Below are 72,089 nucleotides of genomic sequence, written 5' to 3' on the forward strand. Positions count from 1 at the left end.
ATGATTAGTGTTATCTATTATTTGTTTTATTATGCATATCAATTGTACTGCTGAGTGTTGGACTCACCCGCTTACATTGTTGATATATTTTCGGTTGAAATTTGGGAGGCCGATCATTGGTTCCCACAAAGACGTAGTGCTAGTCCTCTGCTAGTTTTGAGTTGCTATTTTATTTTAGCTTTTCTCTATCAGACTTTGTTTTAGTCTTGTTTTGGATTTTACATATGGATATGGTATGGAATCCTTCCGTTTGATGGACTTTTGGTATGATTTGGATTTTATTCTACTACATGCCTGCCTGGACGGCAGAAGAGGTGAGTTCGTCGGATTTGAGCTTTACGAGTGTAGTTGAGTATGGTGGATTTCGAATCAGAGTACTATTGTTTGTGATTACTATTATTAACTGCGTGGTTGTGACAGTCAGAGGCTGAATATCTATATAAACTGCGTGGTGATTGTTTTTATTTATTGTTATAATTCCAGTCGCCTGTGACTGAGGTATATGTGTTATGTAGAAGTTTCAGATTGTCCGCCGTACAGGGGAGATGCTGCCGAAATTTCTTCGGATAGGGACTCCTCTGGGGCGTGACAATATTAATTTTGAAATATTTATTTCTCCTGAAGCTATACTAATATGAATACTAAATTATCCTTACATTGAGAAAAAATTTATTTTTTGTACAAGGTTTAGTATCTAAGTGTTGTTTTTAATTTTGGATTTATTTTTTCTTTGATAATTTTCAATTCTAAAAATAAATTTACACCATCAATATTAAATGACATATCATATTTTAAAAAGTTTTGAAGATTCAAATAAATTTCTTTTAAAAAATATCACTAAATCGTTTTAGTTTATTTTTACATCATACAAAAAAAAATACAGTTATCATCATATATCCTAAACTATTCAAACCTACTTCAAAGTGAAAAAAATGCATCAACAATATAGTTGAAATAATTAATTTTAAAAGATTTTTCATATTCTTGTCAAATTGTTATTCTAATTACATATTTTAAGATTAATTAATTCTTCTATTTTTTCATACATTTTACATATTCAAATCATATTTTTTAGCCGACATATTTATATTCAAATAATATAAAAATTAAAAAATAGGTCCCAAATATTTTATCAAAATAAAAATGCTTACCATTAAAGAAATAATATCACCTAGTTTTTGCATTAATTGTAACTTTCAATTTATTTCAATTTGATGATACTTTAAAGTTTAACATTATTACCTGCATAAATATAATAGCATAACAAACAAAAATTAACTTTTGTTTAGACTATTTAGCATGAGGATCTATAAAAACGAGCATCTAGAAAAAAAAATGGACTAAATTAAAAAAACTATGCAAGAGATTGCTCTGAAACATTAAAGAACAATAAGCAAAAAGATGATTAATAGTAAACATATGGAATTGGTATTTGAAGTACAAATATATCGTTCCACATTAATCAGGTTGGTAACGTCGAGTTTAGGACGCTTATAGCTCAGAAGTTCAACATACTTTAGTTGTGTGTCTCATTTGAAGAAAAAATTCCTACAAATTCGTCATGGATGGGGCTCGAACCGCAGGTGCTTAGATAACAACCTAGATGTCCTACCGCTGTACCAGAAACCCCAAAGATATTTTTTGGGAAGCCTCAGTATCACTCCATTTGATAAGAGCGTGCACAAGGCACCTCAACCAACTATATCCGACGGATAAAGGGTTGATAAGAGGGCTCGAACCCGGCACCTCAGTCAAACCTGACACCTCAGTCAACGGATAACAACGTCATATCTAGAACACCTCTAGATCAGTTGTTACAAATATATCGTTCCAGCAATATAATGTTGCAGTAGGACATTTAAATTATCATTTAAATATTTATAATTCGATCTCCAACTACGGTATATTTATAGAAATTTTTCCTTCAAATAGGAATGTAATCAAAAGATGTTGGACTTCTGAGCTGCTCGTCACGCGTGCTTCCTGATTGATTCTAGTAGTAGGTGGAAAACTTCCATGATCCGAGTCAATTATCTCAAGATTAATTAATAAGACTAATTGAACTTATCAATTTTTTTTAATTACAAATATCAATAATAAAAAATAATAAACTATAGCAAAAATCAAACATCTTATCATTTGTTGTAACTTGTAAGTATTAAAATGAGAAGGGTGAGCGGTGAGCTTAAGGAACGTGAGAAAGGATTTAACTTTGATTTTTTATTTTCCTTAAATTGCTAAAGTTTCTCACTCAGAAAGAAGAAGGCTGATCATTGTTTTGCTTCGAATGGAGGAGGAACCATTGCTTTGTGTCGAAAAGATAAGGAAATCCTACTTTCTATTCCTATCGAGGAAAAAATATCACTGCAAGGCATCCCTTGAGAGTTGAATCACCGACAAGGGAGGAGAACGACACAAGATCACTAATGAGGGAGGGAAACCCCGCATAATAATTGACAAGGGATGGAATGGGCGTGGGATTACTGGTGAGGAAGGGGAAGAGTAAGGGATCATTGACGATTGCGAGGGAGGGGAACGACATTTTTTGAGAGATTGATGCGGAAAAAGAAGAGTCGGTCGAGTTTAGAGAAATAAGGTATTAGTGAGGAAGAGAAAGAACCGGTTAATTTTTTTAAAATAAAGTATATAATTTTTAAAAAAAATAATTAAAAATTAATACAAATAATATTAGGATTCTTGAGGGCTCCAATAAAATAATGACCCTAGGCATAGGTCATAGTTAGCTTATGCCTTGAGTCGTCCTAGACGAACAAGTTGAATTGTCTCGTGTTAAGGTTTTAGGCTGGGATCTATACAGCTAGGGCGTCTTAAGTAGGGATGTCTGGACTGGACTGGCATATCACACATGGTTTAGGGATGATCATTTGTGCATGTTATAGAATGACAATTGACAAGATGGCTCCTAAGGAAACATGTGGCAGCTCTCTCAAGCTCCTAAGCTATAGAAGTCGTTTGTAAGAGTTTTTAAACGTTGGATTAATCAGGGGCGGATCTTCTTAAAGGGGATCTAGCCCAGCCAAAGATATTTTATTATTATTAAAAAAGTTTTCACTATTAAATGTATTACACATTAGTTCCTTTTATAGAAAAATTGTTTACTTAATCCATCCCTTTCCCACCAAGTTCAATCCACCTCTTTTTCCTAGATTCTGTCCTATGATTACTGGCCTTGCATGCTAAAGGCATTCATATTAATTATTTTATTTAAAAATTTTATCTTAAATTTTAGATCACATAATTAAAAAATATTTACATCAGTTACTTTATCTATTCTATAAATTTAGATTTGATAAATAATGATTCATTAAATTTACACAATAAACACTAAAGAATAAAATAATATTTCTTTTCAATCTCTATCCTTCTACTCATTTCATAAATATAATAATAAAAAAAGTTTTAAAAATAGAAAAAAATGATAAAAAATTAAAGATAATAGAAATTTTAGAGTAATTGATGTAGTGTGCAGTGAAAAATGATTGTCTAAACTTAATAAAATAAGTTATTTAGCCTAAATTTTGGATATAATGATAGTGTTGAAGCAATATCTCTTAGGTCAAAGTTGACCTGGTCGACCAAGCTTGAGTCTTGGTCATGGTTTCGATGTTTGATAATACATGAACAATGCAGGTGCAGTTGTTCATGTGGGGAGATTGTTGGTGCAATTCCCCTCTGATCAGCTTGGTTGAAGAAGAGTTAAGTAGGTCAAGGTTGACCAGATACTTGACTGGGAAGTCCTAACTGGGAAGCTAGGCAGAAGGAAATCCTGGTGAGTGAAGTCAGGTGAAAGACCTAGTGAGTGAAGCTAGGCAGAAGGAAATCCTAGTGAGTGAAGCTAGGTGAAAGACATAGTGAGTGAAGCTAGGCAGAAGGAAATCCTAGTGAGTGAAGCTAGGTGAAAGTCCTGGTGAGTGAAGTCAGGTAGAAGAAAATCCTAGTGAGTGAAGCTAGGTGAAAGACCTGGTGAGTGAAGTCAGGCAGAAGAGAAGTCCTAGTGAGTGAAACTAGGCAGAAAGGAAGTCCTGGTGAGTGAAGCCAGGCACGGGGAAATCCAGATGGGTCAAGGTTGACCAGACATATAGTGAAAGTCCAAGTCCGGATACTTGGCAAGAAGGGAAAAGTCCAAGTAGGTCATGGATTGACCGGATACTTGACACAATGAGGAAAAGTCCAAGTGGGTCAAAGGGATTGACCGGATTGACCGGACACTTGGTGAGGATGAACCAACAGGTCATGGATTGACCGGATGTTGGTTTGGGGGCTTGGGACTTGGTTTTGGGCAAAAACCAAGTCTGGATCGATCAGCCGATCGATTAGTTGATGCCCAATCGATCGGCCGATCGATTGGGAAGGTCCCTGCGACAAGCCTCGAGTGGGCAAGTCGCAGAGCGCACAGAATGCCTCTGGATCGATCAGTGGATCGATCCAGAGACCCCAATCGATCAGTGGATCGATTGGGGTGGCGCGTTTTTACGCGATAAAGGCTGGATCGATCAGCCAATCGATCCAGGCAAATTCCCAGAGCACAGAGGCGCTCTGGATCGATCAGTGGATCGATCCAAAGCCTCCCCGATCGATTGGGAGCAATCCAATCGATCAGGATCCGACCGTTGACGCGCATAAAGGCTGCAGGCGTGCGATTCCTTCGGTAGAACTCTCGGCTATTTCTTCCGATCTTCACCAGCGATCACATAGCTTCTCCACAGGGTTCTCACCGCCAGTTCTTAAAAGCTCTTGGAGATCTTCCAAGTCAAAAGGCGGATCTACAGCTGAAGAAAAAAGCTAGGGTTAGGGTTTTCAATTGTTAAACCTGTAAGCTATTGCTTGTATTTGTTTTCCTTTCTTTTTTCTTTTACTGTGAGCTTTTAGAGCTTCTCCTCTTTCGGTAGTTATCGAAAAGGAGTGATTTCTTAGTGGAGGGTGCGTGAGTAGGTGTGGATCCTTGGACTAGTCACCTCTTGTGAGGTGGATACCAAGTAAACCCTCCTTGTTAGCATTGTGTAGTTTGTTTCTATATTTTCTGCTGCATATTTCTGAAGAAACAAACTACAACAAGCACCTAGCACGCGACGAGCTATTCACCCCCCTCTAGCTACTTTTCGGTCCCAACAACTGGTATCAGAGTGAGGTCGCTCTTCACCGGAATCATCGCCGGAAGGGGCAAACATAACAAGAAGAGCTAGAGGGTGAAGAAGTTGGAGCAATTCTACAAGTCGAAAACTTCATCACAAGAAGCTCAACTTCATATGGAATTCCAAGACGGGCTTGGATTTGACATAAGGGTGGCTCCACCGTACACATCTACAAGCTTCGATTCTTGGAGATCAAGAATCAAAAATTTCTTCATGATGGAGATAGAGCAATGGTTTGCTCTTATGGAAGGCTTCGAAGCTCCAACAAACTCCAAGGGCAAGCTTCTCAAGTAAAGCAAATGGAGTCAAGAGCAAGTTCAAAGGAGCAAGGCTAACGATAAAGTGACCAAGCCTTTGGTCAACTTATTGCCAAGCAATATTTTGGCTCAAGTTGGAGAATTTAAGGATGCCAAGGAGCTTTGGAGCAAGTTGGCAAAGATTCATGAGATCCCCTCCACTGTACCAAATCAAGAAGAATCTAAAGAGGGTGACTCATTGGAGCAAGACGAAGAGGAGGACTCCGAAGTTGAGAGATGCTCAACTTCCGAAGAAGAAGTCCAAGAAGAAGTTTCATCTTCGAGGGAATGCAATGAAGGGAACAAGGAGGGAGCATACTCCTTGTTCCATGTACAAGATGATGAAGCCTCCACCTCTAGGATTGAGGGGGAGCAATTTTCATTGACACCAGGTCAAGAAGAAGAAGAAGTCTCCACATCCAGGTCAAAAGAAGAAAAGGATGAAGAAGCTTCCACCTCCACAAGTCAAGCTAAATCAAATGGAGGAACATCATTATCGGATCAAGAGAAAGCCTCTACATCCACATCACATGGAGGACCAAGTGCCATCCCTACATGTGAAGGTAAAAATATCTCAATTAATAATAAAAATCATATTATATGCTTTGAATGTAGGGAACATGGCCATTACAAGAGTAAATGCTCTAAATTGGCCAAGAAGAAGGGCCAAGTGGCACTTAAGGGCAAGGAGAAGCCCAAGGAGACCATCCCCAGTACAAAGAAGAGCAAGGAGCACATTGTGTGTTTCTCTTGCAACAAAAAGGGGCATTACCGGAGCCAATGTCCCAAGGGGAAGAAGGTGGTTAAGGATCAAGGAGGAAGCACAATTCAAGGGGAGCCTCCAAGGTAAAAAGAAAGGTAACTTTTATTGAGCCTACCCCGTTAAATTATGGCAAAAAGCATGCTAGTTCTAAATTATATCATTTTAATGCTATTTACCATAAGAATAGAGAGCATGGTAACATTAAAGAAAAACATATGGCTCTCCATGCTAAGACTACCACACATATGGTTAGAAAGGTAGGTAAAAGTCTAGGCAAGAACTCTAGGGATTTTAGCTACAAGCCTAGAAACAAAAATGCTCATGGATTTAATGGAAAACCAAAAACTAAGGACTTAGTGATGGAAAATCAAGTCTTGAGGTCAAGACTTGACAAACTAGAAAAGATCCTAAAAAGGATGGAAAATATCCTTAAAGGGCAAAATGAGCAAAATCTAGGTTTAGGACAACAAGAGTCATCCAAGGGAAATAGAGGTTTGGGATACAAACCTAAAGTCAAAAAGGATGTACCTAATTACCATAGGGTTCCATATAGCTATGGAACCAACCCTAAGTCTAGAGGTCAAGTCAAGGATACAAGGGAAATTATCCCTAAAAGTATCTTTGTAACAACAAACGTGACTAAGACTTCTAAGAAGTCTAAGAAAGTCACTAAGAAGATCACAAGGGAAGAAATCCCTAGAATTGACCTAGAAAATGTGACCAAGGCTTCTAAGAAGCCAAACAAGGTCACTAGGAAGATATCTAGGGAAGTTATCCCTAGTGAATACTTAGAGCATCCAAGGAGCACCAATAGGTTTTGGGTTCCTAGGAGCATCTTCTCTACCCTATAGATGGGTTAGAGAGTGTCAACTCTAAGAAGAAGGGCAGTTAACCCAACTTTGAAGAAATTGACACTCAAGGAGCATTTTCAAGGTTATTATTAACCTTTGAAAATTAAATGGATTTATGATTTACTCTTTGAAAGAGTAAAATGTGTCAAACTTTGAGAAGTATTGATTTTATTTTAAAATGGCACATATTGGGAAAACATAAGGAAATACCAAGTTGGGATTTTTGGTATTTTTTTAGTATCACTCTTGTGGAAAAATGAAATATGCCAACATTTGAGGAATGCTTTAAATTCTTAATTGGCATAATTAATCCAAGAGATTAAAGAAATGCCAAGTTGGGTTTTGGCATTTTCTTGAGGATATTGGGCAATCTAGGGTTTACGTTTTAGGATAAGCTATGGGTTAAAGATACTTAGGTAGGTAATCTAGGTATATTTTATTTATGCTAAACCTTGTCATGATTGTTTGCCCATTATATGCCATGACATCATGTTTTATTTTTGCATTCATGATTTATTATTAAAAAATACAAAAATATCATGTCATGTCATACATACATCATGTAGTTATAGGAAATTTTCTTTTGAAAAATTATTTCTTTTTGATGTATGTCATAACATTATCATGCATTATGTTTATTTCCTTAAAATTAAGGACAAATGACATTTATTAACAAGTGGTACAAGTGTATCAACAAGTGACATCCTAGGTGGATGTTCAATATCTACAAAATGCCTAGATAGATATGCATGATCCCTAGATTAGGGCAAAACCAAATTTTACATCTCACGAAGACCTATAAGATGACTTGTATGTGTTTTGTACACATTAGATACAAGTGAGATGTTAGGATGATGAACAAAACTCAACATGCTGATTTAGTGCATTTTTTTGAGTTTTAAGTTCATCAAAACACATAGTTATGTGTCTTCCCATCATTGGGAAAGCTAATGTACAAGTCATGTGCATTAAGCTCAAGGAACATGGTGGGATATTGGTTTTGAAAATGTTTTTAAAATGATTTTGGAAAACCTTCGTGAAGGCTATCTTTTGATAGTAATCACCATTGAATAGTTAGACACAAACTTGAAGAAAACACTAAAGCCTTTGCAAGCTTTCGAGTTTGTGTCCATCTTCGAAAATATGATGTATTTTCTTAGAAAATTATTTTTCCATGATAAAGTATACCCTAAATAACGTCTACACAAATTTTCACGATTTTTGAAATTTTGTAGATTTTTCTAGGGGTTTCTGAAATTGGCTGAAATTGAATTTCAGTAATTTCATGTCTCCAATCGATCAGTGGATCGATTGAAGTGTCTCAATCGATCGGGCGATCGATTGACGACAGGCTTCTCTCGAACAGAAGCCGTCTGGATCGATCCACCGATCGATCCAGCCCTTCTGAATCGATCCACCGATCGATCCAGCCCTTCTGAATCGATCAGTGGATCGATTCAAGATGGTTCAATCGATTGGAACCCAACTCCAATCGATCGAAGATGCTGTTTTTGGCTAGGAAAGCTTATTTTCAGCATTTAAAATCTATTTTAGTCTAGGTAACCATTCCTAACCCCTAAAAATATATTTGTATACATAAAAGGGTATTTTTCATGTTAAAAACAAGGATGGATTGGTTAAGGAAGACTAAATTGAAGTTTAGGTTGAGGTTTGATTCAAATTTTGAACTTTTGAACCTCAAAAATTCTAAATTTGGGTTTTCTAAAGATTTAGGGATTCCAAGTCATTGTTGGTGCAATGACAGAAGGTACGACCATGTCTTTAGGGGGATGTACTCTTTAAGGACATGAAAATTATTTTTCATACACCTTGGAAGGTGGTTAACCTTCTTTAGTAAAAATGCTCAAGGTTGAGCATTGGATTACAATGGAGAGTGAATATCTTCATTGTTTAAGTTATAAATGCTCAAGGTTGGGTGTTTGTCTACATTGGGGGAGAATGTAGGGTTAAAGGCAAATGAAGGGTATGAGACCTTCATTTGGGTTATTCAAGTAGTTAATGCTCAAGGGTGAGCATTGAGGATAAATGAAGGGTATGAGATCTTCATTATCGTGTTTGATCGCAACGAGTGAAGTTGTGAACAACGATGAGCACTTCTTCAGGGGGAGAGTCTCAAAGGGGAGAGTTGTCAACAAGTGAATTTGTTGATGTGTGCCAATAGGGGGAGAATGTAGGGTTTAAGTTAGGCCTTCATTATCTAAGAGGGAGTCTGTTTTCTTAGAGGGAGAATGTAGGTTGTAACTTACGCTCTCATTACCTAGTGGCATGAGAAAGAAGTTTGAGGCTATGAGACTAGCATAACTTAAAGGTATTGTCAAATATCAAAAAGGGGGAGATTGTTGGAGCAATATTCCTTAGGTCAAGGTTGACCTGGTCGACCAAGCTTGAGTCTTGGTCATGGTTTCGATGTTTGACAATACATGAATAATGCAGGTGCAGTTGTTCATGTGGGGAGATTGTTGGTGTAATTCCCCTCTGATCAGGGTCTGATCAGGTTGGTTAAAGAAGAGTCAAGTAGGTCAAGGTTGACCAGATACTTGACTGGGAAGTCCTAACTGGGAAGCTAGGCAGAAGGAAATCCTGGTGAGTGAAGCCAGGTGAAAGACCTAGTGAGTGAAGCTAGGCAGAAGGAAATCCTAGTGAGTGAAGCTAGGCAGAAGAAAATCATAGTGAGTGAAGCTAGGTGAAAGTCCTGGTGAGTGAAGTCAGGTAGAAGAAAATCCTAGTAAGTGAAGCTAGGTGAAAGACCTGGTGAGTGAAGCCAGGCAGAAGAGAAGTCCTAGTGAGTGAAACTAGGCAGAAAGGAAGTCCTGGTGAGTGAAGCCAGGCACGGGGAAATCCAGATGGGTCAAGGCTGACCAGACATATAGTGAAAGTTCAAGTCCGGATACTTGGCAAGAAGGGAAAAGTCCAAGTAGGCCATGGATTGACCGGATACTTGACACAATGAGGAAAAGTTCAAGTGGGTCAAAGGGATTGACCGGATTGACCGGACACTTGGTGAGGATGAACCAACAGGTCATGGATTGACCGGATGTTGGTTTGGGGGCTTGGGACTTGGTTTTGGGCAAAAACCAAGTCTGGATCGATCAGCCGATCGATTAGTTGATGCCCAATCGATCGGCCTATCGATTGGGAAGGTCCCTGCGACAAGCCTCGAGTGGGCAAGTCTCGAGGCAAGTCGCAGAGCGCACAGAACGCCTCTGGATCGATCAGTGGATCGATCCAGAGACCCCAATCGATCAGTGGATCGATTGGGGTGGCGCGTTTTTACACGATAAAGGCTGGATCGATCAGCCGATCGATCCAGGCAAATTCCCAGAGCACAGAGGCGCTTTGGATCAATCAGTGGATCGATCCAAAGCCTCCCCGATCGATTGGGAGCAATCCAATCGATCGGGATCCGACCGTTGGCGCACATAAAGGCTGCAGGCGTGCGATTCCTTCGGTAGAACTCTCGGTCATTTCTTCCGATCTTCACCAGCGATCACAGAGCTTCTCCACAGGGTTCTCACCGCCAGTTCTTGAAGGTTCTTGGAGGTCTTCCAAGTCAAGAGGCGGATCTACAGCTGAAGAAAAAAGCTAGGGTTAGGATTTTCAGTTGTAAAACCTGTAAGCTATTGCTTGTATTTGTTTTCCTTTCTTTCTTCTTGTACTGTGAGCTTGTAGGGCTTCTCCGCCTTCGGTAGTTACCGAAAAGGAGTGATTTCTTAGTGGAGGGTGCGTGAGTAGGTGTGGATCCTTGGACTAGTCACCTCTTGTGAGGTGGATACCAAGTAAACCCTCCTTGTTAGCATTGTGTAGTTTGTTTCTGTATTTTTCACTAAGTATTTCTGAAGAAACAAGTTACAACGAGTACCTTGCACGCGACGAGCTATTCATGTAAAATACCGGAAAATAGGCGAATATTAATAAGGGAATTTTCCGGAATTTTTGGAAATTTTTCGAGAATTTTTCGGAGCTCGTAGGGACGAGTTAATGGGGATAAAAACGGGGTCCGGAAAAGCCTGTTTAGGCTACCCGATTTAAGTGAGGAAAAGATTATATTTATATATATATATATATCTTTTTCCTTTTTATTTCTTTATTTCTTTTCGTTTGTTTTTGTCGCCGAACCCGAGCATCCCCGCACCTCTTCCCCGACGCCGATTCCTCTCGCGTCGAAGCCCTAACCGCCGGCGTGCCCTAACCGCCGGCCACTCGGCGATTCCCTTCCCTCCTCTCTTCTCCCACTCGTGCATAAGCTCGGACCAAGGGAGAAACCGACCTTCTTCTTCTCTCGGTGTTTCTCCTCTCTGTGCCTATGCCGCACGAAGCCTCAGCCGAGACATCTCCGTCGATCCCTTGTCGCTGCTCTCTCTGGACCGAAGCAGTGCCGGCCACCGTTTTCCTCTGCCAGCGCCGATCCTCACCCCTGTGCCCTAGAGCCGATCACCGTGCAATACTTTTCTTCCTCTGCCCTGGTGTGAGTTCACTGCCCGGCACCCGAGCCTAGTGCCGACGCCGAAGACTTCTCTTCTCCTCCTCTATGTTGTGCAAAGAATCAAAGGAGCGTGCCCTAGATTTCCTATTGCTGCCGGATCTGAACAAAATAGCAAGGTGAGTTGGGATTTGTTGTATGATCCGTTTGAATCCAACAACGATTTCAGCAGTGAGGTTGGGTTTTGCAGGGTTGTGCGCTGTGGGGAAATTTGCAGCAAGGAGTTCTTGCTGTGGTATACCTTGTTTCTAGTCAGCAATCAGCTCATCGTGTTCTATGTTCAATAACGACTGAGATTGAGGTATGGTGTAGGGATTTGGACTTACATGAGTTAGTATGATTAGTATATAATTGTTGGTTCATGTTGTTGGATAATTGTAGTATGCCGATATGGAAGGAATAATTATTTGGGTTTGAATAGAGGAAGAATTTATCCCTGCTGTAGTATAATTTAAAATGGAGATTCGGGATAATTAGGGTTTCCCTGATTTAGTATCGTGGATTTTATTAAGCTATTTAAATTCATTTGAACTGTAGCTAAATAAAATATATCTATGTGTTCATCACAGGACTTTGATTCGGGACAGTATCTCGACTAGTATCTTGATTACCGGATTTGACCAGATTGGACTTTTCTTTTGGAGGCGGGTACCTCTTGACTTATCTTTTATGATATTGTCATTGGATATGCATAGTATTTTATAACTACATGCAATGAACATGTTTGCCTTTGGTATGTCACTGTTTGATATCCGTAGCATGTTAGGTTTATCACCTGTGATGTATCCGTGCTTATATCTCGTGATTTGTTGCCATGATTATCTTGTTACCATGAGTATCTTAGTTTCTAGAGTGACATACCATGCTTACTGAGGTTAGGACTAGTATTTGGATTGTTGTTTCTGGCCTGTGTATCTAGATTATCTGATACTTAGGTTTTTGTGCCATATCAGATTTGTGTACCTCTATTTGTATATCATATATGATTCGGGTGTTTAGACCCTGATTCTTTGATCTGTGTATATTGTTGGTACATATGCTATGGAAGAGGGATATGATTTGGGTCTAGGTTGTTATACCTTAGAGGACTTGTATACCCTAGATCCATGGATTTGGCTTACTGATACTGTGGTACCCATATTATGTATATATGAATTTTTCTATGCTGATCAGGATATTCCATACTTATTATGTTCAGGACATAGGTTTTTGATATTCTATCTGACCTGTGTACTCTAGATCTTGGTATGTGACCATTGATTTTACCGTACTCATTTTATACATATGGACATGGTTATGTTGATCAGTTTTATGATGCTTAGTGTCATGCATCATGATTGCATCTTTGTGCGATTGTCGGCTCTACTATGGTTGAGCACATCGCCATTTACAGTATCTGCACACACCACCACTCATGGATTAGTGGTATATCGACAGTGTGTGGCGGTTCACTGCTTTGGCTCCGGGTCCGAGGACTCGGTAGCCGGCAGCCGCTCTGTTTGGCTCACTGCATTTAGTGTAGCAACGTAGTAGCCGGCAGACGGTGGACTCTGCTTGGCTCCGTTGGTCGGGTGACTCGGCGTGGTAGCCGGCAGAGATTTCCTCCATCGTACCGGGAGATGAGAGCATTGAGCTCCCCATTTATGATTTGGGGTCACGACAGGAGTACTCAGAGATCCCGTCCACTCGGTCACCATCGTGAGTAGTGACGACAGAGTGCACGTTTGTCACTACCCACTCGGTCTCACCATTTGTGTGTGAGATGACCGACTGGAGTCGGGGTGACCAGGACGCATCATTAGCATCATATGCATTGATGCATTTATATTCTTATGATTGTGTTTCCTGCATTGGTTGCTGCATTTTGGTTGGATACATACTTTGACTGCATACGGATTATTGACACTTCGGTTTGACGACCTTTTGTCCGGATAGAGTTCCGTGAGTCTGACTTCCTCGCCACCTTTCGGTTTGCGTATTCCCTATATATGATTAGGAAGTCGTATTCTATGATTGTTGTTAGATATATCTTACTACTCATGTCCATTGGTATTCACGAGTTGTTGAACTCACCCCGCTGATACTATCTTTTCGTGTTTGGTTTGGTGTCGCTTGAGTATCCTCTTCCGTCCCCACGTCACATCGTAGGACTTATCGATTTCACGATGTTTTGTTTGTTTAGGTATCGTTTGTTTAGCTCTGTACTCCGGTTTTGTTTTGGAGTATTGATGTCGTTATGTGGTATTTTGTATTTGTTGTTGGTTGTGTAAGCCTGCAGTTTTGTGTTTGGTTTGTATATGGTTTCTATCGTTTCCGTTGTGTTTTGGTTTTGCACAGTGGGTCGCTTTATTTTTAATCTGGTTGTACCAGAGGTCAATTTGATATTAACTGCGTGGTGTTTGTTTTCTTTTATTGTTATTATTCCAGCCGCATGTGGCTGAGGTATATAGTGCTTGTAGAAAAGTTTCAGATTGTCCGCCGTACAGGGGAGATGCTGCCGAAATTTCTTCGGACAGAGACTCCTCCGGGACATGATAATTCATCCTCCCTCTAGTTACTTTTCGGTCCCAACAGATAGAACATTGACATGAGTGCTCTGAGAGTTAGATGAGAAGAGAATATATCTAATTAGGGGCTGTCAAAGTGGGGATAACGTACATGGCCCCATCTCTAGCAGGACCTTTGTTTTTTTTGTTTTTTTGTAAAATTATATATATATATATATATATATATATTCATTAGAAAAACATTTTAAAATATGTAAGTATAAGTTTTAAAATATTATGGGATTTTTATAAAGGTACTCCTATAAAAGAGAAAAATTTGTACGACAATAGATAAATATTTTCCTATTTATATTTCCTTAAATCTTAATCTTTCATAATCCATTTTTATTCATCCTCAAACTTTTCATCCACACCGATAGTCATTGTCTGATATCATCATTGTTGCATCGTCGTGTCATCATCCTTGTCCACCGATATTATAGTAGTGAACATATTTAAACCATTCAATTTAAATAAAATTTTTTTACTTGAATTAAAACGATTTTTTTTTTTACCAAATCCTTTAAAATCTAGGACCGACCTGGATGAGAGGCACGACATGTGACGGCACCGGTTAAACTCGGTAACTGCAGATGGGCTATGGGGATAATTCAACATGACGAGTGATTTGAATATATACCGAGAAACTTGCAAATAACTCATCGTGATTGGCACCATAAGAAACGGTAGCTTCACAGAGATGAATTGATCAACAAACGCCACAAAGAGAGAATCCAAAGAAAGGTTATCACTCATCCATGTCCATTAATAAATAACATCAAGATCCACCTTGAAATAGTGAAGAATGAGTTAACGGATCATTAATTAATTAATAGCCACAGAAATCCTGGGAGTCGATCCGACCAGGGTGGCCGCCGTTGACGCATCCGGAGTCGCAGGCAGGAGCGCACTCCTCCCTGGTGGCGCCGGGCGTCGTCATGCAACGGTCGATCATGCAGTGGCAGTAGCACGAGTTGTCCAGCAAATCGTACAGCTGCGTGTCAGACGTCGCCGCCGCCGACAGGACCAAGCAGAGGAGGAGCGCGACGACGGCGAGGGTCTTGCGGTTGCATGCCGCCATCTCTGTTGAGGGATGCGCCCTTGATGTATTCGGCCACCGGTCCAATTAATTAACGAGGAAAGATCGCCGGAGAAGGAAACAAAGAAAATACGAAGGCGATGAATTAATTGGACGAGGTTAAGCGTGGGCGGTGCTCTTGCTTTTATACGCGTTTGGAGTCGTCGGCCCCAACGGTTGAATTGGTCGTCCATCGCTGGACAAGTGGCAAAAATTGGTGGTGCTCATCGTATCTTTCTCCTCTTGTGTAGGAGAACCAATACCCTTGTTAAGTTTAATCTTAAACTCTAGAATTCTCGTCTATTATTTAAGGGTTTAATCATGACTCTGTTTTAAGGGTTTAATCATGACTCTGTCCTAAAAAACCTAATGGGAGTCTCACATTCTTACTTTTAGTGGTGTTATAGTAGTTACTACTAGCAACTACTTCATAGTTGTTAAAAGGGAAAATTATGTTTTTAGTCTTATAATTTACATTTTTTTTCAATTTTAATTCTGTTATGAGTCAATTTATATTTTTAGTCCTGTAACTTATAATATTTTCTAATTTCAATCATTTTTTCTCTAAAATTAAAATTTTTCAACGAAAAATGATGAGTTGTAAATTGAATTTGGGGATTTTGATTTTTTATGACTCATGTGTTTTTTATATTCAAATCACAAACTAGACATTTTTCGTTGAAAAATTTTAATTTTGGAAGAAAAAGGACTGAAATTAAAAAATATTATAAATTACAAGACTAAGAATATAAATTAACTCATAACATAATTAAAATTGGAAAAGATACCAGTTACAAACAATATAATTTTCTCTTGTTAAAATGTGACAAATTAATTATTTTATTTTAATTAAAATTATTATACATAAAATACTAATATATCTTTATCAACTTGGTCAAAATTGATTAAATTTTATTAAAATTACTTTAAAATGATTGTCCAAGATGCTAAGTAGTTGCTACACAGTTCTAATTAAAGTTTAAATCTTAAATTCTAAAATCTTAAATTCTAATTCTTAAACCTTGAATGTTATTATATCAAAATACTCTTTATCAACTTAATTAAAAAATTTTAAACTTCATTAAAATCATTTTAAAATAGTGATTTTAATTATAGTTGCTATACAATTTTAGAATCTATTTAGTAACAGTATAAATAAACATTAAATTTTAAATCTTAAATTCTAAATCTTAAAAATTTAAACTCTAAATTTTAAATCCAAACAATATTATATCAAAAATATTCTTTATCAACTTGACTAAAATTTTGTTAAAATTATTTTAAAATAATTATAATATAGTTGCTACAATATATAATAATATTATATTAGTGGTTACACTTTGCGTCGCAGTTGGTATAACAAAACTAGAAACTAGAAGTAAAAGTATTCATGAAAAATACACCACCTGTTTTTATTTTTTATTTTTTTTAATTTTTGCCCCAAAACTGTGTATAAAATTCATGTGAAGGCTTTAGAAGCTGGTTTATTTCCTATGTGCAAGATTCAGCCAAACTAAATTTAAAATTCAATTCATTATAATTTTTTTTATTCTACTATACAAATTCAGCGAAAGATTGAACAAATAACCATAAAAGAAGAAAAAAAAAAGGCTCTTCTAATTCATTTGATCAAAGTTAGTTACATTGTCAGAGGGCAATTGTTGCCCAGGAGATACAGAACATGCTGATGGCATCATCATGAGGGACTGAGGATCTATTGCAAAGAAACTTTGGTGGTCACCTTCCGAAGTATCATGCATTTTCCTGCTCATCTCCTTTGGCCTACCAAAGAAATTGTTATAGAAATGATTTCCCCATATGTCGTACGAGTATTGCTCTCCGACTCCATCATTTTTAGCCACCTTCATGGCCTTTTTCTGGCTATTGTTGGGTCCTGGGGCGCGAGCATACGGTGCAACAGGAGAAGCTGGAGTTTGCTTCCCAGTTGATTTTGGAGCAGGATACTGCCTTTGGCTCAGTATTCTCTGATGCTCCGGTTCAGATGATGAGCCGCCGGCAAATGGGGTGTCACCGGGCTCAGGAGATAGTGGCCATGCTTGCTTTGGAGTAGAGGCATTCGAGGACAAGGGTGATGATGGTGTAGAATTCCCACTCTGACTACTTGAAACTTCTTGTTTCACTAGGAATCCAGCAGAGCCATTGCTCCTCCTTTTTCTTCTCCTTCCCTTTTCTTTAATTCTTATTGTGAGACTATCACTTTGCGGTGCTCCTAACATGCTATACTTGTCGAAGATATCAGTCTGTTTAGTTAGCTTTGATGCAGAGGCTGCAATTTCCATCGGAAGGTCAAAATCATGCTTGTCTTGCATTTTGTTAGTGTTGTCACGCACAAGGTTTTCATTGATTTGATACTCGTTGAAAAATTTAGCATGAGGGTTCTCATCTTCCTTAGTTGATCTGCATTATCAATTCCATTCGATAGACATGAAACTAACAAATAGGTTAACAACAAGAACCAGTCTAATATAATACTTTCTATGAAAAAACATGAACTGACCTGGAGGCTTTTGCACGGTCAGAAAGACCGAAAGTTTTCTTAGTCTTGCTTCTGGGGTTTATTTTCTTCTCAACCTGGATGTTATTTTCTTCAATATCCATAGAGAAGGATGGCGGACTGATGTCGATCAGCAGTAGAATAAACATAGACACAGCAGCAAATACCAGTAGCCATACTTCCCGACGCACTCGGTAGAAAAAGTTTTTCCTACAAAGGTTGAGCATATTGACTGGAAGGCTGGCTTTCATAGGTATAGCAAAGATGCCAGCAGCCAATACGAGCTCAAGATCTCGGTGTACTATCTCTGTCGAAAAATATGGTTCGTATGAAAGCAGCATTCTCTTTGATTCTCCTGGTTCTAGAGTAAATCCATGGCATTCGTGTACCAGAAACCCATCCAAGCGACAGTCAGTTCCTGAAACTTTTAGTTTCTTGACCACAAGAGGAAGTTCACCTATATTTTTTGCATATATCTCCTTGGACAAACGATGACTGCACATGGAGTTATTTTTTATGCGGGATGAAGAAAGTTCGGACGACATGCTAACTAGAAAATGAAAGTCGAATTCAAGCTTCCATACAGGTTCAGAACCTTCAAGGAGAATGAGCAGATGCGATCCACCAAATGCTCGAATAGGTAACCATTCTACACCCGAAAGGTTATTACGTATCAAAGCAGATGCTCTCCACATACACCTATTTGATGGATGAAAGAAAATAGGCCCAAACAAGGCACTTTCGGAAGGATGTACTAAGGCCTCAGTTATTGCTGAATCTGGAATTGAGAATCCAATCCTTGTTTTTGGAAAGCCAATCTCAGAAAACCGACTTAAGAATGAAAGTTCGCTTAGTTCATCAGAAGGTTTGCATTCATTAACAGACACCCATGAGTTTAGCAAAACTTGCATCAGAACGGGACGCCAACTGGGATTGTGTACAGGGATCCACTTCGACAAGTGAGACCCAACTGGAACCACTGGAAAGGATAGCTCATTTCCTTCAAGGACAGAAGCATTAGCTACAGTGCCTTGAGATTTCCAATTTCTGAGTATCTCCTCTTCAGCTTCAAATTCTTCTAAGAACTGCTGCAAATGGCAGAGCACAAAAAACTTATTCAAGTAATTTACTTTAAAGTTTGAAAGCAAAAACAGAGGAAGGAAAAAAAAATTGGAGTGTTCTAAGATTGAACGAACTTTTTTCTAGCAAAATCACACTAATGTCCACATGACACAAGAACACTGACATGATTGCAATGAATCTGTAAAATCAACATTGTCTAAACTCATCGTATCGTCATTAGTGAACCGCGGTTATGATTTATATTAAATTACAGCAAGAAGTAATTGGGAGAATCTTATAGTGAAAAACAAATGTTGCATTATTGAACAGTTGGAAAATGGGTCCATATAGAAGAAAAATAAGCATGTGGTGGAAGTATTATGACAAGAACATTGAGTCCTAGAGTTTATATGAGGTAAATTACAAAATATATGACAAGGATTCAATAAGTATCAGGAGCAAAGAAATGAAAGTTCAAGCTTAAGTTATTTAGAGTACAAGAATTCAATAGCATTTGCAGACATGATCATCCTTCTCAAAGGAAAATGATGGTTTTGAACTAGATGACAAACAATTGATACCAAATTTAAGAATAATGTCCTCTTTTACTTTCCCTGAGAAACAACAATACAACTTTGAATGTTTAAATGTCCATACAGTAATGGTATTATCTCGTACTTGAACAGTCCAAGTGATGGGGAAGACGACAAAAACATTGCTTACAAAGATAATTAAGTTGATGTATATTAAGAAAGAGAAAAATAGAAAGTGTTACTTCAAGATAGAAATAGGATTTCTGAAAAAACTATATAAAACGTTCATTGTACATGAATAAACTACACTTTCTCTTGATTTCCTGTGGGAGAAGAAAATAATATAAAGCTAGATTACGCAGATAAAGTCATAAAAAAATAAAGCAAACCACCTTCATGGGAAACAACGAATCAGCAAGAGTTTTTAGAGATGTTCTTCCATTTGCATATTTTTCCCCTACATCTTGTGATAGCCCAGTAATATAAAATCCATCTGATGCAAGGATGGCTGAACCATGCTCAATATTAGAATAGGCATATACCAGATCGAGGCATGAAATTTTGAACATTGGACTGACAGAATGATTTGTCCCTATTAACAGTTGACATTTCATTCCTTCTCTAGGTAGGTCAGGTACAATATTCTGAGAGATAATGTGACCATTATACTTGACCAGTGCTATTTTTGTGGAAGTTCTGGGAAAAAGCAAGAGTCCTTCCTTGAATCTGACCTTGAAAAGTTTTGGGCTATCTGTAACCTCACTAATTTTAGTCAAACTAAGTAGGTCTGATCCATCATTTCTTAACGAGATAATAAGAACTGCTTCTCTCACCTTGCATGATTCAAGACGCTCAATGTCTAAGGAAACTGAATTGTTTACATAATTATAATTTGTCTTATGATGCACATCTAGCTCAAGGGGAAGAACAGGTGTATCCAATCTGTCGTGTGCCAAACACTGTAAGTTTAGACAGACGGCTCCAATAATCTTTTCTGATTTTAACGGAAGAAATCTCATCTCTAAAATTGTCTGAGTCATGTGAGGAGACACTTGCCAATTATTTCGGGGCCTAACATCTAACCATCTTACTCCTAGTTTTCTGCTGTCTATTCTGAACCATTCATCCTCAGTTAAAAAATAATCAGACTCATTCGATGACTGATGTGGTAACTCATCCATTCTACAAAAAATATGAACAGCTTGGTCCTTATGTCCTGGTAAGAAAACCCATGAATTCACATCCTTCAAATGAAGAACCTCCTCAAAAGGATTGTACAAAGAAAAATTCCTACTCAGCATTTTGCAGGGAGGAACATTTGTTGACATTGTCCCTACTAAAGGCTCTATCTTGTAGGGGGACTCAACCGCCACTCCTCTGGCTCGAATTATGAAACCTCCAAAGCTCGTCTGCAAGATTAGATGCACTGATGAAAATCCCAACCTATTTGGGAGGAAAACAAATTCAATAGAAGCAGATTCTCCAGGTGCCAATGCCAGCTTTTGGAAATGATAGGCATAGTACTGAGGGTCAGAGCTATAAGGTTCATAAACATCCAAAACACCACTGACGTTAGTATTCTTCACAGTCAAGATAGCAATTGAAGGTGTGTACAAACTCTTCTCCCCCCAATTCAAAAAAGGAGGTGTTATCTCCACATTTCCAGATGAAGAACCATTATTAAGGCTCAAATCATTAGTATTGGCATCCTCATCTAGTTCCACATCCATCTCACTCGACTCCTTCATCCAAACATCAGGAACAAGTGAAGCCACACACGACCCAACATCATCCACGTTGCTATGAGCTCCAGCTTCAAAGCCAGCCTCGGAATCAACCAAACGACAAGAAACAACGCCACCATCGGCCAACTTGAAAGCTGCGACATTGCCTGGCTTCCGTTGCGGGCTCATTTCAGATGCCCGAGCTCCAAAGCAAGGTTCTTTGCAGGCATCCCCTTCCTGCGAGTCAAAATCCATCGGAGTGGAGGGGAAGCAGAAGGAAGCAGACTGAGGGCTGACATCATAGAGCAAATCATCCCCACAAGGACTGCAAGCATCAACTGAAGATGTACCAAATGCAATAATCGCCAAGAAAAACACCAACCAAAACAACTTGCAAAGCGGAAAACCCCAGTTGTGCCGACGAAACTCCCCCCTTAAAAGGAAGAGGAAGAAGAAAAAAACAATCTTTTCAGTAGATTTGGATTTTTGGCGACCATCAAACTTTGTCCTACAGAAGAAGCAGCATAGGAGGGTAAGGCGATGGAAAGCTGAGCTGAAAGGAGCAGAGAGAAGTGCGCGCGCACCTTGCGGGGAAGCGACGAAGAGCGGAATCCGATCGGCGTTGGTTCATGGAGGAGCAAGAAGAGAGAAGTTAGAGGCGGTCTAGCCGCCGACGGTAGTTGGAGAGAGAGAGGGATGAGGCGGAGGTGGAGAAGAGGGAAAGGGAGAGAGAAAGAGAGGGAGGGAGACGTGAGGGTAGCAAAGCGAATAAGAATCGTCCATTTAATTAATTCGGAAGTATTCTTTACTGCACTTGAAATGACTACTATACCCCTCGCGGTTAGCACACTGCTTGTCACGTGCGCAGGAATGGGTGGGAATTTAATTAGCTTTGAACGTTAGGTTTCGATTTGGTGAGTGTTGTCTTTTAAAAATTATTATTTTAGTCGGTGTCATTAAATAAGTAAATTTATATTTATTTAATAAATAAATATATAAAATAAATATATAAAATAAATAAATAAATTTAAATAAATAGTGAACTTAGTTTGTTAATGTTGGTAAACAAAGTTTATGAATAATATATATAAGTAAACTTGTTTATTAATTTATATAAAATCTAATTGTAAATTATAAGGATGACAATGTTCTTAGTTGAGCTTAAAAGTTCAAAGTCAACTTGAGCTGGATAAGAATTTTAATAAACACACTTAAACAACTTTTATTTGAGTAGATTGTATTGATGCAAGTAATTTATCAAAAAAGGAGATAGTTATGTAGAAAGTCCACTTCCACTCTAGTTACATTCGTCATTGAGATCTCGATTATATTTATCATCAGAGTAAAAGTAATAACGTTCATCCCAAATAATTCAGTATTATTAGTTCCATAATAAAATATAAGTATATCACATAGTACATTTTATCTTAATATAATAGTCCTTTGTACGCATGAAATCAAATATCCAATCAACCATCTCAAAAAAGAAATAATCTCAGATCCAATGTGTTAGATTTAGTAAATTTTAGGAATAATAAAATGAAGAGCATTTGAAGAAATATGACTTATGTTTTTAAATAGATTGCGTCACGAATATATTAATGGCCAGAGCATCCACATAGTTCCCACTGTGACGTGGCAGTAGGGAGGTTTTTCGCTTTACACGAAAAAGCGGCTCCATGGTTATGGAGCCACTTTCTCGTGTTTTTTATTTTTATTTTAATAATTGTAAAAAAAAAAGTCAACGGCTAGAATTTTTTTTATATATTATGTTGTTCTTCAATAGTTAAATTTATTTATAAATTTCAACAGTTAAATTTATTTTTTTATAAATACATGATCGATTTCATATTTTTTCCATCCATCTCATTGTTATCTTCACTTCTGATTTCTTTCCTCAACTCTCTATATTTTTCAACCACAAAAATATCTTAATTTATTTCAAATGACTTAAATCCAGATCGATCTATGCTCTATGAATTCTGGAGAAATGAATTGGCGGAAGATGCGGAGGATATAGATGAACGAAGAATGCTCCAACTATATGAGCAGCGACAAACGGTACATCAAAGAGCTCAAAGTTCTTCCAGTAGAACACAGAGGAGAAGGTATTTGAATCGGGATCGTGAAGTTGGACATACTCGTCTTTTCAATAATTACTTTTCTGATGGTCCGGTATATCCTGATGACATATTTCGACGTCGATTTCGAATGCAAAAAGAGTTTTTCCTTCGTATAGTTGATGCCGTGAAAAATCATTCCGAATATTTTCAATGGAACGTCGATGCAATGGGGAAAAAAGGTTTGTCACCACTTCAGAAATGCACAGCGACTATTCGTCAATTGACGTATGGAGTCTCTGTTGATCATTATGATGAGTATCTACGGATTGCTGAAACAACTGTCATCCAATGTTTATTCAACTTTTGTCGATGTGTAATTGAAGTGTTCGGGGCCCAATATTTAAGAAGACCTAATAATGCTGATATCCAACACTTGCTTGAAATGCATGAGCAGAGACATGGTTTCCCTGGCATGTTGGCCAGTCTTGATTGTATGCATTGGCAATGGAAAAATTGCCCCATCGCTTGGAAAGGTCAGTTTACTCGAGGAGATCATGACGCCCCAACAATTGTGCTCGAAGCCATTGCATCTTCGGACTTATGGATATGACATGCCTTTTTTGGGATTGCAAGGTCACGTAATGATATCAATGTGCTTAACGAATCGTCGTTATTCAACGACGTCTTACAAGAGAATGCACCCGAGGTTAATTTTATGATTAATAATACACAATATACAAAAGGATATTATCTGACCGATGAGATCTATCCAGAATGGGCTACTTTCGTCAAGAGCTTTCCATGTCCCCAAGATCCCAAGAGAAAAATATTTAAGGAACGATAGGAGGCCGCGAGAAAGGATGTCGAGAGGGCATTTGAGGTGCTCCAATCACGATGGGCAATGATAAGAGGTCCAGGACGATTTTGGTACAAGGATAATTTGAAGGACATCATGTATACCTGTATTATTTTGCACAACATGATGATTGAGAATGACGGAGATGCAGTAGTCAATTGGTCGGACGATGAAAGAGATCCTCAATCACAAATATTTCAAAGTTCCACTCAAGAATTCCAAGCATACATCCGCAGAAATTACGAGCTACGTGATAATCAACTACATTATCAACTTCGAGCCGATTTAATTGAGTATATTTGGGCATGCTATAATTGTAATTAGTGAAAAAAAATTATTAATTGTATTGTGATATTTATGTAATTTTTTTAATTATGGAAGTTATTTTATGTTAGTAATTTATGAATTTAAATTTTATTAAAATTTAATTATATAAAATGTAAATATGAAGAAGAGATAATAAAATATATATAATGAAAAGTGTGAGGCCCATGAAGAAGTTATTGAGAGGTTTTTTGATAGTGGAGAGGGGTATGAGATTTTTTAACTTTTGATGTGGCATAGATATGGCAATGAAAGAGCTCTCAATGGGCTCTAACCACTGTGGATGCCCTCATTGCTTGAAACCACTGTTGTTAATCGCCAGCTACTAGCGAAATCTATGTTCAACAGTAAAGGGATTTAGTTGTCTTTCGGATATTTAGGATTCGATTTTCAATTACAATAATTTTATTATAGGATTTTTTTTTCTAAATAAAAATTATAATTAAAGGATATTGGACTTTTAGGTCATCCACCATAAGTACTTTTCGATTTACTTCAGTGGCTAATGAAAATTTTTTATGAAATCGGATCGATCATCCTAAGCTTGATGTCACCCTGCCAAATTGATAAAAAAAATAATGACCTAGTAATAACCATTATATAATAGAATCACTATGAACAACTAAAACTTTTGGCTTCATAACACATACAAAGACATTAATCCAAGACCTTATGATTGGGGCAACACCGCATCAATCAACTGTATCAATCCATGATGCATATAAGATTTTATCATTTTTTTTAATAATTTATGGTTTTAATTTTTTTGAACGAATTAATTTTAAAAATGATCGATCTAATTCCATAAAATTTTTTCATCGATTATTAGGATGAATTAGAAAGTAAAATCGATGATCAATACTTTTACATTCACTTTTTACGGAATAAAAAAAATCTCATACAGTGCAATAGTCGAATTTTAAATCATTGAGGATCCAAGATCTTACTATTAATGTTGGAGAGAAGATCTCAGAGTGTTACTTGGTGCAATTATTAATTAAGTCACTACTTGATTAATTCGACAATTCGACACTTGTGCAAAAGATTATCGAGTCACCATCTTAATGTAGTGTTTATTTTAATAGTAAAAGATTATATTAATGTATTACCTAGTTTTTATTCTCATTAATGGTTTTTTTTTTACTTCCACCATTTATATCTTTTATTAAAAATATAAAATAATAATAATAATAAACAATATTTATCATCCTCTTTGGCGTGAACGAGAGCATAAGCATTAATATTATATCATCCTCGTGCTCTTAAATTCATTAAAAAAAAGTATAATTAATGCATTGTTAATATATATGAGCATCTGTGACTGAGCGTGTGGTGTTAACTAACCGTCCAAAGGACTAAATCTTAAATGTATATTTAAAGTTTTTATCTAATCTAATAGCACCATTTTATAATATATAGCTCTAACAAAATTATTATTGCCCCTAGCTATAGTGCAACGGTAGAGAATTTAAGTTGACATTCAGATATTCATGATTCGATTCCTAGCTATGATTTATTTATAAAATTTTTTTCTCTAAATGGGGCGTACAACCAAAGGATGCTAGACTTCTAGGCTGCCCCGTCGCGAGCACTTCTTGATTTACCCTAATGGTCGGTGGAAAAATTTCGTTGGGCCAGACTGGTCACCCCCAGGGCTAGCTGGGTTTATTATTTTTTTTCTAACAAAACTACTGTCATACAAACACATCATTATAGCAAAAAATTGAAATTCACCATCCATCGATCCGATCATTTGTGAGAAGGTAAATTGAGAAGCTACAATTAGCCACTTAAGGATATTTTTTCTACAAGCACATAGAATACATTTTGGAGTATTGATATATGGCAATTTCAATTGTATTGCGTAAAAAATTCATATAGTATATGTGTTGTAAATGTAAATGGAATAAAGAGGTAAAGAGGGTTTAATTACTGAATCACTTCCCAACGGTATGTTCCGGGTCCGCTTAGATAATGAAGATGTAATTCTAGGTTATATTTCGAGAAGGATCCGTCGTAGTTTTATACGGATACTACCGGAGGATAGAGTAAAAATTGAAGTAAGTTGTTATGATTCAACCAGGGGCCGTATAATTTATAGACTTCAAAACAAAGATTCGAACGATTAGATAATTTTTTAAGCATTCCTTTTATTTTCACGATGATACAATTAAAAAAATGCAAGAGACTTATTTTCTTCCAAGGAATAGATTCAATATTAAGGTAAGGAACAATAAATATGAAAATACGGGCTTCCGTTCGTGAAAAGATTTTATTGTGCATGAGTTTTTACTCCCATATTAGGAGTCTCTTGGCTTTATTATTGGTTTAGATTATGATACATGCATTGATGTTGTGCACATATATATGGAAAGAGACTTTTTCTCATACGTGGATGCACAGGCAGTGCAAATCCAAGGTTTGAATTTGCACTGAACTAAGTTGACTCATGTGTGAGCACAATTTACGCTTGTTGAACGCCGGATCGGTCGAGGAAAAATTTGCCTAAGTGAATGAACTAATATTTTACAACCTGAATCTTTTTTGCTACCTGCTCAAGAGTGAAATGGAAATATTAAACTCATTAATGGTGATTCTGTAACATTCCGGCAATAATGACCGACATTAAATCCAATATTGAATGATCATAACTCAGTCATTCATTGCAATCAGGGGTGAGCCCTCCTATATAAGGAAGCTAGATCATGAGAAAAAAAAGAAGCGAAAGCAATAACAAAACAATTTCTCCACCTTCGTTCCTCGATTCTTTCCTCTCAGTTGTGCATCCGCTCGACTAAACTACTCGTGATAGCACTTGCTTCTCAGTTTGCCACGAACAACTAATGCTTGGTTGTGTTCGTGGTTTTGCCATTGTATCTTGGGAAATAGATGATCTGAGAAAACCTCGAAGCATAACCGGAGGTGGGGTAAATCTATTTCAAAAAAACTTCTTGAAAGCAGACCTCGACATCTTCCAACTTGGTGACTCGGCTTCCCGACTCCTCTTGGCAACTCCCAACTCGGTGACTTGACTTCCCAACTACACTCGGCATCTCCCAACTCGACGTCCACTTAGGAGTCTACACTCGACAGTCTGCACTTAGGAGTCTCCACTCTAGCCCTAGGGTGACAGGCCTGGCCTCATGAAATTTTTTCACCGACCACCAGGGTAAATCAGGAAGTGCTCACGGTAGGCGGTCCAGAAGCAGCGCTCACGGTGGGGGGGGTCCAGAAGCCCAACATCCTTTGGTTGCACGCCCCATTTGGAGGAAAAATTCCTACAAATATGCCATAGCTAGGAATCGAACCATGAATACTTGTGTGACAACTTAAATTCTCTACCGATATACCATAGCCCAGGGGCAATAATAATTTTGTTAGAGCTATTATAAAATGGTGCTATTAGATTAGATAAAAACTTTTAAATAAACAAGACCCCTTATGAGTTGTGGAAAGGAAGATAACTGTCCTACAAATATATATGAATGTGAGAGTGTCTTGCTAAAATTTTGATGCTTGATCCGAAAAGGATTAAGATAAGACCTAAAACTATTGATTGTATGTTCATTAGATATGCTCATAATAGTAGTGTGCATCAATTTTTAATGTATAAGTCATAAATATCGGTTATATATAAGAACTTGATAATAGAATTGAGAAATAAATTATTCTTTGAGCATATGTTTCCATATAAAACCTGAAAGAAAGAAAGTTCCTCTTAAAGGGTATTAGAAACACAAGTGGAAGAAGAAGATGATGAACTAATTGAGGTTGAGTTTAGATGAAATAAAAGAGCTCGGATGGAAAAAATCCTACGGAAACAGATTTTATCACTTTCATATTAGAAAGTGAGCCTTAAAGTTACTTAGAAATAGTAAGTTCTTATGATGAATCTCATTGGAAAGAGGTAATTACATCTGAGATAGACTCTATCTTACAAAATCACACTTGAGAACTTATAGATCTTCCTTCGGGAAGCAAACCATTAGGTTGTAAGTGGATCTTCAAAAATAAAATGAAATCAAATGACACAATTGATAAGTACAAGACCAGATTGGTAATTTAAGGATACCGACAATGAGAAGACTTTGATTACTTTGATACATATTCTCTAGTATCAAGAATAACTTCCATTAGAGTTTGCTGACTATTGCCATTCTATGAAAACTAAAAATTTATTAGATGAATATAAATAAAACCTTTCTAAATAGAGATTTAGAAGAGAAAATCTACATAGAATAACCTGAAGTATTTTCTATATCAGGATAGAAAATAAGATTTGTAGATTGGTGAATTCATTATAGTACTTGAAACAAGCACCGAAACAGTGACATGAGAAATTTGACAATGCCATGAAACAATGTGGATTCAAAATAAATGAATGTGATAAATATGTCTACATAAAAGCCATAGAAAATGACTATGTCATCTTATTCTTATATGTAAATGACATACTTATCATTGTGAGTAATGATAAAATAATAAAATCCAAGACATATTGAACTCAATATTTGACATGAAAGACATGAACCTAGCTAATGTAATTCTAGAAACCAAAATTCTTAGAACGACAGAATAACTTGTTCTTAGTCAATCTCATTATGTGGATAAAATTCTTGAGAAATTCACCAAAGGTGATACTGCGTTAGCACGAACACCGATAGATACGACTTAACATCTATTGAAGAATCAAGTAGAAAGCATCTTTCAGATAGAGTACCCTCGAGTAATTGGAAGTTTAATGTACCTGATGAATTTTATACAAGCAGATCCTTAGCCTACACAGTAAGTAAACTAAGTAAATACACGAGTAACCCAGTGTTGAGCATTGAAAAGGGATAATAAGAGTACTGAGTTACTTAAGGTATAGTTGTTAATATGGACTACATTAAATAAGATATCCCACTATAATCAAAGGATACAACAATGCGAGTTGGATATCTAACATTAAAAATCTCTAAGTCTATGAGTAGAAATGTATTCACTCGGGGAGGTACAACTATTTCATGAAAATCTTCTAAGCAAACCGTAATAACAAGATCCATAATGGAATCTGAGTTTGTAACTCTTGACGAATATGGTAAAGAGGTTGAATGGATACGATAATTCTTAAAAATATTTCTAGATGACCGAAACCGGTGCCGACAATTTGTATACATTGTGATAGTCAATCAACAATTGACCGGGCACAGAGCCATCTATATAATGGTAAGTTTAGACATTTATGTCATAGACATAATTCTATTAAATAACTACTTTCAACGGGAGTTATCACTATTGACTATGTGAAGTCAAAGGATAATCTAGTAGATCCATTAACCAAAGAGTTAAACAGAGAGCTAGTTGTAAGTTCATTGCGAGGGATGGGCTTGATTCCGATGAAAAATATTGGTATAAAGGAAATCCAACTTATGTAGACTGGACATCCCAGGAACTATATAGCTTCAAAGGGACAACCTTGTTAGGGATCTTACGGTTGGCTAGAAGGGGGTTGAATAGGCGATGCCCCCAAATCGATAGCTTCCTACGTATTTGTTAGTTGTGTAGCGGAAATCTAATACTAAATATAAATATGAAAGTTAAAGACTAAAGGAAAGAACAAGTAAACAAATCGACATGCCGATTTACGTGGTTCGGAGGTAAGGCTTTTACTCCACGGCTGCCCGTAAGGTGGACGATCTCTATCCGTCGGTGGATTACTTCTCGGAAGACCTTTGGCTAGCTCACATAGCTCCTTGTGGGTGGAAAAATCTCACCACAACTCTCACAAGAACTCTTGAGAAAATAGGGCACTGGTAGACTACTAATAGGGGTTAACCACCTCTATTTCGTCAGCTTTAACCAAGCTCCAAAGCCTTGGTTATATAGGTCATGGTTTGGAAAACCCCCGCCTACCAGTTGACTGTCAAACCCATCAGTTGACCGCCCCCTATGCAGATTCGACCGTTACATCCTAACGGCTCGATACCAGTCAACTACTCCAAGTACCAGTCGACTGCTCCACACTGACCGAGCGAACAGAAGCATTCTGTTCGCTTCCAATCAATTGCCCAGTTGACTGATCAAATCACTAGTCGACTGGTACCTGAGTACAATCTCTCAGCACTCGGACCCCCACCCTTATAACTCACTTGACTCTTCGTTACAGCTTTGACCTCTTGCCTTCAAGCCTACTTCCTTTGGCTCTCGTCTCTCGGATGCACCCAAGCCCGCGGCTCGCCCCAATGTCATCCTTCGTGTATGCTTTGAAGTTGCTTCTCTCAGCCCTTGTCCTTGCTGCCTTGTCCATGGTCCCTCGGATGCTCCATCCTTCACCAGACCCGAAGCCATCAACCTAAGTCATATGTGTATCCTGCAAATCTACATGCTCATATACACATAACAAATACAAGGGTGAACCTAACTTAAACCCTTTGCCCAAATACCAAAACAAATGGTCACACAGACCATTGGGATTGCTCCAACAATCTCTCACTTTTTGATGTTTGGCAATACGTTTAAGTTAAGGAAAACAAATAACAAATAAACATGCTAAAAATAATGGACTTACGTTGTCAAGGCTACACACTTGGAGTTACACCGCCGAATGGACTTACGCTATCAAGACTACACACTTGGACTTACACTGTCGAATGGACTTACATTGCCAAGGCTACACACTTGGATTTACACTGCCGAATCAAAATGAAAACATGCATTAGAACCTATCACAAGGCCCCCCCTACACCTAAGCTCCCCAAGGAGTTAGGATTTTCTCGCAGGGATATTTAAGAACCTATCACAAGGCTCCCCCTACGCAAAGCCACTAAGGTTTTCCTAACTAAACTTTACTTCTCCCCCTTTGCCTAACATCCAAAAAGCTTTCCAACAATATCTCAATTGTTGAAAACTTATCATCTAAACTGACCCTAAACTCATGTATTTATCCCCCTAGGATCACATACACATATACGAGCTAACCCAGTCAAAATCCAGTTTTGGAAACAGTTTCAGGCTGGTATCAGTCGACTGCCACAAGCATCAGTCTACTGCTCCTATCGAATTCAACACACAGAACCATTCTCTGTTCGAAATACACTATTATCCGTCAACTGGTAAATGTACCAGTTGACTGACACAATGATTTCAACCTATCATACATTTCTGAGCCAATTTCAGAAATGCACCAATAATTTCACAGACCTCCAAAATTCTTCAAATTTTTTAGAGAGGTCTGTTTTACCCATGTCTACTTGAGAAAAATACATTCAAAAATTTATTTATCACAAATCCCAAGATTGACAAAAAAACTCAAAACTAGCTAAATGATTCAATTGAATCTTGACCTAAAGTCCTAGTTTTGGCTTCCTCTTGATGTATTTGGCCATACTAAATCACAATGCATCTCTATTATTGGTTTATATGATATCTATACATCAAACACCAATTTTCATGCTATATGATGCCAAATGTCATATTTCATGCATGAAACTTAACCATGTGTGACAATTCCCTATGTTTGATATTCAAGCCCGTCTTCAAAGCCCCTTGGCACATTCCATGACCCAATCTAGACTCCCAAGTAAAACCCACTTAAGATCCATTGGTCATGGGTCCCAATTTGACTCTTTGAGCTCCCCCTAGACCTCTTAGCCTTAGCCACCTCCCTAGGTGACTCATTCACAATTACTAGGCCACATCGGTGCACCTCCGGTGACTTTCTCTTGCCATTTATTGGCTTCTCCTTGCTATAGTCATATGCAACCCTAGCATAAGACTTTCCCTTAGCATTGGAGGCATTAGATCGGTATCCAAAATCCGATATATCATTGTTGGATCTTTGGCTACCCAACACCATACCTAAATCCTTAGATCCAATATTGAATCCTTCTAGGGTTTTCTCCAACTTATCAAGTTTTACCTTCAAAACTTGATTTTCCTTTTCTAGGCCCCTAACCCTAGAGTTGATATATCCACCTTGGGCATTCCTAGACCTACCCTTCCTAGGCATGTGTCTCCCCTTCTTGGAATTAATGCCTTGGTTCTCCTTAGGTCTATCATTTCTAGCTTTATCATGAATTGGTCTCCTAGGATTATAATCTACATTTACCCTATTTCTATCATGATATCTAAAACCAAAATTTTTCATTGCTACATAATAATAGTCATTATTTATCCTAGCATGCATGGGAACATAAGAATTTAAATTTGAATTACATTTCAAATTCAAACTAGGGTTTACATTACCCTTTACCTTTGGAGCTCCCCCTTGACATGAGCCTCTATTCTTCCTCCACTTCTTTTCCCACATCTTCAAATGCGCCAACTTCTTGAGCTCTCTCTTCCTTGGGCATTTGCTATGGTAGTGACCCATTCCACCACATGTGAAGCATCTAATGTGCTTCCTCTCCTTCTTCTTCTTACAACTCAAATTAGATTCTAAAGAAATTAAATCAAGTTTAGGAGATACCTCTTTTTTATCCATTGGACATATACTCTTGTAGTGTCCTTTCTCATTACACCCGAAGCAAATGATGTGGTCTTTTGACTTCACTTCGGTGGAGATGTTCACTAGGTTGACTACTTCCAAGACATCTTCTTCATTCGTCTTGGCTTCTTCTTCAACTTTTGAGGATGTAGATGATGCCTCATCTTCCTTTTCCTCCTCGAATGTTGAGCATGACTCAACTTCCATTTTCTCCTCCTCAACTTGAGCAATTAAACTCATCTCTTTGGGTTCTTCTTCTTGTGTAGGTTTAGGTTCTTCCCGTAGAACCATCTTCACCTTGCTCTACAACTCGTGGGCATTCTTATACTTATCTACACAACTCACAACATCATTAGGTAAAATATCAATTAAAATTGGCATTACCTTTGAATTTGCCTCCGATCGTGAGGTTTGCTCTTCTGTCCAATATCTTGGTCGGAGTTTCTTCCCTTATCTTTTCGAACTTCGAATGGCTCCTTGATCACCATCATGGTGTCCCAATCCATGTCGAAGAAAACCTTCATCTTCATCATCCAAAATGTGATGTCCCCTTAGGCTTCTTCCGTCACAGTTTTAGAGGTGCTATCAAGTCGGTCATCTTTTGCTTCCTTGGCAATTAGTCCAATGGAGAGCATCCTGCTCTGATACCACTTGTTGGGGGATCAGTGGTTGGCTAGAAGGGGGGTTGGATAGATGGCGCCCCCAAATCTATAGCGCTTCCTACACTTGTTAGTTTGTGCAGCGGAATACAAACTAATATAAACAAGGAAGCTAAAGACTAAGACTATGAAAGAAAATGCAAACCGCTAACACGTAAATGTAATATGGAGATAACTTGCTCCTACTCCACGGCTGCCCGTAAGGTAGATGATCCCTATCTATCGGTGGATTACTCCCCGGAAGACCTCAGGCTAGCTCACGTAGCTCCTTGTGGGTGGAGAAACCTCATCACAACTCTCACAAGAACTCTTGAGAATCTAGGGCACTGGTGACTACTAATAGGGGTTAACTACCTCTATTTCACCATCCTTAACCAAGCTCCAAAGCCTTTGTTATATAGGCCACGGTTTAGAAAACCCCCGCCTACTAGTCGACTATCAAAACCATCAGTCGACTGTCCTCTGTAGAGATTCGACTGTTACATCCCAACGGCTCGATACCAGTCGACTGGTAAAACTACCAGTCGACTGCTCCACACTAACCGAGCGAACAGAAGCATTCTATTTGCTCCTAGTCAACTGTCAGTCGACTACACCTGTCGACTGATGAAACCATCAGTCGACTGGTACCCGAGTACAATCTCTAAGCACTCGGACCTTCACCCTTATGACTCACTTGACTTTTCGTTGCAATGTTGACCTCTTACCTTTAAGCCTACTTCCTTTGGCTCTCATCTCTTGGATGCACCCAAGCCCGCGGCTCGTCCCAATGTCATCCTTCGCGAATGCCTTGAAGTCGCTTCTCTCGGCCCTTGTCCTTGCTGCCTTATCCACGGTCCCTCGGATGCTCCATCTTTCATTGGACCCGAAGCCATCAACCTGAGTCATATGTGTATCCTGCAAACTTGCACACTCATATACACATATCAAATACAAAGGTGAACCTAACTTAAATACTTTACCCAAACACCAAAACACATGGCCGTACAGACCATTGGGATTGCTCCAACAAACCTAACTGTATCGACAAAGTTACTTACTGTGGGAGAACGACCCAATAGATCAGTGAAAGATGGAGGTTAAGCACATGACTTTTAATGATCCAGTAAAGTAATGTGGAATACTTTTAAGTGATCACCTATGTGAGAAAGAAGTGGGGCCATTTCGAAGAGAATTAGAGACATAATTATTAAAGCTTTTTTATAAAATCAAGCATGTTCATGGCCAAGAATGAGCACACTCATGAGAACTGAGTTGTATAAATGAGAATCCCGGGTGAGATATGTCAATGCTTATATAGACAGTAAAATAGTTCAAGGACATCATGTCTACTGTTAGCCAGTGAGCAAATAAGATTTTCACAAGGGAAGATTCAAAGGGTAAAATCTATTTGCCCTATACTGGACTCAACTACTGAATGCTATCATATACTATATTTTCCATTCATGTGAAGGATTGTCGGAAATGTGAATAGAATAAAGAGGTGAAGAAGAAGAGACTCTATTGTGTATGGACTTTTAGGCCCACATTAAGAGTCTCTTAGCTTTATTATTGGTTAAATTACGACACATGCATTGATGTTGTGGACATATGTATGGGGAGAGACTCTCTCTCACGCGTGGGTGTGCAGGAGTGCAAATATAGGGTCCGAATTTAAATTGAATCATGTTGACTTGTATGCAAGCACGACCTGCACGCGTTGAATGCCGGACAAGTCGAGGAAAAATTTATCCAAGTGAATGAATCAATATTTTACCACCTAAATCTTTTTTTGATACTTGCTCAAGAGTATAATGGAAATATTAAACCCATTAATGATGATTCTGTAACATCTCAGTAATAATAACCGACTTAACCCAAACGTTGAATGACCATAACTCGGTCATTCATTGCAGCCAGGGGTGAACCCTCCTATATAAGAAGGCTAGATCTTGAACAAAAAAAATAAAAGTAATAGAAAAAGAATTCCTTTGCCTTCGTTCCCCCATTCTTTCATTAGTCATGCATTCGCTCGGTTGAACTACTCATAATAGTACTTGAGTGCATTCTCAGTTCACCATGAACAACCAGTACTTGGTTATGTACGTGGTTCTGTCATTGTATCCAGAAGAACATATGACCTGAGAGAACCTCGAAGCATAGCTAGAGGTGGGGCGAATCTATTTTAAAGAAACTGCTTGAAAGTAGACCTTAACGTCTTCTGACTCAGGGACTCAGCTTCCCGACTCCTCTCGGCATACCCCAACTCGACGACTCGGCTTCCCTACTCCACTCGGCATCTCCCAACTCGGCATCCACTTGGGAGTCTGCACTCGACAGTTTATACTAGGGAGTCTCCACTCTACACTCGGTCTGGGCAGTATGCAACCATCTTCTAGACAACCTAGCAGTTCGACCTAATTTTCAAGGCTGACTACCTGAGATTATTTGTTCAGATTATCTCGATAGATAAGTTGGAATTGATTTTATGTAATTTCAATTCAACAAAACTTCCTTTCTATCTCTGATAATAGATTATCTAACAATATGCGCATATACAATGATCATTTATAAAATTGAGAGAAAACTTTTACATATCGTATGCATCTAATGAAATAAGAATTCATGTAACTATTGAACACAATGATAAACTATATAGGTAATTAGACTGTCTAAGACTATATTAACTTATTAATTTAAGTTATTCTTTCTAACACTTCTACCCTTAAATTAGAGCATAATTTTTTTTTATAGAAATATAAATTTATTATAGAAAGTCAAGGTGATAATCTTTGTAAGAAACATATAGTGGTTAATCTTCTTAAATATGTATAAAATGACCGTGTATTTGATAACGTCATGGAACACTAAAAAAAAAGTGAATTCTCCTCTCAAGAGGAGAAGGGTGTACGACTTGGCCCCAATCCCTATACATCTAGTAAACCAGGGAAGCGTGAGTGGTGTCGGAGTTGGTAGCCATGCACATGAGAAGTTCTATCGTGAGCGTATGTGCTTAGCGGAAATTAAACCCTCGCTTCGTGGATTCACTGCTAAATCTTTACCAACTATGCTATGCTCCTAGGGGCAAGCTCATGGAGCACTAGAATGCTCACTTAGTTGTTTGAATGTGTGTATTATCCAATGATTATTGTATTGATGGGGTCTTTTCATCCGCTCGGGCTCCTCCTCTAACCTCTCATTCTTCCTTTGTTGCGGCGGTGATGGTTGTCCTCTAGTGAGTTCACCTCGAAGCCTTGTAGATGAAAGCATGTCAGCCAGGGGCTGGTGTTGCCCCCTCTAACGATCAAGTTTGCATTGTGCTGAAAAGGGAGAAGGCTCACTTGCACGAGGGAGCGTTAAGAAAATGAAAGAGGAAGACTGAGAAGATTAGCCTCCGTGTGTAAGAAAAAAAACATACCTTTACTTATCTTCATTGACCCTCATATAACCGCAGGGGTACAAGGTCCATGTAGACCTCCACGCAAGCCCTGGGCAAGCAACATGGATTACCGCATGAGCAAGGAGCCGCCCTTCGACCAACCACACAAGCAAACTGTTATGCTGGTGGCGACAACCATCCATCCATATTACTGGCACAGTCTGGTCATTAGTTGGAGATGAGTTTCCCTGGGGCAACCTTGCCAGTCGAAGGTAGAGCATGCTCAATTAAGATTCCTCCTCCTTTCATAATCGATATGTCCACTCGAATAGAGAAGTTCAGGGCTTGACGGGCCTCCTGTGCTGTAAAGGGTGTTGGCTGAGTGTATGAGGTATTGGTACTTGGTAGGGCGACGATCCGTCTGGGTTAACCCGAGCTGCATCATGTATATTAAATCCAAGATTTTGGGATTTTATATGGATCATCTTATGAATTTTACTTATCATTACTCTATATTCTACTTTGACACAAGATCATACTACTATATATTGCTTTAAAAAAAAGTACTTTTCATATTACAAAATTACCTTAAGACATTCATATAATCTCATTCTTCTATCAATATTTATCCAACATAATCAATGATGTGGAGAAGAGTGGGGCATCACATGGTATAACCGGAGCTCGGTCAATGTAGACCTTGATTATCCCAAAGAAAGGCGAAACTCAAGAGGCATCAGTTTTAAAGCAACACACATTATAACAAGCAGTGAGAGGTGTGCCAGTTACAAGGATAAATAATGATATTGCCACTAACAATAATGGTGTCAAAAAGGGAATGAGGTGTTGCTGTTATAGAGGTGCGTCCATACCTCATGTACTGATTTCGTCTTCTCTATATAAGGTAGTAGCATCAACCAAGAAAGGGTATGCACAATATACTCAACTTTGTAATTTTCTTACTTCGTTACTCTCTTTTCTCATCTTCTCCTAAACTAACTTGATCGTCGAAGGGGCCCCTTGGTCCCCTTTTAATCCCCTATTGGTTTATTTCAGTAAAGTCAAGACCCTTCCCATCGAAAGTCGACTTGTCAGGACTAGAGTAGTCAATTTGGGTTGATTTTCCCTGTCAAACAATTTAAGTGGGTTGAATTGAAATTTTATCAATCTATTTAAAGTTGGGTCCAAGTGAGTTGGGGTCATGGTAGGCTCGGGTTAGCCCGTCGATTGAGAAGAAGAAAAGAAATATCTAAAATTTAAAATTAAAATGAAAAACTAATGGGCTCGTGGGCTGACCTATTTAATCCATAACCCAAACTTAAAAGTTTCAGCATTTTCTACATTATTTTTTATTTTTTTTTGGCAGGTTTGGTAATTGGTCCACCTAACCAGCAACCTGGCTTGGGTTGGATTGAGGATTTCTCAACCTGCTCTACCCTACCATATGATGAGTTTTTGGCGGGCTGATGATAACCATCAATTTGACACATTATTTTATTCTCATACTTAGTATTTTCATCCTCTCGTATGTTTAATTTCACACTTTATATCCTATTTTACGAGTAAAGGATTATTTTGAGCTTTAATTCAAATACCTTCTAATTGATAGTCTTATCTTTAACCGGAACTCGAAGCAATTCCAAAGGGGAACACAACCTAGTTGTGACCCTTTCTGAAGCTTGACCAAAATTCCCAACCTTTAACATGACCTAGTCATGCCTCTTGGCACTATTGTGTTAGGTCATACAAAGTGTTACATACCCTGGCCATACCTCAAGGCATAGGCTATCCATGGCTCAAGGCACGACCTATCCATGCCTCCAAGCACAACCATGGCGCGTATGTTGGGTTTGTTATATTTGAAAGATGTCATAAGACAATTGTCTTATGGAATGCACTATTTATTGAACAAATAAAAATTTACTATTTGAGTGCACATTCTCTATGTGTATGATTCGATCTTAAACTCTTATTAAATGTCTTCAATAAGATTCATAACATGAGAGAATTTATAATTGAATCACAACTAGTGAATATCTCTATATGTGTAATTATGAATGTATTGGAATAATCTCTAATCGATAAATTGATGAGTTTAGACATCATCAAATCCGTGAGACTAACACATGTTATACTCCTTGATTTACTCAAGCAGTTGTTCGTCACTGACTAGAGATATTGGGATGTCGAGAGTTAAATGTGGATGTTAGTTAAGAGTAATTACTTCATTAGAGTGATATGTCATGAGAGTGCATATGGTTCTATATATATGTAGATATATCAATGAACATCTCATTGCAGCTTAAGTATGAGTTTTCTTTGACTCAAGGTATTCAAGTCATCTTGGTCATAGAGGCTTATACTTTGACATCTTAAGCAAGCATCTTCTTTTAGGTGTGGACCAGGAATGATTGGATATAAGTCAAAGTGTCCGAAGGTGTTTGGATAGCCCACAAAGGATTCACCGCTCCTTGTAAAATGAGATGTATATTCTACGACCACTTGTCAAGATAGTTACTCAAAGTCTTTGGCTAAAGTATTGAATGTCAAGAGTATGGTACTCTTGGACATATGCCTGAGTAATTTAAATTCATATAATAAGGAAGTTAGACTTGAGCTAGGTGTGACGTAGTCAGCCTAGTGGGGACTGACATGCCATCCATATCCTGATCCAAGTGGATATAAAACGATGAAAGGAATGAGACACGATTCATTGTAGCTGCTAAAGGGTTCAGAAAGTGGTTCTGAGATCAACAGTTGATTTTTCGATCAATTGGGGGTTATGATGTACTATTAAATATCACTCATGATTTATTCATAATTAATGATTAATTATGAATGATTAATATAACTAAGAACCTATTGGGTCACAAGTACTACAAGTTTATCCGAAAGACTTAAAACTAGTTTGAGAATTTGATTCTCAAATCGAGAGAGAAGTCTGGTTGAACCAGGCGAAGGATAAATATGAAAGATATTTTATTCGAACGGATACAGGAATAAACCACATCTTTTGAAAATGAAATGAACCAAATTTGTTTGGTTCTATTAAGAGGTGTTTTGGTTAATAAACCAAATGATTTTTTTTGAACTAACTTAGTTGTCTTAAAACAAACTTAAGTTAAATGGTTTGGGGTTTTGTGCTAGTGATCATGGTTTTGGATTGGATCCAAACTTATGAAGAAAGGAGAGAAATGGATGGTGAGGATTAAATCTAAAAGTTATATTTAATTGCATTGATTAATCCTTAAGGTGTTAAGGTTTAATAACATGAAAACTATTCCTCTCTCCCTCGTTAGTGCTTGAGCCACTAGCCACAAACAACCCACCTCCACCCTCTCCAAACACTTTGCTGCCACCGCCTGGTCACCAAATCTTCTGAAGACATCGACCTCCTCGAGTAGCAGCCACCGCCAGCTGACATTGGACATCGATTGCCAAAGAAAAGTAGCAAACAACAGCCATTGCTATTGTTCATAGCGTGACAACTTTAGCCTAGAACCACAACAAGTGTTGTTGTCATTCACCTTGCTACATGCCATAGGGTTGTAAATGTCATTGAGCAACGAAGCGAGTGGGTAACCTCCATGTTTAATTTGGTATTGTCTTGGTTGCATACTCCGCCCGATATCGAAACGTAATAGGGACCCTCTCTCAAATCGATCTATTACCGATCGTCGACTAGTACCGAGGTCAAAGATGTGACTTATGGCTTTGTAAGTCGTCTGGATGAGAGTTTGATGTGGATACAAATAGAGGCGAAACTTGACAACATTGCTCAATTAGTGTCATTCCCACTTCATGTCATCCGTTAGATATACCTAGAATAAATGTCATTCATAAAATTTTAATATACATGTGTTGTAATAATTAGTTATAATTATTATTTGTCTTCCATTACACGTTTGTGAAATGTATCTGATCCTGTCCGAACGTTGAGTCGATGGACGCTGGGCACGTGGATCTCTTCCAACTGATGATGTGGATCTTTGATCGGCCGTATGGATCTCCGGCGAACCTGCAAAGAAGTCGAGCTGGGAAGGGGTTCCCGGCGACGACCCTCCGACGCTCAAGTCAGGCAAGAGGAAAACGAAGAAGGGGCTCAAAGATGATAGATCTTGTACCTCCATCGAAGTCTGAGGGCTCTTATATAGAGCTGTGGGGAGGCTTGTGCACACCTACCGAGGTGTACACGTGTCCTGTACCATACCTTAGTATGAGCTTGCCAGAGGAGCATGCCTGACACCATACTGCTACAGTCTGAGCACCTCTCTGATGGGACAGCAGAACCTTCCGTCGTACGATTCTGCGTATGGCCTGGTCGTCGAATATGCCTGCTGTCAGAAGATGATGTTCCCCGATGTCCCCTTGTCCTTGTCTCCTTTTTTCCCCGAGCCGAGCGTTCAGCCGCTCGGCTGGCACATCACTTCCGACCGGCATAGGTATCCATCCGACCGAGAAGACTCCCGGTCGCGTGCTCGACTAAGAGTGTTCCTTCACAGTATTACCGATTTACGCCTCGGCCGAGCGGGCTGCCCGCTTGGCCCGGCGACCTTGTTCACCATGAGCGTCGGAAACTCGACTCCCCGTCGAGTTGTCTTTGATTCCATCCGGACCCGTTCGGCCGGTTGACCCAACCCTTCTCCGGTCGGACGGACCTCATGTTGACCCTTTTGACTCTTGACCTCTACGTGTCATTGACTCCCCTCAAAGGGGGTCCCCCGTCCTTACGGCCGGATCACTTGCCTCCCCTTCAAGTCTTGTCGAATGAGGCAATTAGTCCGACTAACTGGACCGCCAGTTACGCCGAACGGCATCTCCGTGAAACTATCCTCCGCTCGACCCCTACGGGGGTAGCTATGGCGTCAGTCAATGCCAACATTCCTCGGATCTCTTCGAAATTTGCGCCAATCTTCGACATTAAGGCCGGGCATGCGCTCTGTGCCTCGTGAAGGTGCTCATTAAATGCACTCCAGTGGCCGAATGCCACGTGGCGCTGCTATCGTCATCGTACGGAGGCGGCGTCGCGGGCGATGAGACCGAGGCGGTTTGAAATGGACGGTCCGATGCGTGCTTCGGTTCCCGTGACCTTCATCCGACGGTGGAGGCCGCTCGGGCTCAACCCTATAAAGCCTTCGCCTTCTCCCCCTGTAAAATACTGAAAATAGGCGAATATTAATAAGGGATTTTTCGAAATTTTTGGAAATTTTTCGAGAATTTTTCAGAGCTCGTACGGATGAGTTAACGGGGATAAAAATGGGGCCCGGGAAAAGCCTGTTTAGGCTACCCATTTAAGCGAGGAAATGTCTATTTTTATATTTCCTTTTCCTTTTTTCTTCTTTTCTTTATTTCCTCTCTTCCTCGCCGAAAAACCCCGCGCGCCCTCTTCCCTTCTTCTGTCACGCCGAAGCCCTAACCGTCGAGTGCCGCTCCTCCTTTTCCCCAAGCGCCGCCGAGGCTCTCTCCTCTGCCCGACGCCGACCATCTCTTCCTTCTTCCTCCACGAGCCCTAAATTCTTTTTATTTCTCAGCCACTTCGCCGAGTGACAGTGTTGATCGCCGCTACTGCCGAGCCCCGATCTCCTCTGTGTTGAGCCCTCGCGACTTCACCGCAAGTCGACGCCACTGCTGAGCTTGTGTCTCGATTTCCCTTCTACTTCACTCTCCTTTGCTGACACGAGCCACTTGTGGAGCGATCTCGACGTCGTAGCTGCGCCGGCACAATTTCTCCATCGACCGTGCCCTAGATCCCTTCAATTGACCTCCAGTAACCTCTATCTATGCCCTATGTCTCTTCAATTGACCGCCGACAATTGCTATCTGTGCCCTAATCCGATCCAGTGAGGTGGTTGGTCTTGGCCGAGACCAACAGTGCAGGAAGCCGATTATGACTGAAAGATAGCTTGGTTCTGTACCCCTTGCGCGGCTGAGCTGTTAGCCTGAGATCCATTGCCCTTCAAGTTTGGAGAAGAGGATAACCATCGATGATACTCTCCTCGTCAGTTTTGAAGTGGAGGGTTCTTTCTTCCTTGCAATCGCATCTGGATCTCTTCACCAAGTAATGTTGGATCAGATTAAGGTAAGGTCTGTTTGGTACTTAAACAATAGAGGATTTGTTCTGTTGCTATATTAGATTGATTCTTGGAAGGAATTGAATCTTTGCTAGGGTTGATTTCAACAGAACAATGTTTGGTTGAGAGATAGGCATCTGATCGCTGTTTGCACATTAGGGTAAGTGTGTTTCTTCTGATCTGTTTTGTTAGGAATGGAACCCTAAGCTTTGGATTAGGGATAGTTAATTGTGATTAACTATTTAATTAGGGTTCTTGAAGGAAAATAGTTTTGGTTTAACTATTTGAGTTATAATTAAACTTGGCTAAATTGTACGATTTATTACAGGACATTGATACGAGACGAGTATCTCGATTACCGGATTGGACCTTTCTTTTGGAGGTGGGTACTTTTGACTTTATGTCTTTGATATGCATAGTAGTGAATTTAACAAATTGCATTAATTATGTTCCTCATTATGTTTCGATTAATCACTACCCAAAACTTGTTACATGCTTGATTGATTGCTTGGTTTGCATCTCATGTATACTTTACCTGTTTATACATGCTTGTAGGGGTAGTGATATACCATGCTTCACCATGTTCAAGACCTAGATTGTATACCTTATCTGATCTGTGTACCGTTGTTTTGATTCATTGAATTATGGTGCACTTTCTATATATATACATGGTTTAGCTCAGGATATTTTGTGGTTAGTGTCATGCACCATTTGCATGATTGCATGCTGTACGATAGTCCACTCCATTATTGTTGAGCACATCGCCAGTTACATGGATCTGCACACACCACCACTCATGGGTTAGTGGTCAATTCAGGCAGTGTGTGTTGCAGCAGGGACTTTGTTTGGATCCGTTGGTCCACTCATGGGTAGCGTGATGCAACGTGTTAGCCGGCAGGGATTCCTCCCCATCATCGTGTACCGGGAGTTGAGAGCATTGCGCTCCCCCATTTATGATTTGGGGTAGGAGGATAGGTGTACTCCGATAGCATCCCGTCCACTCGGTCACTCATCAGGAGTAGTGACGACAGAGTGCACGGTTATCACAGCTCTACCCACTCGGCCTCACTATTGTGTGAGATGATCGACTGGCGTCAGGGGTTACCAGGACGCATCATTGGCATCATATGCATGATGCATTTATTGCTTGTGTTTGTGTTTGCTGCATTTATATGCTGCATATTGTTTGGATACCTATGTTTGACATGCATACATGATTTCCATATCACTCGGACTGTTTGTCCTTATACCCCGGTCCTGGTTAGTACAGTTTCTCTCCTGTTTACTTCAGATGCATTTTTATCTTTCTTATATCAGGAGACTGTACGCATGATTAGTGCTAGGTGTTAGTTCCCTACTTTGTATATCAGTTGTACCTGCTGAGTATTGGACTCACCCCGCCTCCATTGTTGTTATTTTCCAAGTTGATGCTGTCAGGAGAGAGTTCCAGTTGCTAGTCCCCTGCAGACCACGAGGACTTATTGATCTTTTGGTTTTCTTCTTTATTAGACTATGTTTTGAACTTGTTATGTTTTAGATTGTTTTACTTATGGATCTTGTATGGATTCTTATCGTTGATGGACTTTGTTGTGGTTTGGTTATGTTTTACTCCATGCCTGCCTGGATGGCAGAAGAGGTGAGTTTGTCGGATTTGAGCTTTACGAGTGTAGTGGAGTAGGGTTGATTTCGAGTCAGAGTATTATTCTTCCGTTTACTTGTTATATAAACTGCGTGGAATGTCTGTGTATTGTATTTTATTTCTGCTATTATTCCAGCCGCATGTGGCTGAGGTATGTGGATATGTAGAAAGTTTCAGATTGTCCGCCGTACAGGGGAGATGCTGCCAAAATTTCTTCGGACAGGGACTCCTCCGGGGCGTGACACCCCCTCCTCGCCGCATTTGTGCCTTCTCGTGCTCCATAACCTCCTTTGGCGCTTCAGTGCTCCGGCAGCTTCGGTTCTTCTTTTTCCGGCGATTCCGTGTTCCTTGTCGATCTTCATTCTTCTCTGTAAGGTTCTTCTTCTTTTCTATCTTTGGTTCTTATGTTTTCTTTGTGTTTCTTTCCCGAGTTTTGGTCCTCTGGACACTATTTCGTTTGTCATCTTCTTCCTTCTATCATCTGCCTTTCTTCGCCTTTTGTGGTTTTGTCCGTTCGGACAATGGCCAGTTCCTCTCAGCCTCAAGACCCAGCCCTCGACCCATGGTATACCACCATGGAGTCGTGCTTCGATCGGCGCGACGCCAATATTCTGATGGACAATTTTGACATCCCCTCTGATTTTGAACTTATCTTACCCTCCCCCTCGGCTCGGCCGCACAAATCGCCATGCGGAGCTTTCTGTGTTTTCCGCGACCAGTTCATAGCCGGTCTGCGCTTTCCAATCCATCCCTTTATCATAGAAGTTTGTAATTTTTTCGGCATTCCGCTCGGAAGCTTAGTCCCTAACACTTTCCGCCTTCTATGCGACGTTGTTGTCTTGTTCAAAATCCACAATATTCCCCTCCTACCGGAGGTCTTCTACTATTTTTATTATCCTAAACAGTCCGAGCTGGGTACTTACATGTTCCAGGCTCGACCCGGTTTATTCTTCTTTAATAAACTGCCCTCTTCCAATAAACATTGGAAAGAGTATTACTTCTATCTCCGTCTCCCCGAACGGGCCTCTTTCCGGACCCAGTGGCAGGTCGGACCGCCAATCTCCCCTGAGCTAAAGAGGTTCAAGACCCGGCCGGACTATCTTCACGCTGCCAACATGCTAGCCGGTCTGAAGTTCGACATCAACAAGTTCTTACCCGAAGGGGTGATGTACATATTTGGCCTGAGTCCGATCCGGACTCCCCTCCCGAGCGGCTTTGGTAAGAATTTTACTTGTGCATTTGCCTTGATTGCTAACTGATTTTCTCCTTTTTCCTTTGCAGCGGACATTGTCATGGAGTCCGTGATGGCCGGAATTTTGAAGAGGAAAACGGCGGCGCTCGAGGCTGCAGCTGCCAAGGAGATGGAGGCGCTTGGCATTGAGCCGGTCGGCTCACACGAAGGGGAGAGCGAGACCCACGAGGAGTCGGCCGCTCAGGCTTCTCTCCCGGAGCCAGCGGTTGGCGCAACTTCTGGCCGAGGGCCTTCCGTCCGGGAGGAAGGTTCTGGTCAGGAAGAAGAGCACCCTCTCCGACAAAAGAGGCGCCGAACGGAGACACCACTTCACTCGGCCACTTCCGCGGTCCAACCGTCCGAACGGACCACCGCCGATTCTCGCGGCAAAGCCCCAACGGTTGAGGCGATTTCGTCCGATCGGACACCATCCCAGCTGGATGCCTCCGCGGACCCCCTCGAGGCCATTCCTGTCAGCGCCCTTCCGCCTGCTCCCCGCCAAGTCCAACGTTCGGCCATCTTGTCCCAGTTTTCTGCGCCGGCCTCCGATCCTTCCCCAGTTTCCGCTCAGACGACTCCCGGTCGGCACCGTACCATCAGGGTCTCCCTACATCTCCCCACCGAAGAGTTGATGCCCGAGTCCGATCGGCCAACCGCGCTCGAGCACATGATCACCATGAAGGGGCCACTAGCGGAGATGTGGGCCGACGCTCGGGCGCGTGTCACGATGATTCCACTCAGCAATCTGGCCAATAGCCATATGTAGCAGACCACTGGGGTAAGCGTGTTTTCTCAAGTCCTTTCCGCATTCTTTACGATCGGCTATTAACAATCTTGCTTATGTCAGAGATGGGTGGAGGAGATCGCTATCTCCAATCGTCTGGCCATGGTGGACGAGGAGCTAAAGAGGTTAAGGAGTTCGGGCGGCGCGCCCTCTCAGGGTCCTTCATACGCCGAACTGCAGAAAGAGCTCAAGAAGACCCAAGCTCTGTTGGCGGCTGAGCAAAATAAGACGGCCGACCAAGCTCATACTCTGGCCGAGCTTGAATGACAGGTCAAATCCCTTGACCGAAAAATAAGCCTTGCCACCGATCGGAAGAAGACGACTATCTCCGATCTGGAGAAGAAAAATGTCGAGGCGAGGGGCCTGGAGCAACGGGTCAAAGAGCTGATGGAGCAGCTGGACGGCGAGAAGGCGAGCCGCTCGGCCGAGGTGATTAAACATAAAGATGAATTGAAGACATTGCAGGAGTCTCTCGAAGCTTCCCAAATTGCCTTCAAGGAATATCAAGAGGCGGAACCCGGCCGAGTCGCAACCCTGAGGCTGAAGCACATCCGCTCGACCGAATTTTCAGAAAAAGTATGCGAGCGGATGTATAATGCCTTTGAGCTGGCCATCACCACCACAACGGACTACCTGAAGTCCAAGGCTCAGCTCCCTGACTCCGCCAGCATCCCGACCCAAGACTATGCGGCGCTCCTCAACACCATCCCAAAGGACCTTTACGATTTCCTGGAATGAAGGCATTTTGTAATTCGGTCGTTCGGCCGAAACTTCCTTTTTTTTGTAATTCGGCTGCTCGGCCTTGATTTTTCTAATTTCAATGAAAAATTTCTCTTTGTGCAACTTTGATTTTACTTTGCATGCTTGTGAGTGATTGGTCGAGGCCTATGACACACAACTCGGCCAACTAGGCCTCCTGAGCGGGCGTAGGTGGCATACGACTTGTCACTACTTTCCCTTGCCGCTTATCGTCAAACGTCTTTCATTCCTGCCGGAGGGTTTATAGTCGCTAGTACGACTCTCGATATTTAACGTCGGAGCTCGACGGTCTTCCGACCGGAAGGTTTATAGTCGCCAGTTCGACTCTCGATATTTAACGTCGGAGCTCGACGGTCTTCCGGCCGGAGGGTTTATAGTCGCCGGTACGACTCTCGATATTTAACGTCGGAGCTCGACGGTCTTCCGGCCGGGGGGTTTATAGTCACCGGTTCGACTCTCGATATTTAACGTCGGAGCTCGACGGTTTTCCGGCCGGAGGGTTTATAGTCACCGGTTCGACTCTCGATATTTAACGTCGGAGCTCGACGGTCTTCCGGCCGGAGGGTTTATAGTCGCCGGTTCGACTCTCGATATTTAACGTCGGAGCTCGACGGTCTTCCGGCCGGAGGGTTTATAGTCGCCGGTTCGACTCTCGATATTTAACGTCGGAGCTCGACGGTCTTCTGGCCGGAGGGTTTATAGTCGCCGATTCGACTCTCGATATTTAACGTCGGAGCTCGACGGTCTTCCAGCCGGAAGACCGTCGAGCTCTGACGTTAAATATCGAGAGTCGAACCGGCGACTATAAACCTTCTGGCCGGAAGACCGTCGAGTTCCGACGTTAAATATCGAGAGTCGAACCGGCGACTATAAACCTTCCGGCCGGAAGACCATCGGAAGGTTTATAGTCGTCGGTTCAACTCTCGATATTTAACGTCGGAGCTCGACGGTCTTCCGGCCGGAAGGTTTATAGTCGCCGGTCTGACTCTCAATATTTTACGTCGGAGCTCGACGGTCTTCCGATTCGGCTGACGATGCCCTATATTTGCGCTAATTTTCTGATTTTTTACTCCTGCATTTCAAGTATACAGCAGAATGGAAAGTATACATCATACATTACATTGGCACACCTTTCACCCCGCCCGGTAAGGCTGGAGGTGGTTCGCGCTCCATGGTCGATCCAGTTGCTGTCCGTCTTCATCCTCCAGATAATAGGCACCCGAGCAGAGCTTTTCGAAGACTTTGAAGGGGCCCGCCCAAGGAGCCTCCAGCTTGCCAACGTCTCCGACCGACTTTACTTTCTTCCATACTAGGTCGTCGACCTGGAATGCTCTAGGGATCACGCGCCGGTTGTAGTTTTGCTTCATTCTCTGCCGGTACACCATCAGCCGGACAGACGCCTTGGCTCGCTCTTCGTCGATCAAGTCCAACTCCATGTTCCTCCGCTCGGCATTGTCATCATCATAGTTCTGGATCCGGACGGACGCTACGCCGACTTCAATTGGGATAACTGCTTCACCTCCGTACACTAAATGGAATGGCGTGACGCCTGTTCCCTCCTTTGGGGTCATGCGGATAGCCCATAGGACACCCGGCAGCTCGTCCACCCAGCTCCCTCCCATGTGGTCGAGCCGAGCCTGAAGAATACGAAGGATCTCCCGGTTGGCTACTTCGGCTTGACCATTGCTTTGGGGGTACGCCACGGACGTGAAGTGCTGTTCGATGCCATAACTTTTGCACCATTCTTCGAGCTACTTCTCGACGAACTGACTCCCGTTATCAGATATGAGCCGGCGAGGAATGCCGAACCGACAGATTATATGCTGCCAGATAAACATTTTGACCATCTGCTCGGTGATCTTGGCCAGTGGCTCGGCCTCCACCCATTTGGAAAAGTAGTCGACCGCCACTAGTAGAAACTTCCGCTGACCGGTCGCAATAGGGAACGGACCTACGATATCCATTCCCCACTGATCGAATGGACAGGATACTGTAGATGCTTTCATCTCCTCCGCCGGTTGGTGGGAGACATTGTGGTACTTCTGGCAGGAGAGGCACGTCGCGACGGTCCCAGCGGCGTCTGCTTGCAAGGTTGGCCAGAAGTACCCGGCCAGCAAGATCTTCTTGGCCAGCGATCGTCCGCCCGGATGACCTCCGAAAGATCCTTGGTGCACCTCCTGTAGGATGTACTCCGCGTCCTCCGAGCTTACACATTTCAAAAGTGGGTGGGAGAAAGCCTTCTTGTAGAGTTGGTCTCCAACGAGCATGAACTGGCCAGCTCTCCTTCTTAATAGGTGGGCTTCCTCCCGATCGGACGGTGTCGTACCTAAGCGCAGAAACTCCATAATGGCTGTCCTCCAATCGCTCGGGAATGTGAGGCCCTCCATCCGGTCAATGTGCGCCACCAAAGATACTTGCTCAATTGGCTGTTGGATGATGACCGGTGATATTGAACTTGCGAGCTTGGCTAACTCATCTGCCACTTGGTTCTCTGCTCGGGGTATCTTCTGGATAATGACTTCTCTGAAGTGGGTCTTGAGCTTTTTGAAGGCCTCAGCGTAGAGCTTGAGTCGAGCGTTGTTAATCTCAAAAGTGCCCGAGAGCTGCTGAGCGGCCAGCTGAGAGTCTGAATGGATTGTCACCCGACCGTCTCCTACATGCCGAGCTGCCTACAAGCTGGCTATGAGGGCCTCATACTCCGCTTCATTATTTGTGGCTCTATAGTTCAGCCAGACGGATAGGTGCATCCGTTCTTCTTGGGGAGAGAGTAATAGAACACCAATCCCGCTCCCGAGCCGACTGGACGATCCATCCACAAATATTTTCCACATAGCTTCGGGCTCGGGATTTTGCACTTCGGTAACAAAATCTGCTAAGGACTGCGCCTTTATTGCCGAACATGGTTGATACTGAATGTCAAATCACTTAACTCCGTTGTCCATTTGATGAGCCGTCCGGACGCTTCTGGGTTCAGCAGCACTCTTCCCAATGGACTATTCGTCCGGACGATGATTGTATGCGCTAGGAAATAAGGACGAAGTCTCCGGGCAGCGAGGACCAAAGCAAAAGCCAGCTTCTCGAGCCCAGTGTAGCGAGATTTAGCATCTTTTAGAATATGGTTCAAGAAGTACACGGGTTGTTCTTCACCACTCGTCCTCACTAATGCCGAGTCTACTGCCCGCTCGGTTGAAGATAAATAAATACAGAGTGGCTCACCTACAGCTGGCTTGGCTAACACGGGCAAGAAGTTCAGGTATGTCTTCAGCTCTTCAAACGGCCGATCGCATTCCTCGTCCCAATGAAACTTAGTAGCTTTGCGTAGGATCTTGAAAAAAGGGAGACTCCGGTTGGCAGTCTTAGAGATGAATCTTGACAATGCAGTTATCCGCCCGGTCAGGCGCTATACTTCCCTCAGATTTCTTGGGGGCGGAATATCTTGCAACGCTTTTACCTTGCTGGGATTTTCCTCTATGCCCCGCTCAGTCACTATATAGCCCAAGAAGCGCCCGCCTTTTGCTCCAAACAAACATTTCTGAGGGTTCAGCTTGACTCCATACTTCCTCAGCGTTTGGAAGGTCTCCTCCATGTCCGTAAAAAGATCAGCCGCTCGGACGGACTTGATGAGAATATCATCCACGTACACTTCTAAATTACGTCCGATCTGCTCCTTGAATACTTTGTTCATCAAGCGCTGGTATGTTGCTCCCGCGTTCTTCAGTCCGAATGACATTATATTGTAACAGTATATGCTATCAGCTGTGACGAAGCTGACCTTCTCTTGATCTTCTCGGGCGAGCGGCACCTGATGGTAGCCCTGATAGGCGTCTAGCATGCATATCAGCTCGCACCCGGCTGTGGAGTCCACCAGTTGATCAATCCGGGGCAGAGGGTAAAAATCCTTCGGGCATGCTTTGTTGAGATCCCGGAAATCGATGCAAACCCTCCACTTGTTGCCCGGCTTGGAGACTAGCACTACATTTGTGAGCCAACTTGGGAACTGGACCTCCCTTATATGGCCGGCCTCCAGCAGCATCTCGACCTTCGCTCGGATGATGGCGTTTTGTTCGGCGCTGAAGTCCCTCTTCCTTTGCTTCACCGGCCGAGCGTCCGGTCGGACGTGAAGCTTATGCTGTGCTATACTTGGCGAAATTTCCAGCAACTCATGCGTCGACCAAACAAAGACGTCGCAATTTCTCTGGAGACATTTAATCACCTCCTTTTTCTGGCTTGCCTCCAGATCGGCCACAATAAATGTGGTGTCCTCCGATTGGGTTGGGTGGATCTGCACCTCTTCTTTTTCTTCATAAACCAAAGAGGGTGGTTTTTGGGTTATGGTGTTCACCTCGATCCGTGGCGTCTTCCGCACAGAATTAGCTTCGGCTTGGACCATTTCGACGTAGCATCGCCGAGCCGCCAGCTGGTCTCCTCGCACTTCTCCAACTTTATCTTCAACCGGGAACTTAATTTTCTGGTAGAAGGTGGAGATGGCCGCTCGGAACTCACTGAGCGCTGGTCGCCCCAGGATAACATTGTATGCTGAGGGAGAGTCGACCACGACGAAGTTGGCAGTCCGCGTCCTTCTGAGCGGCTCTTCTCCCAGCGAAATAGCCAGCCGAACCTGTCTGACCGGTAGAACTTCATTACCCGTAAACCCGTAGAGGGGGGTTGTCATGGGCAGCAACTCAGCTCGATCAATTTACAATTGATTGAAGGCCTTTTTAAATATAATGTTGACCGAGCTGTCTGTATCGATGAAAATGCGGTGAATAGTATAGTTAGCTATTACCGCTTTGATGATGAGGGCGTCGTCATGTGACACTTCCACTCCCTCAAGGTCCCTAGGCCCGAAGCTGATTTCGGGCCCGCTCGCCCGTTCTTGACTGCAGCCGACCGCATGGATCTTGAGCTACCGGACACTCGCCTTCCTTGCTCTGTTGGAGTCGCCTCCGGTCGGTCCGCCAGAGATGATGTTGATTTCGCCCCGAGACGTGTTGCTTCTATTTTCTTCCTCCCGTGCGGAAGGCCTAGGCCGCTCCTTAGATACCCGGGGATTGTCCTCGTGCTCCTGAGGATGATACCTCTCGGGAGACTTTCTGGATATCCGCCGATCGGCTTCATGGTGTCGCTGTCGCCTGTCGGATGATGGCGATCGACGACGACCACTCCGGGGAGCGGGGTGGGCGATCAGGGGAAGACTTCGACAATCTCGTGTGTTATGTGTGTCGGTCCGGTGGAACGAGCAAAACATGGGGGTCCATACCTTCTTTTTTGGTTTGGGCTGCTCGGCAGCTACCTCTTGGATGGCATGAGACCTTGCATGTTGATGAGGGCGGGTTGCTTCAGCTCGCGGTCCTCTAGGCGGCTGGTGGCCAATGAGCGACTTCCGCTCGGCAGGGGCTGGTCGCTCAGTTAGAGCTTCTTTTCTTCGGGCCGCCTGTGCTTCCTCCATATTAATGTACTCATTGGTCCGGTGTAACATATGATCATAGCCTCGGGGCGACTTTCGAATAAGTGAACGGAAGAAGTCACCATCCACGAGGTCTTGCGTGAACGCATTCATCATTGTTTCTGAGGTGGTCGTTGGAATATCCATGGCCACCCGGTTGAATCGTTGGATATAAGCTCGGAGCGGCTCCCTGGGCTCTTGCTTGATGGCAAATAGACTAACACTAGTCTTCTGGTAATGCCGACTGCTCGTAAAATGATGGAGAAAAGCGATGCGAAACTCTTTAAAGCTGGTGATGGATCCGTCCGGCAACCTCCGGAACCACCGTTGCGCCGATCCCGAGAGGGTGGTAAGGAATACCCGACATTTCACTCCATCTGTGTATTGATGTAGTGTAGCGGTGTTGTCGAACTTTCCTAGATGGTCGTCCGGGTCGGTGGTTTCATTGTATTCCCCGATCGCCGGGGGCACATAATGCTTGGGCAGAGGGTCCCGCAGGATGGCCTCTGAAAACTGCCGGTTGATCCGCTCGGGGGAGGCGTCCGTTCGGGGAGCCTTGCCTTTTCTGTAGTCTCGCCTGGGTGCCTTGTCGGATGAAGATCCTCAATCAAGGTTGGCTGGTGCGGCTTCAGGAGGCGTACGGAATAGGGCCCGATGAAATGGAACCGGGGCAGGTGGTGCTTCCGCTCGACCTCCTGACGCTGACGTCGCTTGTTGTTCCATTCGCTCGGCTTGCGCCTTCTGTTTCTGTTGCTCCACGAGCTTAGTTACTCTTGCCTTGATTAGAGCATCGAGCTCCTCCTGGGAGAGCATCACGGTGTGCGGTCGTCCAGCTTCGTCTATCTCTTCCGCTCGGATGCAGGTGCGTTCCCACAGACGGCGCCAATTTGATCCTGTCCGAACGCTGAGTCGATGGACGCTGGGCACGTGGCACTCTTCCAACTGATGACGTGGATCTTTGATCGGCCGTATGGATCTCCGGCGAACCTGCAAAGAAGTCGAGCCGAGAAGGGGTTCCCGGCGACGACCCTCCGACGCTTAAGTCAGGCAAGAGGAAAATGAAGAAGGGGCTCAAAGATGATAGATCTCGTACCTCCGGCGAAGTCTGAGGGCTCTTATATAGAGCTGTGGGGAGGCTTGTGCGCACCTATCGAGGCGTACACGTGTCCTGTACCATACCTTAGTATGAGTTTGCCAGAGGAGCATGCCCGACACCATACTGCTACAGTCTGAGCACCTCTCTGATGGGACAGCAGAACCTTCCGTCGTACGATTCTACGTATGGCCTGGTCGTCGAATATGCCTGCTGTCAGAAGATGATGTTCCCCGATGTCCCCTTGTCCTTGTCTTCTTTTTCCCCGAGCCGAGCATTCAGTCGCTCGGCTGGCACATCACTTCCGACCGAGAAGACTCCCGGTCGCGTGCTCAACTAAGAGTGTTCCTTCACAGTATTACCGATTTACGCCTCGGCCGAGCGGGCTGCCCGCTCGGCCCGGCGACCCTGTTCACCATGAGCGTCGGAAACTCGACTCCCCGTCGAGTTGTCTTTGATTCCACCCAGACCCGTTCGGCCGGTCGACCCAACCCTTCTCCGGTCGGACGGACCTCATGCTGACCCTTTTGACTTTTGACCTCTACGTGTCATTGACTTCCCTCAAAGGGGGTCCCCCGTCCTTACGGCCGGATCAGTATCAATACACACAACGTATTGGCCTCCACCTAGCAAGGTTCACTTAGAGAGATCCTATTCAAGGGTTCATATATAAAGCCATCATCTAGATATGGTGATTCATCATCTATCATCTAGGTTATCCTCCATCCCTTCTTTATCTTCATCTCGACCTCATCCTACAATCATCCAAGAAGAACCTCTAGATATCTTCATCTATAGCTCCAAAAATCTTCATCTGTTGCTTCGACGACCACCTCTCTCCCTCCGATTGGAAGGAGATGTATGGCCAGATCGTGTGATAGAGGGAGGGAGGGTGAATATCACTCTTTTGAACAACTTTATTTTCTTTTGAAAACCTTTCAAAATTAGAAATGTAGCGAAAAAATAAAGTATGAAAGACTTAGTCAGTTACTTAGTTTATAGTCCAGCAACTGCTATTCCAAAGCCTAAGATCTCTTGGACCATATTGGATAGGCAATTCATTAATGTTCTTATTTTTCAAAAACTTTCGAAGAAGAAACTTTTGGAGAAGAAGAAAAAAAACTGATACAAAAGATGAAGAAGATAATAACAAACTACTATCCCTTTTAATGTAAATGCAAGTATTTAAAGTATACCGATAACGTAAAAGTAGAGTTTCGTCATTGGTTGTAGTGGAGCCTCTTGGTGTAGCAACAGTACTTGCACAAATGAAGTAATAGAGGAGAGATCATTAAGAGAATTGATATCTAATTCTCATATCATGAGGTTTCTTTTATAGCTTTTACCCAATCGACTAAACACTTGTTTAGTCAACTAAAACCCAATTAGATCTCATTATCTTCGCACTTGATTTCAAGGTTTTTTCAGTCGATTGAACCCCTAATCTTTTCTTGCTTCTCCGATCCAATTAATCCCACATAATATGTTTGTTCGATTGACTGATTCTCTTAATCAATCTTCTAAACTCCAAAACTTCCTTTACTGTTTGATCTGATCATATCTGATCTGTGCTTTCCATATGTATTCAATTGACTGATCCTCTTGATCAATTGATTGAATACTTGTTTCCTTCTATGCTCTGATCGAATCATGATATGTGCTTATCTGCTCTAATCAGTCGACTAAACCCTTCAGTCACAAGATACTTTATTTTTTTATAAAACAAAGTTAACACAATAGACATAATAATAATTCTAAAAAATGGAGTTAGAAACTGATATGTATGAATGAATTATTCTAAAAGTATGATTGTCTGATCTCAATTTAGAAATCTCTGTTAGTTTTTTAATCAGATAAATGCCTAAGGTTTATCCTAAATAGGACGCATCCTCACTACCTTTTAGAACTGAAAGGTCTCCCCAAGACTTACCATAGTTACCTGCTAAACATTTAATCCAGTTGACTTGTTTGGACTTCCTTCTACTTAGTGTCTAATTGACCCAAATCCACTAAAACTTTCCTATAACACCAAGTTAGCACAACATATAGAAATAATAAAGTAAAACAATGTTAGTAACATACATTTTGGTAGTCCAAATACGCTGGTCCAGTCAATCACGCAATTGATTGGGAGATATTTTTTAACCTGAAAGCAACCCTAGAAAAGGAAATTTCATGGAGATTATAAGGGGCTAATTCTTGGAAATTATGAGGTCAAGTGTTGCTGTATTTTCGAGTCCAGAAAAGGCATTTCCAAATTATAAGATAGAAAGCTAAGCAAGATTTCATTGTAAGTTGTTTTCACCTTCAATTGTAATTGTGTTTGCTTTTCTTGTTGTATTATTGTGTAATCAAGATTGTAATAGACTTCTCTGCCTTCAAAAAGTTTCTGAGAATAAGGAAGTTCATAGTGGAAGAAGATCACTAGGAGTGGACCGTTAGATTAGTCATCTCAAGGAGACGAATACCAAGTAAAACTAAGGTGTAGTTCATGTGGCATCCGTCCACATTGATTAAATTAAGTTTCCACTGCGCATTCAATGACAAGCACAAAGAGAAGATGAGAAGCGATATATTTGTTGGGTCAGCAGGGTGCACCAGAATCGAACCTGAGTTTTGATGTTGTTAAATGTTCAAGTTAAGTTATGTTGTGATCTAACATGTTAACTAAGTGTGCAGGATATTTACTCAACCGGGAAAGTCTTAGCAGATCGTGGAAGTCAGGCAGGAAGCCCAAGTAGGTCAAGAGGACCCGACACTTGGCAGGGAAGCTCGGTAGGTCTGAAGGACTGAAGATCGAGGGAAAGTCCTGGTGAGCCGATTGGATGCTAAGCGGCAAAGTCTAAATAGGTTTGGAGGACTAATGTTTGGCAGGTAGGTTGAGGTAAACAACTGGAGAGGAGTGACAATGAGGTCGTGTTTCGGAAAGGAATAAACCCTAAGTCACTGATCCAATTAAAGAAACCAGGAAGGTTTTTAAGTTGAGATCAAGACAGTGTTACTGCCAATTATACTCATGCATCATACTATACTGTGCTAACTTTTGTTTTACAGGGATATATTATGTTTAACTCTGTTTTATATGAACCAACCTGATTGGTTGACTAAACCCAGGGATCGGTCGATCGAATCACATTGACTTAGACCATAATTCAGATCAGAGTTCAATCAACACCTAATTGGTCGATCGAACCAGCAGATCGATCGATCGAACCTTGATGATGTGGCACAGATCAGATTGAGCCAAAGCAATAAAGGAATCCAGGCTGATCGGTCGATCAAACCCAGGGATCGGTCGACCGAACGATCACTTCATTAATGCACAATTAAGTACAAATCTCAGCAAATAGGAAAGTTCACTATTCGGTCAACCGAACAAGGTGATCAGTGGACCAAACCATTAAAACTCATAAATGCTTGAAGATCAGATCTCGGCGAAGAAGGAAGGGAGCACGTTCAGTCAACCGATAGTGTTGGATCATGAGTTCGCTAGAGGGGGGTGAATAGCTATCAGTGAGAATTCAAAAATCAATTTGAGCGTGCAGCAGAAATAAGAAAAATAAGGCAATGCTAACACAACCAATTTTACTTGGTTCGGAGTCTTCGTCGACTTCTGCTCCAAGGCTCACACTCGTCGAGTGCTTTCGTTGGGCAATCACTAATAACTCGCAAAAATGATTATAAAAATAAGTACAAGAATTATTAAAAGAATATTGACAACAGAAATAGAAGATTAAATCATAGGTTGTCGAAGAAGCTTCGCGGTGTCGCAGGAACTAGCAGTGCGCAACAGAGCAGTCGTAGCAGAAGTTGTTATTTCTTACTCTAGGTGGTGGCCTCCTTATATAGGAAGCTCTAGGCGCCCGGATCCCTTCTGAGTGCCTGGAGTGCGATGCCCGCCCAGCCAATCGGCGCACTCCTAATTGTCTGGATAGAAATTGCCTTCAGGACACCCGAACCATCATTTTCCAGCACACCTTTTTCCTGCAAGAAAATGTTAGTCCGAGGCAAAATACAATTTATAGTATCCTGTAAAATAAAGTGTTAGCACAATTATATTCAAATAGAATAGTAATTAGACTATGTCTCACCGAGACCAGAATCTAGTCACGATCTCAACTTAGATTCCCGAAATGATTCTAAGTTGGATCGACACCTAAGTTCCCTAACTGGGAACGCGTCCTCACCAAGTCACTCACCTCCAGTGACTTAACTTACCTGCCAGACATCTAGTCAGTCCGTTGATCTGTCTGGACTTCGTGCCAGCTATCTGGTCGGCCCGTCGACCTAGCTGGGCTTCGTGCAAGATATCCGGCCAGCCCGTCGACCTATCTAGACTTCGCACCAACTATCTGGTCGGTCTGTTGATCTAACTAGATTTCTCCTGCACACTCAATCAAAGTGTTAAATCACAACAAAACTAAGTTAACCTACTTTGTCATTTATCAAAACCTGAGTTAGACTGTTAGTCCTAATCGCACCAATAATCTCCCCCTTTTTAATGTAATGACAACCTGGGTTAAGTTAGTGAAAAATATGCAAACATAACTAGACAGATGATATATTTTTAGACTAATTTTGGTGTTTTGTATAGATTTTTACTAACTTAATCCACCTTACCCTCCCCCTTTGACATTCATAAAAAAATAAGCATAGACAAGTAAAATTGACTAAGTAAAGTAACCAAAAAAAATTTTACAGTAGAAAATAGTCAAGTTTACTTGTGGAGCTAAACTTATAAAATAAATTGTCAAAAAAATAAAGTTTTTAAATAAATAAGGAAAGGATTTTCAAATATGTCTTAAATATTCATGTTATAATTACTAAAAATAAAGTTTAAATAATCTTCAAAGTCTACTAACTTCACATAATTTTCAAAATTTACTACTGTTTCATTAGATTTTCAAAAGATATAAAATTTGAAAATGTTAAAGTAAAGTTAGAAACAACATTTTCAAAAGAGTTAAAGATATAACCATTTTGAAAGTTTTAATATAACTTTCTAAACATTTTGAAAATTGAATTTTGAAAAAGATATAAAGGATGTTTTCAAAAATGTAGGTTTTTTTTTAAACAATAAGACACTTTTTTTAAAGACTATATCAAGTTGGTTTCAAAAATGTTGTCAAACTGATTTTTAAAACCTATCTTTAAAACTTTCAAAGGCTAAGAAACTAAACAAAAATTTTAAAGATAGCAGTTTAGTATAATTGAAAGCAGTTTTCAAAAATAATTTTGTAAAATATTAAAAAAAATGCAAGTAGTTTACAAAATAAGATATTAACACTCCCCTTGAACCTGATAGTATTTTAAAAATAAAACAACTAGAAAAGTGTCCTTAACTGTCTAACCATTAGTTACTTACTAACTATCAGAAGATAGCAACTTTCACTTGGTTAGTCAAGTTAAGTTTAGTTTATTCAGTCAGTGTTTGACTAAGCTGAACAACTTAACCTGATTAATATTAGTATAGTTTTTAACGCCCAGACTTGTATTGATACACTGATATAAGTATCTTGAAGTCCAGGCAATCTGCCTATGCATCTCACCCCTTTCTAAGTTTAGCAATACACAAACAAGGTAGTCTTATTGTGTTGGTGAGATGCTCAAGTTCTAGACCTATAGGAGCATGCTTTCTAAGGATTTGATCTAGACTAAGGCTAAAACTGATTTTGAAAATTCTAAAAAAATAGGAAATTTTGATAAATAAAATGTTTTATCCAAGAATTTGAAAGACAAATTTTGGAAACACTTTTGAACATAAAGGTCCTAGTCTATTAAACACAATGTGTCAAGTCAATATTTGAAGTGAAAGTAAGTCAATATACAAAGACAACAATCAAGACAAAATGCACGTAGATAATAGCAACCTAGTCTACTGTGAAGATGAGGAGGGTGGTCTGGAACCCAAAGATCATAACATCTCTATCAACTCAGCGTGACGAGTCCGGTCATCCTCTTGAGAGCTAGATATGTCCCATCAAAGATCGGAGACATCCTGCCACATGTCTCATCCAAGATCGGAAATCTCCTGCTGCATGCCTTGCCGAAAATCAGAGACCTCCTGTCGAAGACCAGTTATAGCTGCCTCAAGGCCGATAACTCGATCGACTAGAGTGAGAGGGGCGGGACGTGGTGCTCAAGCTGGAGGTTGTGCTGGAGTAGGAGGATCACGAAAAAGTGCATCCATGAACTCATCCACCCTTGCCTCCTGCCCCTCGACATCTGACTGTGGCTCGACGTCCGGGTCAAGCTGGTGCTGGACCCCCCTCTGCCAGGACAAGACACCCTCATCATCTGTATGTATACCACCTAAAGAAAAGTTCCTAGATCCTACCATGTTGAACTCAGTCAGGACTCTAACATCACCTCTGGTGACATCAATATCTAAGGATGCAAGGTATGCGGTCAAGATATAGCAGTAGGGCATGTGAACCCGTCTGCTGGTGATGAGTCCGGCAGAGTAAATAATGACATGAAAAATATGTAAACTAATATATATATCTAATCTATGACATAGGGCATATAGTAAGAATGAGTGGAAAGGACGCATCATCGCGATGTTGCGAGTGGTCAACGGGAAAATGCAAGAGACTAAAACTCTATAAAGGACATAGTCCTGAACTCTAAGGGTGACTAACCCGAATAGGGTAACTGTGGGTACTCGCTCTTCCCCAAAAAAATATGAGTAAATCATATCAAGTGTGATGTGTGAGTAAGGATCACCAAATGGTGAATCCCTAGGGGGATAACACTGAAAAGTGCATGCAGATAGACGTAAACCTAGAAATGTACGGATGACAGCAGGGGATAGCGTGATATCAATACCAGCTACCCTACTAGTATATATAAGGTTATCTACTCTAACTAGGTTATGTATAGTTTAGCACATAAACCTATGTTAACTGAACTGGTACAATAAACCAGACGATGCAAGCTATAGTAGTCGATGACTTCTACAACAGGAATGAATAAACGCATAAAAAATTATCTATCTAACATCTAGTCCATATAGGACTATAGATAGTACTAGCAAACCTAATCCTAAGTTCTTTAGTAGGAAATCTAGGGTCAGTACTAGCGGTAGAAGGCCCAAGACCAAGTCTAGAGTGTTTCCTAATTTATCAAAGAAAACTGAACTAAGCATAAAATACTAAAATAAAATAATTTAAAAACTTAGGAAGGGAAATAACATTTACTGAGGCATCGATACTGAAAATAATAGAACTGACGACCTCGGTTGTTCCGCAGTAGCGTAATAACAGGAGGAAGAAAAGAAAATTTAAAATTTGATTTCTTTTGTGTTAAACCTTGGTGAAGACCTTTGAAAAGGAGAAAGGGAAGATGGAGCTATTGGGGGTGCCCCTGCCACCCCTTATATAGGGCGATCCGGGCGCTCGGACGGGGTCCTATGTTAACTGAACTGGTACAATAAACCAGACGATGCAAGCTATAGTAGTCGATGACTTCTACAACAGGAATGAATAAACGCATAAAAAATTATCTATCTAACATCTAGTCCATATAGGACTATAGATAGTACTAGCAAACCTAATCCTAAGTTATTTAGTAGGAAATCTAGGGTCAGTACTAGCGGTAGAAGGCCCAAGACCAAGTCTAGAGTGTTTCCTAATTTATCAAAGAAAACTGAACTAAGCATAAAATACTAAAATAAAATAATTTAAAAACTTAGGAAGGGAAATAACATTTACTGAGGCATCGATACTGAAAATAATAGAACTGACGACCTCGGTTGTTCCGCAGTAGCGTAATAACAGGAGGAAGAAAAGAAAATTTAAAATTTGATTTCTTTTGTGTTAAACCTTGGTGAAGACCTTTGAAAAGGAGAAAGGGAAGATGGAGCTATTGGGGGTGCCCCTGCCACCCCTTATATAGGGCGATCCGGGCGCTCGGACGGGGTCCAAGAGCCTAGAGTAGGGCAGAGGCGGGGCGCCCGAAGTGTGTTCTGGGCACCCCGAGTTGAATACCAGGGGCGCCTGCCCTTGGTTTCCCTCTCCAGGTTTCTAATTTTTTTTAATATTAATTTAATTAAAGTTGATTTAAGTTAATAGAAGTTAAATTTTAAGTTAATTCGAATTTCATTTTTAAGTTTAATTTTTAAAGTTAATTTTCAAGTTAATTTTATTTTTAAGTTTAATTTCTAAGTTAATTATTAAGTTAATTATTTTTAAGTTAATTTCTTTATTTAAAGTTAATTTTTAGGTTAATTAATTTTAAGTCAATTTCTATTTTTTTAAAGTTAAGTAATTTTTAAGTTAAAATAATTTTTACAATATTTTTAAGTTAAAATAGTTTTTTTAACAATAATTTTTAATTTAAAATATTTTAAAAATAATTTTTAAGTTAAAATAATAATTTTTAAATTAATTTCTAAGTTAAAATAAATATTTTAAAATTGATTTTTAAGTTAAAATAATAATTTTTAAATTAAAATAATTTTTAAGTTAAAATAATTTTTAATATAATTTTTTTTAAGATAAATTTTTAAGTTAAAATAATTTTTAAGTTAAAATAATTCTTAAAATAATTTTTAAGTTAAAATAATTTCTAAAATAATTTTTAAGTTAATATAATTTTTAAGTTAATATAATTTTTAAGTTAATATAATTTTTAAATTAAATTTTATGTTAAAATAATTTTTAAATTAAATTTTAAGTTAAAATAATTTTTAAGATAATTTGAAATTGAATTTTCAATTTAATTTTAAATTTAACTTTAAATTTACTTTAATTTAATTTAACTTTAAATTTAATTTAATTTAATTTAATTTTAATTTTAATTTATTTTAATGTTATTTAATTTAAATTTATTTTAAATTTTAATTTTAATTTAATTTTTAATTTAATTTAATTTTAATTTTAATTGAATTTAATTTTAATGTTAATTTAATTTATTTTTCATTTAATTTATTTTTAATTTTAATTTAATTTAATTTAATTTTAATTATATAATTAGTCATCTCACTCAATTTATGTTTTCAATCAGGGAATTCTATAATTTTGTAAGATGAGTTAAGTTTAATTTTCGAGTTTGGTTTAACTTTGTGTTAGATTCAAGTTTGGCTTTAGGCTCAACAAACAGACATTCTTTGGATAAACTTCTAGGTTATGGTGAGTCACCTGGACATCATTAGAGTAGTCATGCCTTCGAGGTTTTCCAAATAGTCATATCCACTGAACTTAGTACAAAACCTTGGTCTAACTAGTTAGGATTCGTAAAGGGTAGTTTTAGTTAGTTCCACTCAACCAAATGCACCAGGTCGAAGCCATATCTTCCTAGACATGCATAGACTGAGCTTCCCTAACCTACTATCATCCAAAACTTCACCAGTACCGTAGGTCAAGTTAAACTTTGTCCCTTCTTAAACTAATCCTAATTACCCTGTCGGGTAGGTTATTTTTGGAGGTACCAATTAGTTTGGAGCCTCTCCCTGAATTATTGATCTGGATTAAATTTTAGTTCTGGGTTTATGTCAATTACTTTTATAATTATAATAAACTTGATGATATTTTGGGTTTGATTTGGTTCTATAGTTATTTCTATTTTTTTATTTTTGTTTAGTTGATTTAGTTTTATAGTTATGATTCTGAATTGGGTTATTTGATTTTACATAATATACTTTATTTTTAGGTATATAGTATTGATTAATTCCTACTTGTGTGGTTAGATACGCTTTCGGAACTCAAGCTTTAGTTTGTGTTTTGTTTTGAGTTACAAGTGACATAAATGATTTATTTGTTGAGCTGGACTTGTATCCAAGCTCAGATTTGTTGTCTACTCCTTTTTGATTATTTAATATTAGATCCAAATTTTTAGATCTAGTTGTGAAATTTTCTAACAAATTTTTAAGTTTGTTAATTTTGATTTTTAGCGTTGAATTTTCCTCCTCAATTTTTCCAACTTGATTTGGATTAGATTTTTCAATTTGTTCCTTGAGGTGTTGGTTTTCCTCAAAGAGCATTTTATTTTGATTTTTTTGTTCGATTAATTTTCTATTTAAGCATGCAATTACTTAAAAAAAACTTCTTGCTTAAATTAAAATATACCTCATCGGAACCTTCGGAAATGAGTATGGACTCGTGGCTTGATTCAGGTTCGGACTTGTCTTCTGATTCGTCCTTCGATTCTGATTCGCGGGTCATCAGTGTGAGGTGGCTTCGGTGCTTCTGATCTTCGGCATCTGATCCATCTAAAGATGATTCATCCCACATTGCTTTGAGTGCCTTCTTTTTGGTTGCCTTGGTTTTGTCATTTTTCAGCTTCGGACACTCGTTCTTGTAGTGACCCTTCTTGTTGCATCCGAAGAAGGTCACATTCTTTGGTTCGATAGTGGAGTTGATCTTCTGTAAGTCTTTTCTGCTGAAGTTCTTCTTTCTCCTAGTGAACATTTTCCCTACCAAATTCACCAGGTGTTCTTCGTCTTCTAAGTCTTGGTCAGACTCACCTTCAGATTTAGGCTTGGTTCTTGACTTTTCTTTAGAGGAACTTGCAAAAAGAGCAACACCTTTCTTGATTTTGGCGTTAGTTTGTTCATATAGCTCAAGTTCACAAAATAATTCATCTAATTTTAATTTTGAAAGATTCTTCGCAATCTTGTAGGCATCCACGATGGATGCCCACAATGCATTTCAAGAAAATACGTTCAGGGCGTACCTTATTAAACAGTGGTTCTCCATTTGGTGGCTGATGGTGTGAAGCCCGTTAAGGATATCCTTTATCTTCGCGTGGAGTTGACTTGACTATTCTCCTTTCTGCATTTTTATATTAAAAAATTTATTTAAATAAAGATCATGTTTAGTTACCTTTGCGTCGCTAGTTCCTTCATGCAGTTCGATGAACTTGCCCCATAGTTCTTTCGCATTTTCGTGTGGGTCTACTATGTTCAGCTCCTCCTTTGTTAGCCCACATTATAGTGTGTTGAGGCCTTTGAAGTCCATCTAAGCTTTCTTCTTCATCTCCAGATTCTACTATTCAGGGTCTAATGAATTTCCGGAGTTGTCGACAGGAGTCTTGTATCCTCTGGTGACGCTGAACCACTGGTCGAAGTCGGTCTTTAGATAGACCTCTATTCACTTCTTCTAGTATGGGAAGTCATCACCGTTGAACAGGGGAGGACAGTGTTGGTTAATCCTAGGAAAATGTACCGGTTCCACTGTACAAAAATTTTTGTACAAGTGTCGAACCTTTCCTTAAATAACCTATTGTGTTCTTTAGAAGCTAAATAAGGAATCGCAGACGGAACTTAACATCATTGATTCCAAATTTAACTTATCTGTTTTTAATTGTTTAGATTTGAATCGCAAGCGGAACTTAACACTATTGATTCAAATCTACCTAAGTTATTAATTCCATAAATATTAATTTCCAAAATTGGCTTCCAGGACTACATGGCGAGGCACATGACCTTCTTGGATATGGGAGCAACCACCACCGCCTAGGCAAAGCCTTTTAAGGAAAGCTAATATTTATTTCCTTAAATAACTCTAGGTTAACCAAAAAGAACAATCGAATCACAAATTCGAAAAAGAAGAAAACACAAAATCGAAAAATAAATTCGATTAAACTAGATCTAATTGCCTCTTGTATTTAGAATTCTTACAAAGAGAAAAACTAGCATGATGCGGAAAACAATTGCTAATTATATCTTCTCTTTGTAAGATAATGACCTCGAGATCTTCTGCCGTATTCCTCGCCTCGCCTTATACGTCGTGTGGGCGACGATCCTCCAAGATGAACACCACCCAAAAGAGTCCTTCCTCTTCCTCTAGAATTCGGCCACCACCACCACCAAGGAGAAGAGAGCAAAGGGAAAGGGAGAAAGGAGAGGGCCGGCCACCAAGAGATCACCCAAGTAAAAGAATAAGAGTTGTGTCTCATGAAGCCCCCTCACCCCTTCTTTTATATTACTTGCCCAAGGCAAATAAGGAAAAACTTTTTACAAAAAATAAAATCATCCAAGAGTTTTTCCTTTTCCCTTTTATTTTTCCTTTTCTTTCCTCTTGATTGAATCAATCACCAAAATTAATTGGATGATGATTTTATTATTTTAATATGGCCGGCCACCTTGCTTGGGCACCAAGCAAGGTTGGCCGACCCCCACAAGAGAAAGAAATAAATAATTTTTTTATATAAAATTTTACAAGAAAAATTCTTATAAAATTTTACAAGCTCTCTTTCCTAAAGTAAGAGTTAAAAAAGGAAAGTTTCTAAATATTAAAACCATGTTTTAAAATTTAAAAACTCTCTTATAAAATTTCCTTTTTTAACATGATGATAGAAAATTTTAATTTTTAAAACTTATCTCCCTTTTTTTTCTTAAACCATGAGGATGGTTAAAAAGGAAAGTTTTAAAACTTTTAAAACTCTCTATTAAAACATGTGGCCAAATTCAAATAAGGAAAGTTTTTAAAATTAAAATCTCTCTTTTAAAAGTTATAATTTTCTACAAAGAGAAGATTTTAAAAATTCAAAACAACCCTCCTATTTGAATTAATCTTGGCCGACCCCTACAAGCTTGGTCACCAAGCAATAGGGCCGGCCCCTATAAGAGGATGTGGCCGGCCATTGCTTGGTCACCAAGCAATGGTCCGGCCCCCTTCTTGGACACCAAGAAGAGCCTTACATTTAGATGGACTTGAGGTTATAATGAGGCTACGACAGGGACCTAGAGGAGAAATTGGTTTTGGCCTTCCGATGAGCTTGAGTATCCCGTGTTCGCCCCGAACACACAACTCAAGTTCATCGATAATAACTCATTCCACTAGAGAGTTATTACTGCACTACCGCACCAATCCCAAATTACATTATGGGCTCCTTCTTATCATAAGTGTGTTAGTCTCCCTGTGTTTAAGATTACGAATGTCCACTAATTAAATAAGTTACTGACAACTCACTTAATTAATATCTAGCTCCAAGAGTAGTATCACTCAACTTTATTGTCATGTCGGACTAGGTCCACCTGTAGGGTTTAACATGGTAATTCTTATGAGCTCCTCTTGGGGACATTCTCAACTTAAATAACTAGGACACAGATTCCTTCTATAATCAACAATACACACTATAAGTAATATCTTTTCTCAACTTATCGGGCATATTAATTTATCGAGCTAAACCTCACCCTTTGATAAGTCAAAGAAATAAATATTAAATATATGTGCTTGTTATTATATTAGGATTAAGAGCACACACTTCCATAATAACTAAGGTATAGTTCTTTTACTAAGTCAGTACAAAAAGAACATACCTAAATGATCCTACTCAATACACTTAAAGTGTATTAGTGTAATTTATTAGTCAAGATAAACTAATACTTAATTACACTACGACTATACTAATAGTTTGTTCCTTTCTATCTTAGTCGCGAGCAACTGTTTATAATTTATAGAGAACCGAGAACATGATCTTCTGAGTGTGACACCACACTCCATGTTGTCTACTATATAAATTAATTGAACAATTACATTTAACAAATAAATGCAGATATTGACCAATGTGATTCTTTTATTTTAACAAATAAATGTTTACAAAAGCTAGGCTTTTAGTATACACTCTAACAATCTCCCACTTATACTAAAAGACTAAGCTGCCATATCTGTTGCCTTACATCTGATTCCCATCCCCTCCACATGCCGATCAAAAGCTTTCGCCGGAAGGGCCTTTGTGAAAGGATCTGCTAGGTTATCTTCTGATGCAATCTTGGCGACGACAACTTCTCCTCGCTTGACGATGTCTCGTATCAAGTGGTACTTGCGCTCAATATGTTTACTTGCCTTATGAGCTCGTGGTTCCTTCGAGTTTGCAACTGCACCGCTATTATCACAATAAATTGTGATGATCTTGGGCAAACCAGGAATCACATCTAAGTCCATTAGAAAGTTCCTGAGTCATACAGCTTCTTTGGCTGCCTCAGAGGCTGCCACATACTCAGCTTCCATGGTTGAGTCCGAGATGCATTTCTGCTTAACACTCCTCCATGCAATGACTCCACCTCCTAGAGTAAACACATAGCCTGACGTAGACTTACTATTGTCCCTATCTGATTGGAAATCTGAATCCGTGTAACCCACAGGGAGCAAATCGTCTTCTTGGTAGACTAGCATATAATCTCTAGTCCTTCTAAGGTACTTTAAAATATGCTTCACAGCAGTCCAATGTCCTTGTCCAGGGTTACTTTGATATCTGCTAACCATGCCCACGGCAAAACAGATATCAGGTCTCGTACACAGCATTGCATACATAAGGCTTCCTACAGTTGAAGCATAAGGAAGTCCTCAATCTCCTTTGATGTCTTCGGGGACATCTCTTTAGATAAGGCTACTCCATGCCTAAAAGGTAAGAAACCTTTCTTGGAGTTTTGCATGCTAAAACGAGCAAGGATTGTATCTATATATAAAGCTTGGGATAGGCATAACATTCTTTTCTTGCGATCCCTTATAATTTTGATCCCAAGAATGTGTGCACATTCTCCTAAGTCCTTCATATCAAATTGTTTGGGCAACCATACCCTTATGTCCGATAATACCTTGACATTATTGTCAATTAACAAAATATCATCTACGTATAGTACAAGAAATACCACCACGTTTCCGTTACACTTCTTGTATATACAAGACTCATCCGGACACTGAATAAATCTATATGACTGGATTACTTCGTTAAACTGGATGTTCCAAGATCTTGAAGCTTGCTTCAATCCGTAAATGGACCGATTAAGCTTGCACACTAGATGCTCTTTGCCTTTTTCAATGAACCCTTCTAGTTGCTTCATATGGATGTTTTCTTCAAGACTTCCGTTAAGGAAATCTGTCTTGACATCCATTTGCCAAATCTCATAATCCATATGAGCGGCAATGGACAAGAGTATCCGGATAGACTTAAGCATGGCTACCGGCGAAAAAGTCTCCTCATAGTAGATTCCCTCTTTCTGAGTATACCCCTTCGCAACAAGCCTTGCTTTGAAGGTTTCTACCTTCCCATCTGTCCCTCTTTTCCTTTTGTAGATCCACTTGCATCCAACGGCTTTTACACCATTAGGTGGTTCTACAAGCTCCCAGACCTTATTAGAATACATAGATTCTATTTCAAAATTCATTGTCTTTTGCCAAGATACTGCATCTATATCTTGGAGTGCTTCGTCATATGTTCGGGGATCAGGTTCATGTTTACCCGGGATCAAGTCTGAAGATTCTCCCAAAAACATGAATCTCTCATGTTGCCTCACAACCCTCCCACTACGACGAGGCACCGTCTGTGGTTGTGTATCATGTGTGACACGTGTTGCAGTCTCTTGTGGTACTTCATCTTGTACTGTTGGTACTGAAGTAGACGTGCCCTCTCTAATTTCTTCTAAAACTATTTCACTCATGGGCTTATGGTTCATTACATAATCTTCTTCTAAAAATCGAGCATTGGTGCTAACAATGATCTTCTGATTTTTAGGATTATAAAACAAACCACCTTTCCTTCCCTTAGGATATCCCACAAGCAGACAAACTTCTGTACGTGATTCCAACTTGTCAGTATCCCCCTTCAGCACATGTGCTGGACTACCCCATATCCAGATATGATTCAGACTAGGCTTACGCCCATTCCATAATTCCATGGGAGTAGAAGGAACTATTTTAGAAGGTACCATATTCAGAATGTACACTGCTGTTTCTAAAGCATATCCCCAAAACGAATTCGGTAATTCTGAATAACTCATCATTGATCTAACCATTTCCATAAGAGTCCTATTCCTTCGTTCTGCCACACCATTCTGCTGGGGTGTACTAGGTGGAGACAATTGGGATTGAATCCCAACTTCTGATAAGTAATTCCTAAACTCTCCAAAGAGGTATTCACCACCACGGTCAGACTGTAGTGTCTTGATACTTTTACCAAGACGTTTCTCCACATCAGCCCTATATTCTTTGAACTTGTCAAAGCATTCAGACTTGCGGCGCATCATGTCTTGAATAATCGTCTATAAAGGAGACGAAGTATTCATAACCACCTCTTGCCTGGATAGACATAGGACCACACAAATCAGAATGAACCAGTTCCAACGCATCTTTGGCTCTATACCCCTTGGCCTTAAAAGGTCTCTTGGTCATTTTACCTTCCAAGCAGGATTCACATGTTGGAAAGTTTTCCAACTCTAATGAACCTAATAGTCCATCGGCTACAAGCCTTTGAATCCTACTTAAGTTAATATGTCCAAGCCTTAGATGCCAAAGATATGTTTGGTTCATTTCCGAAGGTTCTTTTCTCTTATTAGAGTTAGAAGATGTGTTATTAATTTTCATATTTTGCTTTGTGGGAGAAATTGAATTTAAAGTGTATAAATTGCCAACCAATGCACCAGAATAGATAATCACCTTATTTCTCTTTATAACAACATTGTTACTAAAGGAAACTGAATATCCATCCAAATACAGTTTAGAAACTGAAATTAAATTCTTTCTAAAACTGGGTACATAAAGATAATTTCTTAAAATCAAATTTCTATTCCTATCAAAAGATAAGTAGACGTCTCCCACTGCAACAGCCACCACCTTAGTAGCATTGCCCATGTAGACAGTTATCTCTCCATCAAATAGTCACCGGGTTTCCTGGAACCCCTACAAAGAATTGCAGACATGATCACTGGCTCCCGTATCTACACACCAGGTGCTGGTAGATAACACCACTAAACATGTTTCAACTACTAGAGTATGAGATATACCTTTATTGTTCTGGTTCCTACGAGGACAGTCCGCTTTCCAATGTCCAGACTGCTTGCAGATGAAGCACTTGTCCTTCGGCTTCTTCATTCCAGCTTTCTGTCCTGTACTCTGAGGTTTATTCACCTTCTTTGCTGAAAAGACCTGTTTCTTCTTCTTCTTGCCTTTCGACTTAGAAGTAGAACCATTTTTAGCATAGTGAATCTGAGAACTGTGTCGAAATATTCCTTCTGCTGCCTGTAGTTCTGTCAGAAGTTCCGCCAACGCATACTCTCTTTTGTTCATGTTATAGTTCAGGCGGAACTGCTCAAAACTTCTAGGTAGCGTTTGGAGAATTATATCGACTTGGGTTTCCCCATCGATTTCTCCTCCAAGGACTTGTATTTCATTTAGATAAGCCATCATTTTGAGGATATGATCCCTTACGGGTGTCCCCTCAGACATGGTGGTTGTCATTATCTTTCTCATTGCCTCTTGCCTAGCAGTCCGACTATGGTGCCCAAAGAGTTCTTTGAGATTGTTCATTATATCATAAGCTGTTGGTAAATCTTGATGCTGATGTTGCAATACATTTGACATTGATGCCAAAATGTAACACTGCGCCATCTCATCAGCTTTTACCAATTTCTTATGATACTCAATCTCCTCTGGGGTAGAGTCACCGTCAGGTGCATCAGGGCAAGCCTCAGTCAGTACAAACTTATAGCTTTCAGCAGTAAGAACTATGTCCAGGTTTCTTTTCTAATCAATATAGTTGGGACCAGTAAGTTTGTTCTCTTTCAGTATAATGGCTAGTGGGTTGAAAGTCATCCTAAGAATCACAAAAATAAACTTTTGTCAAGACTCTAAATTTAGAATAATATTGATTCCTCAAACAATACTATTTTAAATTAACCAACACCTCAAATCACCGTGAATATTGCATGCCACGTTAGTATGGACGTATACAAATTCAACATTTGTAAGAGGAGGGTGTGACCCATTAATTTTATTATTTTGTTATCATAACTTTATGACAAATAAAATTAATAGTTGGTTTCACTTTGGTCACACAAGACAATAGCAGTGACTCCGTTGGGGAGGATACTATTGAATGCGTCTAAGTGTATACCATTACTTGATACTAAGTCCATTAAATAGGATTGTGCCCCTTCAGTTGGAGAAGATCACACGCTCCTAAATAATTTCCTATAACCATCCATAAAAGGAAGTTTGATCTAGTGATCCGCAACAAACCCATCCGTTGTGGAGGGATGCACTCAGAGCCAACACGCAGGCTTGTTGCATCACTTACAAACCAGTAATGGAGACTATGGGATTTATTAAAATCCCTCTCCCACTTAGTTATTTAAAAATGAGGATTTTTAACCTATCCTAGCATACATCACATGCATATAAACATCACAGTAAATAAAAGCAATAAATTTGAAAATTAATTTTCCAACTATTATGGTCTTTTCCATCACTGTCTTCAGTATGCTCCAACCCTAGTTGCTGCCATCTTTAGCCACCGCCATCGGGTCGAGACGTCGCATCCATCTTGCTTCTTAATCCGCTGCGCCTCTGGACCTCCAAAAGTACCACGCCTTGCAA

At 40.2% G+C, this 72,089-nt stretch overlaps 1 protein-coding gene across 2 annotated transcripts; it reads right to left on the reverse strand.

The window, feature by feature from the left end:
* Window positions 1–16,779: 16,779 nt before the first annotated feature.
* Window positions 16,780–21,762, reverse strand: LOC121975188. 2 transcript variants are annotated; one of them, XM_042526655.1, is made up of 4 exons: window positions 21,607–21,762; window positions 19,691–21,530; window positions 17,707–18,788; window positions 16,780–17,606 (listed from the first exon to the last, which is right to left on the reverse strand). In XM_042526655.1, the coding sequence occupies exons 1-4, from the start codon at window positions 21,651–21,653 to the stop codon at window positions 16,805–16,807; spliced, it is 3,771 nt and encodes a 1,256-aa protein (XP_042382589.1). In that variant the 5' UTR covers window positions 21,654–21,762; the 3' UTR covers window positions 16,780–16,804. The 2 variants fall into 2 exon arrangements, with proteins under 2 accessions (XP_042382589.1, XP_042382588.1); XM_042526654.1 differs by having other exon boundaries at window positions 17,707–18,791.
* Window positions 21,763–72,089: the final 50,327 nt, after the last annotated feature.

This window comes from Zingiber officinale, chromosome 4B (assembly GCF_018446385.1).
Source record: "Zingiber officinale cultivar Zhangliang chromosome 4B, Zo_v1.1, whole genome shotgun sequence".
In the NCBI taxonomy this organism is placed as follows: Eukaryota; Viridiplantae; Streptophyta; class Magnoliopsida; order Zingiberales; family Zingiberaceae; genus Zingiber; species Zingiber officinale.

Bases quoted from the DNA above. Each gene is read 5' to 3' on its own strand.
- LOC121975188 (XM_042526654.1), bottom strand. From the start codon at position 21,653: ATGAACCAACGCCGATCGGATTCCGCTCTTCGTCGCTTCCCCGCAAG. The intron at 18,792-19,690 runs GTGGTTTGCTTT...TGCCATTTGCAG, and splicing joins ATTCGTTGTTTCCCATGAAG to CAGTTCTTAGAAGAATTTGA. The intron at 17,607-17,706 runs GTCAGTTCATGT...TTGATAATGCAG, and splicing joins GACCGTGCAAAAGCCTCCAG to ATCAACTAAGGAAGATGAGA.